This window comes from Leptinotarsa decemlineata, unplaced genomic scaffold (genome assembly GCF_025532065.1).
Source record: "Leptinotarsa decemlineata unplaced genomic scaffold, Ldec_3_MD MMD2_tig00004307_RagTag_RagTag, whole genome shotgun sequence".
Lineage (NCBI taxonomy): Eukaryota > Metazoa > Arthropoda > Insecta > Coleoptera > Chrysomelidae > Leptinotarsa > Leptinotarsa decemlineata.
In genome coordinates this window covers 20,847,120-20,919,208 of record NW_027412606.1, presented here as the reverse complement: position 1 = coordinate 20,919,208, position 72,089 = coordinate 20,847,120, and the positions used below count along the sequence as shown (strand labels likewise).

Genomic DNA, 72,089 nt, shown 5'->3' with positions numbered 1-72,089 from the left:
TATTCCTTCAAAATCCTAAATCAGACACATCAGGAAAATGAATAATTGGAAGTATTCAATATTGGGATATAATTTTACCTTTGATTCAAATATTCGCGTACCAGAGTACTGAAATCACTACAGCTCCATCGTGTGTATATCACAAACGACTTTTTACTGAAATGAAAACATTTTATATGAAATCTGACAATTTTTTTTCTAATGAATTTTGGAAGCTGCATACACTTATTGTAATGAATCTATCAACAAATTTTGTAGGATAATATTTCACAATTATACACTGCTATACAACATTTTTCGATTAATTGATATTTCCTTATTTAAAATAACGTCGAAAGCCCCACAATTCACACCAGGGTGCACACCTGTAGCGCAATAGTAGTGCACTACATATCTGTAGCGCACATATTCACATATTTACCTGTAGAAAAATAAATACAATTTCGCGCAAAATTTTTCCATTCATGAAAGTTACGACGGAGAATTGTCCAGTTGGCTAAGCCAAAAGGTAAAAATGGCCACCACAGTGACAAATGACAGAAGTAAAAGTGTTTTATGCTTGGTTTGTGTCAAAACGATGATAAATTTCATCAATCGTTAATATAACTTCTTGTTTATGATACAGCTAAAATATTGTTTATATATAATTAATGTTTAATATTGTATATATATATTTCAATATTGAATTCTACCTCATCTGGCACTCCTCAAACTGCTTTTTTTTGAGGAGTGCCAGATGATGACAGTACCTACTACCAACTGTCGAAAGCGCTCGCAGGTAATTAATAGAAGATATAAAGCTTCAAATACTTTTTGTAGAATTTAATATTGAAATACTCAAAATAAAGGAAAATTAGTTGCATCAATCAAATATATATATATATATATATATATATATATATATATATATATATATATATATATATATATTCAGCTTATGTTGTTCCAAACTTTGATATCAATAAAATTGAATAGTATATCTCAATTAGATAGAAATGATAAAGCAATCAATAGAAAGGGTAATTTCATACGGGCGTTTCAACGAAAATTTGACCTCCCCCGTGTGAATCAGAAATGGACGTGTAATCGAAAATTTTAAAGAACACTTCAATTTTCATTTCGAGGTAGACTAATTCTTATCATACCCGAAACTTCACCCCCTGCGGTCAGCAACTACCCTCTATTTTTTCAACGACATGGTAGGTTGAGTGATACATTATTTGAAAGGTATTTCGTCCCTTCATCGCCTCTGTAATTTTTTTTTAAATTGGTTCATTCGTTATCGAGAAACTGAATGTTGAACGTTTTATTTAGGAAAAAACAGAAAATTCATCATTGAGGAAATCGACAAAATTGATATCAATGGTAACACAATCAACGGATATAATGTTCAAAATTACCTCCATCTAGTTCCATTCAATAATACAGTCTATTTTCGAAAGCGTTCCTTACATTAACGAATCTCTGTCGCAGATCTTCTAGATTTGTAGAAATCATTCAATTGGTAATGAACGTTTTAAAATGGACGACCCTGTTTTCACTGCACTATTAGTTTTTGTTGAATCTAGTTGTCGAAGAACAAAAAGTAGATAGTTGGCCACTGTCACTTCTTCACGAATTATTATTCAGTCATCCTTGTTCACTGTGTTCCAAATGGTTTGTTCTACTGAAGAAAGAATAGAAAATGTTGTGACCTGCAACATGAATTTATAATACGAATCATCCAGACCACAACGTGAGCCATCAATAGGTCAAACAGTTAATGGAGAAGTTTCGAACATGAAGGATCCCGTCTTGTCAGAAATGATGGAGTTGAAGTTACAGATTCAGTACAAATGGATAATCGACAATCTATCAGACAAGTAGCTAGAGCGTCTGGTGTATCAGGTACTAGTTTTTTTTCGGATTTTGAAAGCCTACAAATTCCATCCTTTCAAAATAAGGCTAGTTCAGGAATGAAACGAAGATAATCCTGATATTCGACTTAAGTTTTGTGAGGTCTTCAGCAAGAAATTGAGCAATAACCCAACCTATTATACACTACATATTTTTCAGACGAAAGTTCTTTCATGTTGAATGGTGTAGTCAAAAGACATAATTGTCGTTACTTGGGCGATGTGAATTCTCATTTAGGGATGGAAACACATTCACAAACTCCACAAAAGTTGAATGTCTGGGCCGGCATTCTTGGTAATCATATTGTTGGACCATTCTTCATTGAAGGTAATCTCAATGGAAACACATACTTGAATTTATTACAAGATTGTGTAGATCCTATGACTACACAAATTTTAGAAAATGACGATAATCCAACTGTTTTCGCATTTATTTCTCAGCGAGTGTGTCTTGAAGATATTTGATCTGTTTCATTCTAGGTGCCGCTGATTTTGATATGGTTTTATGAATAGAATTTGAAAAAATTCACTGGACTGGAAAAGATAACGTGCACATCGAAGGAACATTTTTTATATATTCGTACATCTGTTGTATCAATGTTGAATATAATGGAAGTTCACTGTTATGTATTTTTTGAAGTACATCAAATATCATTGAGGCAGATTCATCATTCAAGATTTGGAAATATTTCGTAATATTTTTCGTAATGAATACACTTCAGTGGATATTATAGTGTTGTGAATTAACCCCTGAGAAAATAATGCCGGTCGCCGCTGGTCTTTGTCGATCGACTGTGGCTAAAGTTGCTCTCAAACTACTCGTGTTTCTCGATGGTCTTTACTGTTGCATCGCTTTGAGAATATGTCTATCGGCTTCCAAAGACTTCCATTGGTGTATTTAAGCAATACCAACAGGCGGATAAGTCTACTCTAGTTATAAGTGCAGTACGAAGTGAGCTAATAAGGCGATATATATTTGAGAATAGTCTGAAGTTCAGTTGAAATTTTTGTGTTTTATTGGCAATGTAGAAGTGAAATGAAGTTGAATTCAACTCTACAGAATAGTCAATTAATGAATAAAATTGAAAAAATGTTTGAATCTTTGAAAGCGGGCCTGACAGAGGAACTGAGAACGAAGGAGAAAGGAAGAACGATCACACCAAAATAAAGATCGTAAATTCTGTTTGAAAGCTGTTTTTCCGTTAATCAGCTGCCGCCACCATACGAACGACAACTCTCAGAAGTTAAGAACCTTGTGCGAGCTAAGGACTAACGAGGTCTTACCTTTCAACGTGTGATATCTAACACGGTTGCAGAATCATTCCAGCTTCAACCAAATAAATTCTCTCGAGAAAAATGTCTGGTCGAGGCGGGAATCGAACACACGACCTTCCGATCGTAAGTCGGACGCACTACCACCGCGGCCAATTCCACAATTAATACTGAATATTCTGGAAAAACAGCTGAAAGACAGAGAGTTGATGGTAAATGATCAGGATAAACTAGGGAGCGATAGAGAAGAAGATCGTTAATAATTGGTAAATATTCATCAAATACAAAGAAGAATAATAATAGGAATTTATTCAAAGAAAAAATCAGGATGAAAATGAGGAATTTATAAAGGAGTCGATGGGAATCTTGAAGGTATTGAGAGGAAATTGAACAGGATAGTCCAAATTACCAAAAAAGTATTTTATGTCAGATCGAAACACAGGTGTCTCTAAATGGACTATAGAGTAAGTGCACTATTTTGGATTTTGAAATCATCGTATCATAGTTCAATGATAAACTTCTCAGTGCTAGTTATTATGAAAGGAAAGGAAGACAATTCACGAAAAATTCTCAATTGAAAAATTATGTTTTCCCCGTGGGTTGATCAATAGTTGACTACACTGAATAATCGAATTCAACTTTATTCCACTTTAGTTACAACAAACACTTCAACTGAAACTTCAACTATTATTTGAAAGTCTATCACTTCACAAGATCACTTCGCGTACCGCACTGTAACGTCCACTTCATTGTGTACTTGCGTTTCCGAATACGCTTGCAGCCAGCGTTTAAATATCGCAATGGAACATCGTAGAATTTTTGCCGAAGTTCCAGCGACATCGGTAGCATGTTTCTTGCTGCTCCTCGAGCGGCAGATAATATTGGGCATTCCCACGATATCAGCTACGTCGCGTTTGGTTTATTGCTACCAGTGGCGGCCGACGTTATTTCCTTTCGGGCATGATTTAGAGCACCATCCCCTTCCCTGAGGTTGTTCGCTCTGAACAATATTACATCACGACCTATGTAAGGACTCAGCCTCTCTATGTAGACAACTTTAGGCTTGCTTCTGGGTGAAAATTGAATTCTGTACACCAGATCGTTATTTTTTTGGTTACCAAGCAAGGTCCGTGCCATGGTCTTCGCAACTTGGGACACAAACCTTTCCGACTTTGGGGTTGGTAGAGCCAGACTGCATCTCCCTCCTTGAAGCTCGATGGCAGCGAATTATTGTCGAATCTTATCTTCATTTTGTCGCTAGAAAGCTGTAATTTGGCCCTAGCAAATTTGTGTACAATTTCCAGTCTCTCCTTCAGGTCATTCACATACTCTGAAAGAGGTACCTTTGAGATTCAGCGAAAGGACTGCCATAAAATACATCTACCGGAAGCTTCAGTTCCCTACTACTCAACAACATGGATGATGTATAATCTGTCACGTCATGTTGGGAGCTCCTATATGCCAACAGAAAAAAAAATTATCCCAGTCTCTTTGGTTTTCGGGACAAACATCGAGAGGTATTTATTGATAGTGCGATTATGCCTCTAGACCATTCCATCGGATTGTGGGTGAAGAGCAGTTGTTCTTGTCTTCTCCATTTCCAACAGTGTCATCATTTCTTACCATAAATCCGATTCGAAGTTGCAGCCCTGATCCGAGTGTAGTTCATGGGGTACTCCGTGTCTGGAAATTACATTCTGTAACAGGGCTTCTGCTACCGTTTTAGCCTCATGGTTGGGTAAGGCTACTACTTCAGGCCATTTGGAAAAGTAGTCTTTCACAATTTGCACATGGATGTCCAGCGTTGTCTTCTTGAGAGGCCATCTGCGTTTCCATGACTCTTTCCTTTCCGATGTTGAATTTCAAAATCGTAAGGTTGTCACTTTTCTATCCACCTAGCTATTTGTCCTTCTGGTATTCTGAAGTTGAAGAGCTATCGAAGTGCTGAGTTGTTTGACTGATCAACAATTCACGGCCATATAAAAACGAGTGGTAGTGATTCAGTGCTTTGACCACTGCGAGAAGTTCTTTTCTAGTAACGCAGTAATTTCTTTCGGACATTCCCAGGGACCTACTAAAATAGCTGATGACGACTTCTTTCTCTTGTACCTAGGAAAGTACTGCTCCTATTCCATGTTGAGATGCATCCGTGTCCAGTTTAAACAAGCTCTCTTCCTTTGGGTGTGCCAGGACCGATGCGCTGGTCAAATGTCTCTTGAGGGCAGCAAATGCTTGCTGGCAGTCTGGAGACCAAAAGAAAGATGTTCTCGTTTCAGTTCAGGTATGCAGCGGTCTGACGATTTTTTTAAAGTCCTTCACGATACGCCGGTAATAGCTACAGAGTCCAAGAATGCTTCTTACGTCGTGCTTGCTCTTCGGTGTTGGCCATTCTTGCACTGCCTTGATTTCCTCTGAATCTGTTTCAACTCCTTTTGAAGACACAACGTGTCCCGAAAAGTCACTTTTTTCTGAAAGAAACAGCACTTCTTGGGATTGATCTATAAATTAGCATTCCGTAGCCTCGTGAAAACAGTCCTCAAGTTTAACAGATGTTCGTCAAAACTTTTTCTGGTGACTACAATGTCATCAAGATAGACCAATCATGTTTTCCATGTAAGTCGTCTCAATACCAACTTCATGGAGCGTTCAAATGTTGCGGAAGCGTTGCATAACGCGAACGGCATAAACTTAAACTGGTATAATCCATTGCCGATGGAAAAGGAAGTCTTCTCTTCATCCTCGAGGCAAACTGCCACCTGCCAATATCCGCTTTTCAGATCTAATGTTGAGAACCATCTGCATTCAGCCAAGATGTAAAGGGTGTCATCTATTCTAGGGAGAGGGCAACTGTCCTTTCTGGTGACATCATTGAGCCTCCTGTTCTCTACGCAAAATCTCGTCGATCCATCATTCTTAGTCACTAACACAACAGGTGATGACCAGGGGCTGTTTGCTTTCTCGGCTACTCCTTCCTCCAACATGTCCTTAACAATGGCTACAGCTTCATCTTTTTTCGCGAAGGGAAGACGTCTTGGTGGTTGGCGTATGGGCTTGACATCGCCGGTATCGATGCAATGTTGAACTAGATCTGTTCGACCAATGATTTTGCCCTTCACAAATATTTCGTTTTCTTCCTCGACGAATCGGGTGGCCTTGGATATTTCTTCTTCAGACAGATGGTTCCACGTTTTCTTGAAAGAATCTATGAGTTCCTCAAATAGTTGAGCACGCTGTAGAGGTACATCTTCTTCAATCCTGGCGATTTTCACGATAGGTTCGCAGGTGCCTATTACTTGCCTTCTCTTGAGAGTCACCTGTTATCATTTGGGTTGATTATTCTTACTGGAATGGTTTGATTCACCATTCAGGAGGAATCTGATCACGATAATTCCTGATTCAGAGCCACTGGATACCTCTATCAATGCTTTACTCAAGTCGCCAGGTCCAGCAATTTCCGCTTGAATAATTTTCTTGGTGTTAGGAGAGATTCTGGAATCTTCCAGTATAACCACCTTGGCGCTGTCATGGAGCTGAGAGGGCACGTCGAGCAAAATTTCCTCATTTCCAACTTTCAACAGTTTGTTCCTTATGTCCACCACGAATCCGTAGGGGGGCATGATGTCTAGTCCCAAAATGAACTCGTCGACAAAGTTGACCACCAATACCTTAGTTTCTATTTCGCAGTTTCCAAGCCTCAGTCTCACTTCAGCTTCTCCATGAACTATAAATCTATCTCCAGTGGCTGTTTCCAGAACAGGTACTACTGATAATTTCTTCAAACTGCTTCTGTTGGAAATGTCGGTTCTCATTACTGACCTCTTTTCTCCAGTAACGATGATGAACAGGCACTGATGATTATTTAGGAATCCGTCGACAACTAAGCTGTTACTGTTGCGTCCAACCATGGAAATCTAATACCTGGGGGCTTGGGATGCAGCAGCCAATGTACTCCCCATAACAGTGGCTGAATTCAGTTTCTCGAACCCCGACGCTCTAGTTCGGGTGATCCCGAACGCTAGTCTCTTCTCTCGTTGGATTTTGAACGAGATCAACAGCCCCTCCTCAATTGTCCTTCTCTGCCGCAGTTATAACATTTAGGCCGTCCTCTTGCCTTGGGTGCAGTTCCATTCATCAAATATTTCCTAAAGAGTTCTTCAAGACCAACCATGAAAACTAAAACTTTTTGTTGTTGTCGTGGAGCATTTTTACCAGCTTCAAATTCTGGGGCATAAATGATGGCTCCATTCAATTTTTTTTGACGTGTCATTCTCAATGACTGCTGCAGCTCCTTGTCACAAACCCCGTCGATGAAACTATGGACATTAATCCAGTGGCTGTGAAGTCATCCGGTCATCTCGTCGTAATCGACACTCCATGTTTTCACCATGAGACAGTAAATTTTTAGTGAATTATTTCACTTTCGACACCAAATGTTACGTTTTTCCCCGTGGGTTGATCAATAATTGACTACACTGAATAATCAAACTCAACTTCATTTCACTTTAGTTACAACAAACACTTCAACTAAAACTTCAACTATTATTTGAATGTCTATCGCCTTACTAGATCACTTCGTGCACCGCACTGTAACGTTCACTTCACTGTGTACTTGACTGTCCAAATATTCTTGCAGCCAGCGTTTAAATATCGCAATGGAACATAGTGTAATTTTTGCCGAAGTCCCATCGACATCGGTAGCATGTTTCTTGCTGCTTCTCGAGCGGCATATAACATTGGGTATTCCCACGCTCTCAGCTACGTCACGTTTGGTTTATGGTTACCAGCGACGACCGGCGTTATTTCCTTTTGGGCAAGATTTACAACAATAATATTCATGGTAAACTACTAGAAGGGGTTTTGAGTCTAGAGTCGAAAACAGGTTCATATTTCAATATTTTTGATGGAACACCTTATGATTGAATCCAGATTATAATTATTTATCTAATCATTAGGTGTTCTTTGAAAAGGTATAACATAAGATTCTTATGTTAGATCTATTCGAAGAACATCTATCTAGAAATTGAACAATATTTCCAAAATATTGGATCTTAAATATGAAAATTGTTTTTTCATTTGGAAGATTTTCAATAGACTTCAAAATATTTTCCATTATCTTTCATGAAACTAGAACAAGAAATAAAAGTCCGAAGTCTCGGTTTTTGTGCAACAGAAAATATAAAAAATTGAAGTTTGAAAATTGGATACTTTTCCAGATAAAACCACCATAGTATATCGCAATCAACTTGTGGAAACTAACATTTTTGTTTTTTTCATTTACCGTAATATATAGAACCGATGAAACAGTTGTAGGTTAGTTATCGTTAGCACCTGAAAAGGCTATTGTGAATTGAGAAATGTATCTTGTAATGTGATTAGTGAAAATCTCACAATGAAGGGATCACTTTCGAATATTCTCTATATATTTTCTCCAGAAAATATTTTGTCATTTCGTTAAACAGGATTTTGTGAATTTCATCTCACCTTGTATCACATACATCATCACATACATCATTTTTCATTCATCATTATTCATTTAAATTATTCTCCAAAATGGTTCGCAAGAAGTTTCGCAACAATTCGGATGTGACTGAAAGTTGATTTGTTTTACGATTCAGAGTGATGAATCTAAGTGTAATACTGATTCATTCACCTTGGATTTGAAAGAGAAGATTATTTTCAACATGAATACTTTGAATTTTAGCGACAATCAATTAACCTATATGACTGAATTGAACTATCGCTGGTGTGAATGTGAATGGATGACTGAGAAAAAGGAGAACCATGAAATATCTATTTTTTTAATACGCTGAATCATTTCAACGATAGCTAAACTGCGGAAAATATTTCTTAGATAATGTGCATTATTCTGCCACATATTTATTTTATGCAAATATATTCACATTTTAGATTAATCGAATGTTGAAGTATTATAATTAATGAGAATTCAAAGTGAACATGATGTCATGGAATTCAAAAATGTATTTCCATAAATGATCCATGGATCTTTCGAAAAAAGTAAGTAAAACGATCTAATTTGATTTAGTAAATTATATTTCATACCATGGGGTTTTGATTTTGGTGTCCCTATTCAGAATTTGTTTTGAATTTTTCATATTTGGCATCAAATTTGTTACCCTATAGAAATGATTCATATATGTCAGAAAACCGTTTGCCGGGTCAGCTTATTTTCACTTTCTTCACAAGTCGAAATTAAAATATCGAAAAGGTCTGCATCAATGCATTAACAGAATACTTTTGAAATCAACAAATTATTGATAGGTACTTCATGGAGGTGGCTGAATTCAAATGAACCCACTATAAAATGATAATAGCTTCAACTTTCGGAAGTCTCGGCGCAACTTATATTTCTGAAAATAAAATCATCATCATTTCAGATATCATTATCGATCACGAGTTGCAACAAACACTAGTAGAGTTCATTTATAATTTCGCAACATCATTGTATCGAAATATAGAAATAACGGTTTGGAGTTGGGATAAAACTCCACAGTAATATTCATTATTACACCAAAAGTTCCAAACAGTGCATCACAAGTACAAGTGGTACTTATTCAAATACCTTCCGAATGACTTATCTCTAAGACAATCACGTCAATATGCTCATAAATAATCAATCATTTATGGTGATATTAAATCATCAAGGGAAAATAAACTGTGACAAAAACGTCTGATTCCAGAGGAAAAGAGTAGTTACAACCTATTACAATCTGATCTCAAAACTCACTTCCAAAGCTGTTTTCAGACACCTTTTCATAAAACCTATAAGATAATATATCAAATCCAAAATTATGTCTTCAAGATATTCTAATGCAAACATAAATCTTTAGATTATTAAGTATGGAAATAATTCAAATAGCTACAATCGAAATCAAGTCTATTGAAATATTCTTGGCCACATTCATCATTTTCCCAAGAGTTTTACAAAAAACTGTAATTTGATATTTTTTCATTAACTATGTCAACATGTCAGGTCTTGATTCTCATTTTCGCTACAATGCAACTCGCGCCATTATTATCGATCAAAGTACTGAATACCACTTCTCCAAGTCGATAACATAGTAGATCTTGGAGATACATAGATAAATGTATCTCTCAAACTTGGGAGTTTTAAAAATATGCTTTCAGAAATTATCTGGAATTGAACTCTTGGAGTCAAAGTTCATCCAAAAATGGCTTCGAAAAAAGTTATTCCTACTAGCTTCTCCTGAACAACAACTAATTGAAATAGTGAATGAATATAACTAGAAGTAACATTTGTCTCTTTGTCGCTCTTTGAATACAATATAACAATAGGGGGCCAACCACTGACTTCTCTCAAGTATTAATGATTTGTAATAGATTTATTTGATTATTATTCGATATTGATCATAATGAATGACATTGGACCCATACCACGTAATGACATGTGTCGATTTTTACCAATATAAGTTACTGATTTATAAGTTCCAAAACTTACACATATGTAAAAATGAAGATGTTTATGAATAATTATAATCAACCATGCAGAAGAATGACATACCTAAAGCTAAACAACTGAATGTTATACAAAAATCCCCAAGAAACTTAGGATTATTATTCAAAACCAAATTCAAACTAGAAATAATGAATTATCCACATTCGTTTTACTCGCCAGACTGCTTTTGGTATTTTGAATGTTTGCTTCTTTTTGTTTTTAATATTTAATTTCACTTTTAATTAACTCAACATATGTCATGCAAACGATTGATGAGAATTGATAAAAATGTTTTTCCATCTCTATTCATATGTGGGGAAACGATACTGTAATTTGTGGTTTTGATTCTCTTATTAAGAAAGACTTTTACGCGAAGTTATAGAGAAGTATTCGAAAGATCCGCCTATATCAATCAAAAATCTATTGAAACACTTTCAACTGCTAACTAAGTTGGAATCATTCTCTGATGATGCTAACTTGATTAGCGAAACGAGCGTTGGGAGACAGCATTTTTTCTCATATAAAAAAAGTGTTTGAAGAGATAACTTCCTATGGGAGGGTGAACCGCTTCGTTACTTAACGCGTAAGAGCGCCAGTTTGTTTGGCTTTCCTTTCTTAAGCATACGTCAGCGGAAGACAGACGATCAGTGTTTAGTGTGTGATAGATATACTATACTGTTGACAACATTATAATAATGTAACCAGCAAGTACATAATATTCTTTTATTATGTGAAACGTCGCTTAAAACTGATGATACTAATTTTGTGTATGTAGATTATTAGAATCATTATTTAATCTCACAAAAGTAACAATTGGCTTATGTTAGTTATGAAACACGTACACAAAATCATCAATGAACTATTTTATTTTTGAATGACCTTTCTTTAAATTATCATATTAATATACATTAAATTTAGGTAATAACCTTTGCTTTTCTCAAGTTATACAATTTCAATATTGAGTAGTTCAACTTAGATCAGTTATAACTTCTATGGGACGTTCCAAGGCGTATAGTCTATCAATTCCCAAATGGAACAGCGAAAAAAATAAGATTACAGTCATAAACATTTCTTGCCTGTGGCCCCTAGTCGCCCAGATAATTAGTAAACGTGCTATCAAACGTAGTTGAGGAATAAAGGCTCGGCTAGCTGGACTGGGTGAATACTAATTTTTTATCCGTTTCACAATATTTACCCTCGAACACACAGTGCCGTGTGTTCGTGGGGTTAGCTGAGGTAGTGAGTGGTTTCGCAAACCGATTTTTGACAACTTTTTCTAGAGATCAATTACCCTAACACCAAACTAATATTTTTGCACTCGACGCGCGTTTCGCTGACAAGGTTAGCATTTTCAGGAGAAGCAAATTGATACTGAATCCAAAGACAAGGGCTAGCTGTTTATGAACCTGAAGTTTTTTGGTTCCATGTGGACTTCAGTAGGAGATTTGAGCCGGTTCTAAGCCTCCCCCCACCACTATGACGTATTCATTGTTTTTTTCAGTGAAGTCAAGGCGAAATGACCTTGAAGTGTCTGGTTCATGGATCGTTCAGATATTTTTTTTCATATGAGATTTTGTGTGTGTGTGTGTGTACGTTTACATATATTAGTGGAACACTGTGTATATAAAAAACAGTATTTGTGACAGACTTCACAATTGTGGTATACTTGCACGCTCATACCACAATTTTTTCGGTGATTTTCGCATAGTTCAGCTGATGACGAGTCTACCTACTTTGTACTTTCAATGTGTAAGATGCCACTAAGACCCTTCATGCATGTTGCTACACACACCAATATTTGTGGAATACCAAAAGTCACTGCTTTGAGCGCCCTCTATATGGGCTATTTTAAGTAAATTTTCAGAATCTATGGCTGTAGCTGTGTAAGTATTCCACCGATTCGTATATATTAGTGGAATACCAACTAAATTATTGAGTTTTGTTACTTGTATATTCAGAGTGAAAAACAATCGAGATACTTTTCCATTATTATAACAACCATTGTACAAATAAAAAACTCATAAATACTGTATTTGGATTATTTGGTACAGGGAGCAGCAAGGTGTAAATATGAAAAATCAATTGAAGTAATAAATTGATGGATGTAGCCGTTACTACATGGTAGGAAATTATAATGAAGAAAAGAGAATTGAAACTTTATTATATGTTTTTCACAACTGTTGTTTGTAACTAACGTTACTACAGATTCGCCCTATAAGGACAACAGCTACCGATATGTGCCTAAATCAGAGCAACCTACAGTTCAACAACAATATTTATAAACAGGATTCAGGTTTACCAATGGGCTCAACCCTCAGTCCACTTTTAGCAGAAATATTCAGCTTGGAGACCACTAGAGTAAATTCTGACCTGGGTAAAAAAACATATTCATTTTTGGTACAGAAATGTAGACAGACGATATTCTCGCCTACACGACAGCTGAACCAATTTATGACATTCCTGAATAATCTCAATAGCCACATTCAGTTCACACTCGAAATAGAGATAGAGAAACAGATAAATTTCTTAGACCTGACCATTACACACAATCAGAATGAATTTGAGTTCAATGTTTTCAGAAAACTGAGCTATACAGACATAACCATCCCAAGCGATTCTTTCCATCCAGACAGTCATAAATTAGCAGCCTACAATTCAATGTTGCACAGAACATTCTCACTGCCTTTATCCGCTAACAATCTAGCTAGGGAAATTGATATAATTACAGATAGGTCATAATAATGGTTTCAACGCAGATACTATCCAGAAGTTAGTCAGGAAATTCACTTACAGATTAATATACCCTCAGGCCAAACAACCACAAATCAAGATATGGATAACTCTAACATATTTTGGAAAAAGAACAGAGATAATTGCAGGTTTCTTCAGAAAAAACAATGTGGAAGTGGCATTCAGACCACGTGCCAAGTTATCTCATTTCCTTTTCAATGCCAAAGATAAGGTGGACAAGTTGGAGAAATCTGGAGTTTATAAGCTTAAGTGTCCGGAGTGTAATAGTGTTTACGTGGGACAATGTGGTCGAAATTTCCAAAAACGGTATGCTGAACATGAAAGGTCCTTCAGACTAGGAAAAAATTATTCGACGTTTTCAAACCATTCTTATTCCTTGGCATGCAACCACAAGTTTCCGAATCTAAACGATACGGAAATTTTGCACTATGCAAGGAAAGCTTATAAACTCAATTATTTAGAATCATTGGAAATGATCTGTTAAATGATCAAGTCGATTTAGACAACTCACCGGTTTTTTCAAATTGGCACAAAACCTAGGAAGTTTAAATTCTCTTTTTTTCATTATAATTGAGGTAAAATTAGAAAATTCAAAAACCATTTTTCAAAAAGTATGAAAAATCGTGAATATTATCTCATATATCAGTAAGAGTTGGGATAGATATTCAAATACACCAAATCCGCCCTTAATGAAAACTGAATCCATCTATTTATATAATTGTTAAACGACGCATGGTCTGTCAACCATCAGAAGATATATTTTTTTATTTATTCCCAGACTGAGTATGTGATATTAGCAGGTAGTTTTGAATATAATCAATAGCTCGTAGATCCTGATGTTAAACGCGTGACGTAGTTTTTGTGTTTTTATAAACAAAATAATTTTGTATGGACACGGCGACCTCCACAGATATATTCTAGATATTATGATCTCATGTTGCTTATAGTACTTCGTCCAATATCATTTATTATTATCAGTAGACTTTAAAGGAAAGTTTGATATGATACAAATTTTGCTGGAAAAATAATTCCAAATCCAAGATTTCAGACATTTTCAATTTCAATTGAAGGAACCATTATATGCCAAAGAGAACTCCGCCTAATTCTATTCTTCTATTCACGGATGACAATTTGCCGGGCCAAAATATATGGAAATTTTGCAGAATACAGATGAACTTCCTATTAGTTATCAATGTGATAGTCCTTGGTTGTAATGAGATGAATGTGTTTTACTTAACTTCAGAATATTAAGCGGTTGATTATTTCATAGAAACATTTTCGAATCAATTTCATAAACTACACCTTACGATTTGATCTCCACAAACTATATTTGAGAAAAATATCACGACATGTTCCGCTAACACAGTAGCGATTTAATCTTCACAAACTTTATTTGAGAAATATATCACGTTTCGCTAACACAGTAGAAACTACAGTGTTAGCGAAACATGTCGTGATATATTTCTCAAATGAAGTTTGTGGAGATCAAATCGTAAAGTGTAGTTTATGAAATTACAATGGATCTTCATCAAGTAACGGCCGAATTAATCAGAAAATTTTCAAATTAATGAAGTCCAGTGGCTTGTCCTCCTAGATCACCGGATTCAAATCCATTGTATATTGATTCAACAAAATATAACTGTAAATTAAACCAAAATTTATGGCAGTATTCTACCTAAAATATAGTGAAACTCTGGCTGTCGCATTATATATTTTCGAGATATTTGATCGCATTTGGCACCAGGGTCTCCTCGCCAAGCTTCCACCTTATGACTCGGCCCCCCAGTTACGTTCCTTGCTATCTAGCTTCCTCTCAGACAGACCACTTCACGTAGAAGTTGATGGAGTTTCATCCGACATTCTATCTATAAATGCAGGCGTCCCTCAGAAATCGATTCTAGTACCAACACTGTTTATTTTTCATATCAATGAGTTGTTGGAAGCTACATCTTGCCCAGTGCACAAATCATAGTATCCTTCACACCGCTTTTCCACCAGAAAAGAACATGGAAGGAACGTGAACAATTCAATTGTGGACTTGGCAGAAATTATAGTATGAATATCCAACAAGTTGGTGGACAAAATAGAAGCAAATGTTTATTATTTTCACAGATTAGTAGTTTACAAAACCACGACATATGTTTCGCCATACAATGGCCTCTGCAAGGCCATTGTATGGCCAAGGTGTACTAAATTTTATCATGAACGCAATTAACATTTTTTAATTTTGTAACCATTAATTACTAGCTTAAATTATACCTAATTACAAATTAGATGTCCGTGAAATATGCCAATAATATTTTGGGTTTCCCAATTATTATATTAACTATTATCTATTTCATATTGTTACAAGTCTATAAAGTCGATATTTTTAACTTGCATGTTAATGTTAATGTTGTTTAATTACTCAATTTCAAGTTAATAACCTGTAATGTTTTCAATTTTAGACTATTTCAGATATACTTTGTTGACGTATCGATAAACTGTATGTGTTTCTAAAGATTAAATAAAATTTATTATTATTATTATTAACTATTATATATTTAACCGGTAAACAAATTTAACGAAGGCGAAAAATTGAGATCTGTTTGGTCATTAATTAAGTTCAAGGAATTATTTTCTCTATCAATTTTCAAACTTTCTAACATATTCAATTTCATTCCTTTGCCTCCCAAATGCAATATTCCCAATTCATGTTCAAACGTATGGTATTCTGTGAGAAAATGGAGAAGACGAAGAAACCTCGTCTCACTTCCTTGGCGATTGTGAGGCGTATGGGTGATTGAGATTCGAAACCTTTGGAGTTGAAAAAGTCATACAAGAGGAACTAATCGAATTAGAATGGACGGACATAATTATCTTCATCGAAATGCCACGATGGCTCGAAAAGGAAGACTAGAAGTGGCAATATGTAGTTATGTGGAAAGCAGGGGATGGCAAAAATGGCCCGTGAGGGCTCTCTTCCCTGGCTGTGGTAGCGGCCTCTCCACGATTACTATTGCTACTAATTGAATAATTTGGAAACCAGAATTGTTATTGGCTGATTTTAGATACACCTAATTTGTAATGATGGAAAAAGTAGTATTAGTATAATTTAGTATACATCTGCCTCGAGGAAGTCATTGTATGGCTAAACATATGTCGCGGTTTTGTAAATCATTAATCTGTGAGAATCAATTTTAAAGTTTCATTATAAACATTTAACATGGATTTTCATCAAAAAACATGTCCTTTCTCAAGAAAGGTCTATCTCACAGTGCCGAATGTAATTATGTCAGGTGTATCCATTCCAATGAAGTACTCCATTACGATGCTCGGTATTACTATCACCAGTACTTTCAAATGCGAAAACAATGTGAGGTCCATTGCTCTCTCAAAAACTCGGTTTTCTGTTCTGTGCCAAGAGCTATTTCACTCTCCATCAACTGATTATGATTTATAAAGAACAGAATCGGCCTGTCCTGTCCCAATACACACATACTGGAAACGTTCAAAATCCGTTCAAAAAGAGTTATTGGTCTCGTCGGCGATGCTTCGTTACGAACACGCTTACTTCTTTGGAACATCTCAAAACAGTTGACGATCTGTCTTTGTTTTATAGATATTTTCATGGAGGATACTCTATTGAAATATCATCAATCGTCCAACGTTACCGGTCCAATCGAGACTGACCCAGCGAGTTCAATCTTCACATCCCTTTGTTGTCACTTTGGAAATATACGAACATTACTTTTCCAAGGCTCGTTTATGCAACGAATGGCAAAGTTATGGTTCTCTCTGCCTCGGGAGTTATTGCCCGAGGCATACAGCCTGCAAAAATTCAAGAAAAACAGCAATCCCCACCTGCCTTTCGTCGGATTTGACAATATTCTCCGATATTACTGGATTTTCTTTTTCGTGAGATGAAAACATTAAAAAAAATTAAATAGACTTGACGGTCATCAGTCAGCTTCTGTTTTGTATTTTATCTACATATATCTAAAAATTTTTGGGTCACTCCTGGTCAAACAGGAGTTCAATATTTCAATAGTTCAATATTTCCTGAATGGTATACCACAATTATAGGTTTTTCGCGAATTCAAGCACGCACATCAATATTTGTGGAACATTGAATTAAACTATCGAAGCGCCCCTTCAACCGTTTCCAGTTTCATGCCTGTTTTGAGTGTGGCAGTTTCTGTTAATCATTTTGTTCAATTAAGTGAAATAGTGGAAGATTCTTTCAAGTGTTGAGGTAAGAAAACAGTTCATTTTATTTTTTTTTGAATCGGAAGAATTAATTAGATGGGAGATACAGGAAAGTTAGCAACGAATTTGAATTATCTGTGATTGTTAGGTTAAGCTCGTTCACGTGGTTCGAATAACAAACTGCGTCGATATCCTGACATTTTTAACATTTATTCTCTGCAGTAAAACTAGGTTTATGAATTATGACTTTATTTATTTATTGTATTCTCCGACGTGAAATTATACAGTGAATCTAAGGTAATGTTCACCATGGGGATATCGAAAAAGGTAATTCATACAAAATAGAATGACCACTTTTTGAATTATTTTCGATAATATGAAGTTGTCGATGTCTTATTTCACGTTTAACTAGTCTCATCCTTAGAGTTATAATAAAATGTATTTCACTTCAACTTTCACAGCAACATTTTGTTATCGCGAGAAAGTACAATAACATCAGTTCAGACGTTTCGTTACTAATGAAACACCTTCAGCTTAATTCATTCATGATAGGCAATAAAAATGATAATATCGATAATAATAATAATAACAATAGTTTTCGTTACTGAACGGGTTGTGATCCGAACATTGTCGCCAAACTAGTAGTCCAATAAAATGAAGATTTAAATTACCATGCAAAAGGCAAGCCTGCATTTTTCAATATAAGTTGATTTTAGCATATATTCAAAGGATTTATTGTTAAAAAATGTTGAATTTCATTTAGGGGATAGAAAATGAATAAAAACTACCCCAAAAATCCCTTTTTTAAATATATCTCGAAAGCATGAAAATATATGAAAAAAAGGTCGAAACAAAAAATGTAGGCAATACAATTTTCTATAAAATCGTTTCTGATCACTTTTGACGTATTTGCAATAAAAACCGAGATATTTGCAATAATCAATTTATACTTATAGTTCAGACGGGCTGCAGTAGAGCGGCTATATCTCTCCAGCACTACGAAATAGATTAAATGTTGTCGGTGTTTCCCAGGTGCACATATGAATGAATGCGACTTATATTTATTTTCATTCCCGGAAGTGTTTGCATCCATTTCATTACAGTGTTTTTTTTTGCATTTCATTGAAGAACCTGTGAAAAGAGAAAATGGAACGTGAATTGTGCTCAATTTGTGAATTGCCTCTTGAAAGTGATTGTGACACAATTGCAACTGTGAAAAAAAAAGGTTTAAAGACATTGATAGACAAAAGTAAAGTGAAAAATTACCTGAAACATAAATTGTGGAAAGGCAAGGAGTCATGTCGATTTCACGAGGGTTTGTATACACTGTATATTATTTTATGTTTTACTCTACGATAACAGAACCTAACAGTAGAATGTTTTTATTGCAAGAAATGATTTATAAGAATATAATGAATTATTCATCTTATTAATTGTTATGTAAAAAAATTGAATAATTTATTATACACATGTGTCTCAAAAATATTATCGAGAATAAATTTGTATTCTTCAATCTGTGAAATATATACAGTGTGTAAAAGCCAAATGGAATAAATTCATTATTACGGTTACAGTACATATTAAAAAAATCCCGGAAGACGTCAAATGTAAATTATAATTCGACATTCTTCTACTTAAAATTGTCACCCCTACCTTCAGCCCCCTTCGAATGGCAGGTACAACCCCCAATTTTTTGATGTTATCGCTTTAAAATACACTCAAAAACTAAATGTAATGCAAAACGTAATTGAATGTAGAATATGAAAAAGAATTATGGATGTTAACGAAGTTAACCGCAAACCTCTTGGAAACATCCTAATCTCAAATAAAACTGTCTTCTAACATTATTCAACATATCAGGCATGACCGACCTAATCGCAAGCGTTATTCGTTCTATTGGGTCATTGAAATCTGAAGGTATAGTTTCGTACACATTGCCCTTCACATATCCCCATACAAAAAATCTAATGATGAAAGATCAGGTGATCAAGCTGGCCATTCAATCGATCCTCGTCTCCATGCTCCATCCTGCTGAAACCATATCGTATTCACTGGAACTAGAGGGTTTCCTGGATCAGGATATGAATTGGCTAAACTTGGAATGACATTATTTTGGGTTTCAAATGATTATCGCCCTTCAAGTTGCCATCAATGAAAAAGGGATCAATGATATGGTTTCCTACAATCCCTGCCCAAACATTGACCTTTTGAGGGTATTGCGTGTGTTCTTTTCTCATCTAGTGATGATTTTCCGTTGATCAGTAGTGGCAATTTTGCCGATTAGCATGACCATTAAGAGAAAAGTACACTCATCAGACAACATAACGTCTTAACTAGAGACGATGAAGAGCTTTCTAAAAAAGCTTTTGAATACGAATTAGCGCCATTTTCACTATCATTATTCGATTCTGCAGGCTTCATGAGGAAGACCCAAAAGTCAGATTTGTTTACTGTTTTCAAAACCAGTCTTGAAAGTGATAAATTGTTATTATCTTTTTCATTCGTCGTTGATGGGGGGTTTTTACTCCACCAAGTCACCTGGCCTCATGGTAAAACATACTTGGAATTATTTCTATCTTATCGTCAATACATTGTTAGTCATTTTACTGGTAATGCAGTGGTTGTATGAATACAGCAGTGATCAATTTGGTGTCAAGTCTTACGAAAGATATCGAAAACAAGTGGAAAATGTTGCTGCAGATGTAGATTTTGACAAAAATATGCTTGTTACATTTACAGAAACGAAATTTTTATATTTGTAACAAACACAATTTTGTTCTGAATTTGAGTGAATATCTACGCTCGACTGGAATTGAAGTAAGGAAAGCTGATGAGGATGATGATTCACTTATTGTCAATACCGCGATATACTTGAAGAATAACCATGGAAATTCAGTTGCAGTTGTTGGCAACGACGTCGATTTATTGGTTTTATTAATTGGTCTCACAACAACAGACGATAACATTTTTTTTATAAACTATTTAGTTCGAAAAAATCTACCAACAAATTATACTCCACTTCTGACAATAGTAATTTCAAACAATTCATATTATTTGCACACGCTTTCGCAGGTTGTGACACAACCAGATCATTTCTGATGATGTCTAGTTCCTTCTCGAGACCTTCCTTAGTATTACAGAGCCCGAAAGCACGGTCTAATAGAGTCTTGATGATTCCTCTTTAAGTCGATTGATGGTGGTTGAATTCGTGGTTCAGATACTAACCCGTGTGAGTGGGTTTTCGGTATACAGATGTTTCCCACTTAGTGTCGGTACTCTTCACCAAAACATCTGAGAATGGCAATTCGTTGTGGATTTCCTTCTCCATTGTGAAATTGATGGAAGGTCTCACGCTGTTGATGTATTTCAGAGAGGCGTCTAGGTCAGTATTTCCATGGTTCCATGTAATGAAGGTGTCGTCAACATATCACAACCAGACTCGAGGTTTCTTGTGGGCTTCTTCAAATGCCAGAGTTTCAAACCACTCCATATATATGTTGGCTATGACTGGTGAAAGTGGCGATCCCATTGGCAGCCCCTCATCTTGTGTAAAGAATTCGTCCTTCAGTTGGAAATAACAGTTTCGTGCACAGCATCCTAGTAATTCCATAATTACTTCTATAGGTAGATTCGTTCTCTCTTTCAGGTTCCCGTCTTCGGATAGCTTTCTCTGTATGATTTGGAGTGCTACTTCGACCGGAACGTTGGTGTAAAGACTTTCCACGTCGAAACTAATTAGTTGATCCTCCTGTGTGACTTCAATTGACTCTAGTAGTTCGACAAAATGCCTTGAATTCTTTACAAAAGAGGATGTTTTTCCTTGTAATAGTTTTATCATGGGAAGTAAAAATCTAGACAAGTTTTGAGTAGCCGAATCTCTGGAGCTGATGATCGGTCTAGACTACAGTCAATTGAAGTCACACAGGAAGATCAACTAATTAGTTTCGACGTGGAAAGCCTTCACACCAACGTTCCGGTCGAAGAAGCACTCCAAATCATACAGAGAAAGCTATACGAAGACGGGAACCTGAAAGAGAGAACGAATCTACCTAGAGAAGTAATTGTAGAATTACTAGGATGCTGTGCACGAAACTGTTATTTCCAACTGAAGGACGAATTCTTTACACAAGATGAGGGGCTGCCAATGGGATCGCCACTTTCACCAGTCATTGCCAACATATATATGGAGTGGTTTGAAACTCTGGCATTTGAAGAAGCCCACAAGAAACCTCGAGTCTGGTTGATATATGTTGACGACACCTTCATAATATGGAATCATGGAAATACTGACCTAGACGCTTTCCTGAAACACATCAACAGCGTGATACCTTCCATCACTTTCACAATGGAAAAAAAAATCCACAACGAATTGCTATTCTTAGACGTTTTGGTGAAGAGGACCGACACTTAGTAAAAACATCTGTATACCGAAAACCCACTCACACGGGACAGTATCTGAACCACGAATACAACTACCATCAATTGACTAAAAGAGGAATCATTAAGACTCTATCAGACCGTGCTTTCGGGCTCTGTAATACGATGGAAGGTCTCGAGAAGGAACTAGACATCATCAAAAATAATCTTCAACAGAATGGCTACTCCAAAGCGATGGTAGAAAAGACTTTGGCTAAAAAACAGCAGGAGCCTCGCAAGGAAGAGAAGCCGTCACAACTAGTGCTTGCACTTCCCTACATCAGAGGATTATCGGAGAGGATTAGAAGAATTGGTTCCAAGTACAACATTAGAACCTGCTTCAGATCCGGGAACACTATCCGTAGCAGCCTCACGAAAACCAGGCCACCAAACGCTTACTGCGATTCCAAAAATTGCATTTACCGGATACCCTGTGAGTGCGGGAAATCCTATATTAGTGAAACTAAGAGGCCATTGAATGTTCGCATTGCCGAGCACAAGAAACACACACAGCGAGGGGAAACCAGCAAATCAGGAATAGCAGAACATGTTTGGACCCATCAACCCAACATGGAGTGGTCCCAAGCTGAGATCATACACAGAGAGGAACATTGATTTAGGAGAAAATTCAAGGAAGCCAAATACATGTTGTCCAACAACGTATTCACCCAAGCTAGCGTAGAGATACGCAACATATGGAAACCCATCATGAAGCGAAAAATGGCCAACTTCTGCCAAACGGTTATCTCCCACTGAACCAGTGAAGCGGAAAAATGGAAAGCGAAGATAAATGAAAGTACTCGAACGACACATAAATAGTCATCTCTCCGAGGAATCAGTCCAGTCATCACCCGAAGACGATTATAGATACTAACAATCGAAACGTCGATTGGTTTGGAATCTCTTAACTTTTTTTTTATTTTCAATTTCTTTATTTTTATTTTTTATTCAATTGTTCTATTTTCACTTGTATTTCATTTCACTATTATTTCATTTCAGGTTTTTTGACTAATATAATTGTTATTTTCAGCTATTCATTTTTAATTCTTCCTTTTTTTCAGTTGTTTCAGGGATTTCAAATCATTTTATATATTAGACAATGGAAGTCCGAACTAGTGAAATTCAAAAACCATGTGTCACAAGAAGGAACAAATTGTTGTTTTTATTTTTTTTTTGGTAGCATTCAAGAAATCTAAATTGTAAAAATTAATTCTTCAAAACAAATTGTTTATTAAACAAATTTTTTATTAAGAATATAAAAAAAATAGAAATTATGATTAAAAAAAACATTCCTCAATATTCATATTTAGTAGCAAACAAAATTGTGAATCAACAAATGCGTTTTTAAGCAATATTTTTTTTTGAGAAATGATTTTGTTTTAATAATCATAATATTCATTATTGATAAAAATTCCTTCTGAAAAATTTCAAATATCTCAAACAATACAATTGTTTATACCAATTTTGCAAACAAATAGAGCTAAAAGTGGCGTAAAAACCATTTTTATGTTACTCTCAATAATAAGAATATAAACAAATTCGAATATAAAGAAAACTTTTTCATTGCTTCAATTGAATTTTGCACTTTTTACTGTCTTTAATTATTAATAACATAATTATTAATAACATAAATAATTTAAAAATTATCGAGGTTTTTATGTAAATTCAAAACTTTTAAAAATCAGTTAATTAACCAAAGTATATCTAATAAAATAATCACCAGAAAAATTTTTTCCATGGATTTTCGTTCTTTCAAGTGTCTTTAAGGTATGTGAAGTTATTTTTCTCAATGATGATATTTAATGAGTTGAAATAATTTTTATTGTTCAAAGGTCCATATCGGTCAGCGCGTACGGGACGCGCATTGCCCACTTTTAGAGCTATTTTCGCTTCTTAATTGAAATTATAAATGTTGGTGATAGAGTTTGGGGAGGTTGTTTTTTCAGTAACTTTTTTCCACTTCAAAGGTCTTTTTTCTAATTTCGGATATCTTTAATATTTTCAGAGATATTTGCAAAAAACCAAACTCCGCGTTTTTTTACAAAATTTTTACTTTAGCAATTTCGTGAGCCTCTCTGGAAATTTTTCATAAAGTAACTCAAACCCACCAAAAAGCTGGACTGCCCTGCGAAAATCGGGAAGTGTGAAGTGTGGTCACTCTCCCAAACACCCAACTACAATGATTCATTTCACAATCTATAACATCGATCTATTTCGTTACGCTTGCTCGGTGAATGTCTCATAATACCTGTTGCCAGACAGAATTAGCCGCTCTACTGCAGCCCGTCTGAACTATAAGTATTAATTGATTATTGCAAATATCTCGGTTTCTATTGCAAATACGTCAAAAGTGATCAGAAACGATTTTATAGAAAATTTTATTGCCTACATTTTCTGTTCCGACCTTTTTTTCATATATTTTTATGCTTTCGAGATATATTCAAAAAAGGGATTTTTGGGGTAGTTTTTATTCATTTTCTATCCCCTAAATGAAATTCAACATTTTTTAACTATTAATCCGTTGAATGTATGCCAAAATCAACTTATATTGAAAAATGCAGGCTTGCCTTTTGCATGGTAATTTAAATCCTCATTTTATTGGACTATAGTACTCTTTTAGTAGAAAGCTCACATAAAAACAATCCCAAAGGAAAATTATACTAATAAGACGCAATTGATGACGACAATATAGTTCAAAAGAGGTGTACTAGAGTAGATGCAAATCAAAAAAACAATATTGATGGATAGTAAGCTTAGCTTTTGAAAGTCCGAGAACTGAATGTATTTTGTATATTTCAGATTTCAAAATGGGTTCAAGGGTGAAAAAAATGCTGAGACTCGCTAAAACCAGTCTCATTCAATCAACGGATAACGAATCTACAAAGACGTTTGAAGTGTATGCTGAAGAAGATTTCAGACTAAATGAAAATAAAAATTCTTCAGACACAACTTCCACATCCTGTGAAAACAACTTTGACACGGTTGATTCACACGTATGCTTTCCCGGGTTTTCGAAAAAGGAAAAAAATATACAAGGAAGGTTGTCACAGACATCGGTCGTAAATATTTCACCCCACGAAGAAAACAATATTTTAACAAGTGTTGTTTCTGCTGCTGAACGTGAACTCGAAGGATCGAATGATGTTCAGTTGCCTGTTTCAAATGAGGAATCGTTTCCAAAAAATACTATGGAGAATATTGGATCAATTCAAGAAGCAAGTGTCACGCCGAATATCAGTTTTATTCTGGACACAATAATTCCGAGCAGCACTCCTAACATAGTCTTCGAAGATCAGGTTCATTTCATCGAACAAGAACCCAATGAATCATCTGACAAATTTTTCAGTTTATCTGGGATAGCATTCACAGATATAACCAATTTAGTTGAAGGGATGGATATATCAAATATATTTTCTTTCAAGCCAGATAGCTCAAACGTTACTACAGATGAATCAATAATCAAGAGCATCAGTAGCGGAGAGTCCGTAATTATTCCACCACAAAAACAGATTCGTTTTCATTTCACCCCCGAAGAATCAAAAAAAGAAAATAATCGGAACGCAGATCGATGTGAAATTCAATATTCCTCTTCATCTACCTCAAATGATGGGCATCATGATGAAAGCCAAAATATCAACTCCAAATATGATTCATTCCGAAGACCGTATAATGTGGATCATGTATTAACATGTTCGAAAATGAGAAAGAAAAACTATGGAGTGAAACAGAAAACGAGCAAGAACGAGACACTTGACGCCATAGGTGCCCCAACGGATGGATTGACCGTCGATATATGGTCTGACCAAAGAGATATTGGAACTTTTAGTTCATATCCATCTAATTCATCAAGTAACGACATGAATGGCGATAAATTGATTGGACACGAAACAAAAAGTAGATATTCTAAAAAAAAAGAATTCCATGGACAAAAAAAAAGCCAAAGCAGAAAGAAAAGCACAATTAAAGTAGATAAACGACACGCATCAGCATTCGAAAATAGCTCTGATAATGAAATGAAATCAAATGGGAGTAATGGAGTACAATCGACGATTTCTTCTTGTATTGATTCGTCTCGCCATACGAACATAGATTATTCTGGAGGAATACTCCCAACATCGAGTAGTAGCTGCACAGAGTCTGAATGTCCACCAATAAAGCGACTTCGAAAACGACGTTATGAAAATTTTAACGATTCATGTGAGAGTGACATGTCTCTGGAAGACCCTTTCGCAAATTCTGAAGATGACGAAGACTATGTTCCTTCGTCGGAATCACATATATCTGATTCAATGATTGGCGATATTAACAGTGAGGAGTCGTTCAAATTCGGAGAAGAATCTCCTGAAATGAGTGAAAACAATAAGTCAAAAATAAAAGTGATTGAAAAAAAAAAGGGAACGAATAAAAATCAAAAACTCATCAAAAATAAACAAAATGAGTCGGACTTCGATAAGGAAACAATAACGATAACAACTTCACAAAGACATGCTCGATCTGGAAAAAGAATGAGAAATAAATCTTATTGCTGTTTCCTATGCCACAAAAGTGTTATCCATTTATCGAAACATCTAATTACAGTACACTCAAATGAGACAATGATAGCTAAAATTCTTGCACTTCCCAAAAATTCTAGATCCAGACGGGTAGAATTTGCAAAAATTACCCGTGAGGGAAACTTCTATCACAATTGTGAAGTTCTCCAATCGGAAAAAGGTGAATTGATTTTATTAAGACGTCCGACGCCAGATGAACAGAAAAAATATACCTATATCAACTATGGACCCTGTCCAGACTGTTTGGGATTTTTGTTGAAAAAAAACATGAGGCATCATCTGAAATATAATTGCATTGAAAGAGCAAAATCTCAACTTGAAAGTCGTAAACCCATTGGAGAAAGTAACGCTATGCTCGCTGGTATACATAATTCAGTTGATTCATTGGAATTTTCTGTTCATATAATTTCGAAAATGAGGGATGATGAGATCACGAAGGAATGCAGGGAAGATAAACTCATTCTGAAGTTTGGTTCAATAATGTTCGAAAAATATAATGTTACACAAGCTGAATTAATTAGACAATCAATGCGTCAATTAGGAAGGCTGATAACTCAAATAAAAAAAAATCATCAAAATATTGATAACCTCGCTCATTGTTTGGAACCATCGAATTTTGAATATATAATAGAAGCTACGAAAAATATATGCTCCACAACTTCTACTCTCACAAACAGACCCCAATTCAAAACTCCCTCTTTGGCACTGAAAATTGGGCATTCATTGAGAAAATGCGCCAATTTCGAAAGAGGGACCGCTTTACGGTGCGGTGATATTCGAAAAAACAGGGAATTGGAAAATTTCCTGTCTTTGATGGATATTGAATGGAATATTAGAATTTCTTCGAATGCGTTGAATACATTGCATATAAGAAAACTGAACTGCACGCAACTTTTACCAATAACCAGTGATCTGATAAAGCTCAACAAATACATTGAAGATGAAATGAAAAGGAGTATGAACGAATTCCAGAATTCAAATTAAGTGACACCAAATCACTGGGCTACCCTTGCTTCCTTGACTCTGAGTAGAATAGTCATATTCAATAAACGCAGATCCGGCGAAATGGCTAAAATGACGATAGATCATTACACCATGAGACCGTTGTGGTCAGAGCAAACTACGGCAGAATCAAGAAATGCACTGAGCGAATTTGAGAAACGACTGGCAAATCATTTCTGTATAGTTGAAATACCTGGCAAAAGAGGCAAAAAAGTTCCGGTTCTTTTATCTCCAGAAATGAAAACTGCTATAGATCTCTTGTTGAAAACGAGAACGATGGGAGGAATATCGAAGGAAAACCCCTTTGTCTTTGCACGCGCTGGAAATTCCTTGGGCCATATGAGAGGCCACGACTGCATAAGAAAATGTATTGCTAATGTTGATTTACAGATGCCGGAAAATATTAACGGTACAAAATTGAGAAAGTATATTGCTACAGTTTCCCAAATAATGAACATGACAGAAAATGAAACTGACTGGTTGGCGCGACACCTGGGCCATGACATCCATATCCATCGAGAGTTCTATAGACTTCACGAGAGTGCTGTCGAACTCACCAAAATCAGTAGGCTCTTGATGGTAATAGACAACGGAGAAGCACACAAATTCCATGGTAAAAAACTTAATGAAATCGAACTAACAGGTAATTTTTTAAATGATATTTATTTATCAACTCTCACAAATTCAAAATCTCTTTCAGATTTACCCCAGTTGCAATTGGACGAAGTTGAAGACACATTAGCTGATGCTGAAGCAGTAGAATTCAACGAGCTAGTTCCACCTGAGTTAGATCCTCCACCCGAGTTGAAGGAAGCTTCTTGTTCTTCAAGTACAAGAATAGATAAGAAAAATTTGACTAAGACTGGAAAAAAGTGTATTCAAAAAAGAACATGGACCGAAGAGGAAAGTACTCCGGTTATAAAATTTTTCACGTCTCATATAAAGAGAGGGGCGGTTCCAGGAAAATCTCAATGTGAGGAATGTATTCAAAAACATCCATCACTCTCCCTCAGAAAATGGACGGACATAAAATTCTATATCAAGAATTATATAACGAAAATTAAAAAAAAAGGGATCTAAATGATTTTGTATGGCGAGCTGGTATTGAATAAATGTTCTACGTTCATCTTTTTTTTCAAACTCAAATCCCACTATTATGAATATCAATCATATTCCGATTCAATATCCATATCCATATCCATCTGGTTGTCATTGTTCCTGTAACGAAAGTATTCCAGAAAAGCTTTTGTTGAATGATGATATTTTATCAGTGTGTTAAATATACTTTTTCTTACTTATTCTTGGTGGAATATCTGACACACTCATCCCAAAGAATAGAATTTGTGGTATATTCCTCACACAAAATACATGTTGTGCTATGATAGTGGAATATCTAATACACTCATCACGAAGAATAATATTTGTGGTATATTCCTTACACAAAATATATGTTGTGCTACATTAGTGGAATATGTGATACACACTTACTAGATTAATATTTGTGGAATATTTCGTACACACCCTGGTCCGGTAATATTAGTGGATCCAGGGTGCCACAAATAGTTTATCAAAATATATTTCTTATCCCGGGGGGTTACGCGAAACGAATTAGTTTTCCAGAGTCCTGATTTTTTTCAGCATCACCTCGGCTATATTTCAGAGCTGGCTCCACAAATACCATTCATGCACGGGATCCACTAATATTATCAAACCTGTATGTGTGTGTGTGAGAATGCACGGTACAGGGTTTCATCATGTGCTTGTCTATGTACAAACATACGTCTGCATACTTCGAAGATCCTCCAAGTAATGAATGTTCCATCGGTGTGAGCCCACCAAGTTAGTAGTGGTGTGACGTCACAGCAGCAGCAACCGTTCGACGGTAAGAGAGCAAGATTTTCACTCCACGACGTCTGGCTGAGTAATGCGTATTCATAGGTCTGCCCTCACCTCTCTCTCGATGCAGTGAAGGCTGTGACGTAACGCATCGCTCTAGCCTCAGTAGATGAACAAGGCGGATTCTGGCACACTTGGGGGTGGGAGGAAAGTATCGTAGCGATTTAAGCGTGGAACTCCGCCCCTCGGCCCCCTTGGTACTCCACCTAACCTATCGGCCCCCTTGGTACTCTACCTAACCCCTCAGCCCCCTTGTCACGTTCCAGTCACGTGATTTCAATTTAAAAAAATTTATAGTTATGAGATTCGAACCTGGATCGTCCGCGCCGTAGACATTGTCCTTAGCCTCTACACCATCGTAAGATATTGAAGTCAACTGCGAATGTTGGGTATTTATAGCGTTAGTTTTGTCGGGACCGAAATTGACTCATTCATTATACTTGACAGCATTTTTTATTTTTATTTCCGTAGATTGTAATCGTCATTATCATATTGAAGATAGGAAAATATACTTAGATTTGGGAAATAATTAATATTTCATGTAAAGATGTGTATGTGTGTGTAAGAGCGAGAGACGCGTGTGACGTAATCGATGCAAAGAGAGATGGAGATCGAGGTTTTACCGGTTGCTAGTGCAAGCAGGTGTTGCCAGTTGTACAATAAATCAATGTTTATGGAGTAATGTAGTGTTGCCGGTTTGAAAATTAAGTTATAGAACACACAGAGTCACCTATGAGTCACTAGCTGAACTATCTATTGGTTGAAGAAGGACACTGTAAACACTAGACTCATAAGACTGCATCTGTCAAATGTCAATACATGCCAGCATGGCAGGTTCGGCGTTGCCAGTTGTACAATAAATCATTGTTTATGGAGTAATGTAGCGTTGCCGGTTTCGGAATTAATCGTGAACGACTCGATGAAAATTGGAAGCGCGAAAGTGATATATCAATAATAATGAATCAGATTTAAGAAACAACATTACAGATTGATGAGGCTGTATCGTTCCAAAGTGTGATCCCTCAATGTTACAAGGTATTTCAAAATACATCATTGAAAACAAACATGGCGTCGAAGTGTACAGGGTGCGTCAAAATATATCATTTAAGAAAAAACATAACAGTTCCACGAGGCTGTAAGTTTTCAACGTGCGATCCCTCAATGTGTACAAGGTATCTCAAAATACATCATTGAAAAACAAATATGACGTCGAAGTGTACAGGGTGCTTCAAAATATATCATTTAAGGAAAAAAACATGTCGATTTGAAATATGATATTAATGTGTATACTAGGCGTTTCAAAATACATCATTTAAAAAAAAAACATGTCGATTCAACAAAAGTCTAGCGTTCCAACATGTCGGAAGTCTCGTATCTTTGTTAACCAAGTTAGCATCATCAGGAGGAAGAGGAGATCCAAAAGTGTCGAAAGGTTGAGCATTGTGGTCTCAACGTGAGGGCAATGGGGGAGCGAAGTATTCGACAATGACATTTCAAAATACGTTGTTTTCCATGCGTTTTCCATCGTTTTTCGTGCGTTTACGATCGTTTTTCGTGCGTTTTCGACCGTTTTCCGTGCGTTCATTCGTTATCGTTTCATCGTTATTGTCGTAACGGTTTTTCGTGTTTCAATATGACAGTCATTTATCATTTAACGCGTTTCGCTTACCAAGTTGGCATCATCAGGAAATGACTAACGTCCATGCTTTGTCATATGAAGATTCATTTTGCGAATTTTCAGACTCTTGAACGGAACCTTGTGGAACACCCAACCTAACTTCTGTTACGGAGTAGTGTCGGTCAGCCAATCAGAATGGAGAAATCAAATATCGCTTGATCGATTGTGCTGAATGAAATTGAACTGGAGAATGTGGGTCGAATAATAATAATAATAGTGATGAAACATTAAAAGCTTGAAAGTGACGTAGTCAGCGTGGGAGGTGGTTTCGTGTGTGATAATTAATGAGTTATTACTAGAAATAATAGCACAACTGTCAGAAGGGCACTAAGTTGTATATTCACTAATAATGATCGGATCGTCGCGTACAGCACGTCAAATGAAAGGATAAGAAATGCAGAATTCATCGTCAGAGAAAAATGGAAGATGGCGCAACATGTCATAAAGGCACTAAGCCAAATCTTTGTTAATGATAGTTGAATCTCAACGTGCAGTACATCAAATGGAAGAAAAACGAATACAGAGTGTACCGACAGAGAAAAAACAAAGATGGCGTAACGAATATAATATCCAACGCCTAATGTGGAATAGCATAGGAATAATTGCAAATTCAACAAAAAATCACTGAAAAAACTTGGAATTGAAAAATGTTGGGTTATCAACAACTATAAGTTCATTTCAATTGCAGAAGCTTGATTCAAAACGCAGAATTTATTGACGAAGAAAATGACAAAAATCATTGTATACTGAAATATATGATATATTTGGATTCCTTAGGGTGAGAAGGTTTCGAATCCATCAAAAAACGACCATTTCCGGTTTTCACTTCCGGTCGTCCGATTTCGATGATTTCGACATCAATGGATTCGTTTAGATGTCATGAAACATAATGAATCATTTTACGAAGTCAAAAGGGCCTTATAACCTATTTTCATTATACTAGCAGCAACAGACCGATGTGGGTACTCATTTCAAATGATTTCGTTTGTAGATTATGAAAAGTATATTATACAGCGTATTATGTGAAATAGCATAGGAAGAATTGCACATTCAAAGAAAATCATTGAACATACATGGAATTTAAAGTTGTTGGGTTATGAACAATTATGAGTGTGATCCAATTGAAAAAGTTTGATTCAAAACGCAGAATTTGTTGACAAAAAAATGAAATAATCATCGTATACTGAAACATATGGTATTTTTGGATTCCTTCGGGTGAGAAGGTTTCGAATCCGTCAAAAACAGGTCACTTCCGGTTTTTACTTCCGGTCGTCCGATTCCGATGATTTTGACATCAATGGATTCGTTTAGATGTCAAAAAACATAGTTAATCATTTTACGAAGCCAAAAGGACCTAATAACGTATTTTCGCTATACTAGTCGCAACAGGTCGGTGTGGGTACTCATTTCAAATGATTTAATGTGTAGACTATGAAAAATATAATATCAAGCGCCTAATGTAAAACAGCATAGGAAGAATTGCAAAGAGAATCATTGAAAAAACTTCGGATCGTTACGTACATCATGTCAAATGAAAGAAGAAAAATTTGCAAAATCCATCGATAACGAAAAAACAAATATGGTGCAACATGTCAGAAGGGCACTAACCCACATCTTTATCAATGATAACTGAATCTCAGTGCAGCACATCAAATGAAATGGAAACGAATGCAGAATTCATCGACAGAGAAAAAGCAAATCTGACGCAACATGTCAGAAGGGCACAAAGCCACATTTTCGTTAATAATTGTCGAATCGTCACGTATAGCACGTCAAATGGAAGGAAAAGAAATGCAAAATTCATCGACAGAGAAAAAACAAATATGGCGCAGTATGTCAGGGTGACACTAAGCAACATCTTTGTCAATGATATTTGGATCTCAACGTGCAGCACATCAAAAGAAAGGGAAACGAATGCAGAATTCATCAACAGAGAAAAAAAAAAAGGAGACGATGCCAAGGGGGCACAAAGTTGTATCTTATCTAATAATAGTCGCATCATCACATGTAGCACTTCAAATAAAATGGGGAAAAAAAGCAGAATTCATGTGTTTCTTGCGCTATCCAAATCCAAGGTGACATGGATTAATGTCAACGCTGGATATGCATCTAACAAAGACTCTTTGATTTTCTTTTGTTTGATTGCATAATATGTCATCACCTATTTTCCTATTCTTAGCCAAGGTGACATTGATCACTGTCAATGCAGAATCAGCATCCAGAGATATGCAGTTCTCAAAGCGACGGAACAAAGGCTCTTTGTTTCATTTCAAAATATGTCATCACTTATTTTCCTAAAAATACGTCATGCATGGCGGAATGAGTTAGTTGCATCCGTTGAAAGTGATACCAGTGACAAGTGCACCGATTCTATTTGGAAGTAAGTGTTTTAGGTTTGACTTTTTCCTCAGATGAATTTATTCAAATGTAATTTAATTGAAAATTGGTGAGAATTGTTGAATCATTTGATTTCCAAAATTTTTCTCGATATATATACCGGGTGTCCCAGAGATTTTAGGCCAGCAGATATCTCAGTTACCTGCAGAACAAAAATTAAAACAAAAATATGTATCATAGGAGAACACAAGCACTTTCATGCAGCATAGCAAAATCCACCCCCTGGTAAACAACCCCCAAGAAACCAACCCTAACTTTTGTTTTTCAAATGGCACGCCCATGTTTGTTTTGGTTCAACTCACAGTCTTTTTCATTTCTCGGTCAATGATGTATCATGGTAGGTAGAATGACATGCAGAATCATAGAAAATAAAAACACAAATGAAATATTGATGTTTAAGGTCATCTGTATTTTGATACATGATACTACAGAAAATGTTCAAAATGTTGGCCAGCACTTGCCACACATGCTTCAAGCCGCCGAATCAGCGCGCGAGTACAGGAAGCCCTAATCATTTCCGGAGTAACGGTATGACAAGCCTCTAAAAATTTTTGGGTTAAATCGTCAATATTCATTGGTTGTGTTTCGGAGGCAACTCGTTTCAGATATCCCCACAGGAAAAAGTCCAGTGGCGTGAGATCTGGAGAACGTGCAGGTCATCGCACAGGTCCACTATTTCCAATCCAACGGTCTCGAAAAGTATCATTGAGGAATGTAGTAACTACATTATGGTTATGTGCAGGAGCACCATCTTGTTGCCACCACATTTGTTGTCGTTCTTCAAGTGGAATATCTTCCAGGAGGGCAGGCAAACAATTTTCCAAGAATAGTAAATATCGGTGGCCCGTCAAAGTGTCTTGGAAAAAATGGGGCCCGATGAGTCGTCCATTATGTAAACCACACCACACGTTCACACCCCACATTGTTTGGAAATTGGTTTCTCTAATCCAGTGAGGGTTGTCCTGTGACCAATAGTGCATGTTATGTCGATTAACAGTACCATTATTATGGAAGCGGCATTCGTCACTCCACAAGATTTGATTGAGGATGTTTGGATTGTCATGGACTAAAACTTGAATGTGAGCAATGAATGCCGTTCGTCTTTCGAAATCGGTAGGTCTGAGTCCTTGGTGTAAATGAATTTTGAAGGGATGATACTTGTACTGCTTGAAAATTCTTTGCACAGATAACTTACTGATCCCAATCTCTACCGCCAATGCACGAACCGAAATATGAGGATGTGCTTCGGCGTAGGCCAAACATTTATGCGATTTTCCTCAGTTCGCACGGGAGTAGGATGTACGTGATCTGATTTTCCTGGAAATGATCCCGTTCGCATGGTATTTTCTACATACGAAAACGTATTACGACCTGGTTGTCGACGATCAGGAAAGCGCTGCCCATACAGCCTCTCCGCAGCACGTTTATTCTTTCGGCATTCACCAAAAATTAAAAGCATATCAACGTATTCGTTGGGAGTGAAGGTAAAAGGCATTTTGATATACAACAACAATATCACGACTGATGGCAATGTGTCATCCAGATATCAGAGGAATGAAAGGAAGCACAAAAAGTTCTAACATTTTATCGCCTCTTTTTCTGCGTAGCGTCCACTTTTTCTGGTGTCTACAATGCAGAACAATTCGATCAGTCCAGTTGATAGTACCCACTAACGTATTCAATTTTCTCGAACAATTATGATATATCGTTGGTTGAGGAATAACAAGAGCTGTCAGTTGAACGACAAACAACATGGGGTTGCCATTTGAAAAACAAAAGTTAGGGGTGGTTTCGCAGGGGTTGCTCGCGAGGGGGTGGATTTTGCTCTGCTACATGAAAGTGCTGGTGGTCTTCTATGATATACATATTTTTTTTCAATTTTTTTCCGCAGGTGACTGAGATATCTGCTGGCCTAAAAGCTCTGGGATATATATATATATATATATATATATATATATATATATATATATATATATATATATATATATATATATATATATATATATATATATATATATATATATATATCTGCCCGAGCTTTCGCTAATGTTCATTAGCTTTATCGAGGGCTCTAATATAAAAAGGACATAATAAATATATAAATATATATAAAACATAATAACGGATAAAACAGAATACCTGTGCTATGTGAGAATATTCAATTTGGAAATTTCAATTTTGAAAGAAGTCTTCAACATCAAAATGACAACTTTTTGACATTGAATAATGTGAAATACTTTTTCAAATTTTTTATTATCGTTTATTATGGGGATTTATACTGTGTTAATATTACAGGATGTACTCAGATTTATATTTTTTGTTAGTGAAAATGAATAAATTTTGCTGAGGTTGTCGATGTCTGTCTTTTTGTTGATATTGTTTTCTTCAATTTTGATCTCAGCCATTTCCAGAAATTGCCTTTTATTTGAATCTGGTTCGAAATGGAGAATTTTGGTGTTAGTATATAAGTATCTAGAACAAGTTGTGTGAGTGCATAAGAATTTCGTTTTAAATTTTTACAATTACTTTTATGAAGAGCTATGCGGGTTTTAAAATTGTTTTTTGTTTGACCCCGAAAAACTACTATTCTATATATACATACGGTCGTTACACTATCAATCATATATATATATATATATATATATATATATATATATATATATATATATATATAGGCCATTTGCTCATTAAAAAACTCAAGTACTGTATAGTTTGGAAAGCCCCGTTGAAACTAGATGAACTTTGCATCAAGTTTGACAACTTTTATTTTTCAAAATTTGTTTTTAACATCAAAACATCATATATATATATATATATATATATATATATATATATATATATATATATATATATATACAGTGTCACCGATAAAGTCCGCATCAAATGGGAAACTTTTTTATTTATCGTTTTATGTGAAATTTGATTTTGGCAGTAGATTTTGCTTAAGAAATGATGTCAAATGGCGTCTACAAAATAGGTCACGTGATTTCCTTAACCTGTCAAAATTGACATTTAAAAAAAGAAACATCGAAAAATGACATTATTCTTCAAAATATCCAAAAATATCAAAGGATTAAAACATTTTCTTTTGTAATTTTATACCCACACACCAAGTTTCAAACCCATAATAAGTATTTTATATTTTCACTATTTTTCCGCATTCCTGCTTTTTCTACTTATCAAAATTTAAGCACACCTGTACTAAATCATTTATTTTAACTAAACTCGTCACCGAATTTCTTTTTTTGTAATATAATGATATTTTAAGAGCCTCTTTGATGTTAAAAACAAATTTTGAAAAATAAAAGTTGTCAAACTTGATGCAAAGTTCATCTAGTTTCAACGGGGCTTTCCAAACTATACAGTACTTGAGTTTTTTAATGAGCAAATGGCCTCACAATATGAATTAGAACAAAACGGAACATTAGGAAACAATATCTTAGAGTGTTTATTGTTTTTTCAACAAAAAATACAGTGGAATTTAATCTTAATTAAAAGGAACTGAAAATAAACATGTACCTATACCTAATAGCAAAAAAACACGAAAAAAAGACTCACGACATTAAATACACTACATTTCTGTATGTCTTCCATCGCGTTCTATGCAGATAATTGTCCTTCTTGATACATCTTTCATTGAGTTGCTGATACTCACAGGGTTTATGTTTAAAATAGAGTTTCTAATAACAGTTTCTAGGTTATTCACGTCACGAAAAGGTCTTTGTTTATGAACGATTTGTTTTAAGTAACCCCACAAGAAAAAATATAGTGGGGTTAAGTCTGGCGACCTAGTCGGCCATATTTGCTCCATATTTCGCCCAATAACTTTGCCCCTAAACATTTCTAATAGTTTCTCTTTGACTTGTCTTGAACTATGAATAGGAGCCCCGTCACATTGATACCACAGACTATGTCTTATTTCATCCGGCATATTGTCCACTATATCACTGATCTCAGTATTTAGAAATTGCAAATAATCCTGAGAAGTTAAATTGTGTCTAAAAAAGAATGGTCCCATCACCTGATTATTTAAAACACCGCACCACACATTTGTTTTAAATGAATATTGGTCCCGACATTCTATCACGAAATGAGGATTTTCCTGAGCCCATCACCTACAATTCTGGGAACTGACTACGCCGTTCGATGTGAAGGTAGCTTCGTCGGTCCATAGGATTTTGTAAGGAAATTTTCTGTTTAATTCTACTTCTCCTTGGTACCAGAAAGAGAAATCTAGTCGAACATCGAAATCTCTTTCCTTTAAGGTATTTATAAATTTGGGTTTGTAGGGTTTGAATTTATTTTTATGTAAAATTGCTCTTACGCTTTCTCTTTTAACGCCAGTTCTATCTACAATATTGGTAATACTTGATTTTCCCTGTTCGATAATATCCAGGCAGACAGCCAACTGAACCTCATCATTATAGCGTGATGGATTATGAGGTTTTTTAAAAGTATTTTCAACTGAACCAGTCAGTTTAATTTTTTTCAAAATCCTACTTACAGTGGATTGCTGTACATGTCTACCAGGATGTCTTGCGTTAAAAATATCGGCCACTTGTCGATGCAATGTGTTTTCACCACAAATTAGCAAAATTTCAATTTTTTCTTGTAAAGATAACATATTATTTTAATTTTCATACATTACATTGAACTAACGGGCATTAATTTATTCAGTGACAGTGACGTTTTCTAAAACACATTACGTAGTTTCATATTTTTTCACAGCCTACCCAGTTTTTTTAAATTAGTGTTGTTAGCGGAGTAGGTAAATGTAAATACTATGAGTTTTTTTCTTTTATTGAATGGGCTTCAAGAATCACGAAATGATGTTTCCTAATGTTCCGTTTTGTTCTAATTCATATTGTGAGGCCATTTGCTCATTAAAAAACTCAAGTACTGTATGGTTTTGAAAGCCCCGTTGAAACTAGATGAACTTTGCATCAAGTTTGACAACTTTTATTTTTCAAAATTTGTTTTTAACATCAAAGAGGCTCTTAAAATATTATTATATTACAAAAAAAGAAATTCGGTGACGAGTTTAGTTAAAATAAATGATTTAGTACAGGTGTGCTTAAATTTTGATAAGTAGAAAAAGCAGGAGTGCGGAAAAATAGTGAAAATATAAAATACTTATTATGGGTTTGAAATTTGGTGTGTGGGTATAAAATTACAAAAGAAAATGTTTTAATCCTTTGATATTTTTGGATATTTTGAAGAATAATGTCATTTTTCGATGTTTTTTTTTAAATGTCAATTTTGACAGGTTAAGGAAATCACGTGACCTATTTTGTAGACGCCATTTGACATCATTTCTTAAGCAAAATCTTAATAAAAAAGTTTCCCATTTGATGCGGACTTTATCTAATATATATATATATCTAATATATATATATATATATATATATATATTATATATATATATATATATATATATATATATATATATATATATATATATATATATATATATATATATATATACATTATAATATGAGTCTCAATTATATATTCAAGTATAAGTTAGGCGTTCAGGTGGCTTAACCGTACGCTTTGGTCGCGAGATTACATTTTCATTCGAACAGTTCGTGTCACGAGAAGTGGAAAAGTCTGCAGTATTTGTAACAACTTCAACATCGTTATCTGTATTGTTATCGGTTGAACTCTGAAAATTTCCATTAGGCAATATAGCATCTTTGATATGAAGTTTTTTAATCTGCATAATGTGTCGCTTCCATTTAATATTATTTAATTCTGGTACTTCAACTATATATGTCGACCTTCCAATTTTCCTAACAATTCTAGCCTTAAACCAAATCACTTTACCCGCATTTCTACAATCTTTCACTGTCACCGATTCTCCAGGAACGCACTTCACTACTGTCTTACCTCTAAAATATAATTTTTGTTTATTTTGTGCTTTTAGGACACGATTTTTCACAACCATATTTGAATTTGGCAATAGTGAGTCAAAACGAGTTCTCAAATTCCTTCCAAACATTAATTTGGCAGGACTACTTTTTGTAGTACAGTGAGGAGTGTTGCGATAGTCGAATAAAAAGTTATTGAGAACTAAATTGATATTTGTTTAGTTATTTTTACCCAAAGTACTCAAAAGAGCCGTTTTGATTGTTTTCACGCAATTCTCCGCCGCACCATTAGAGGAAGGATAGTAAGGGGGTGTCGTAATATGACTTACATTAGTCTGAACTAGAAACTTCTCAAATTCTTGAGAACAGAAAGATGTACCGTTATCTGTAACGATCTGATTTGGTAATCCAAAACGCGCGAAACAACCCCTTAGAATCTCTATTGTCAAACTTGAGGTAATAGAAAACATCGGAAAAACTTCCAACCACTTACTATGAGCATCCATAACTATTATCATCTGTGCCAGTTTAAAAGTGGAAGTTTCAAAGCTTTCTACTTTATCATATTATAAAGTATTTATTTTTGAAAATATAAAACACTTCTTCATTTGTTCAGAAATATGAACCACATTTTTTTGACTTTTTTGTGGCAACATAAGGCACACTTGAAGGTGAACAATTTTACTTACATGAAGATTTTTGAGATGAATGAAGTGAAACATGGCATTTGAAAATATGATGAAGACTTTATGCGGACTTTATCGGCACTTTATATATATATATATATATATATATATATATATATATATATATATATATATATATATATATATATATATATATATATATATATATATATATATATGTTGGATGATTTCAGTCAAATGTTTTACATGTCGTGGTTTGTTTGAGATAGTATTCGCATATATTGTGAATCAAAACATAAAGCTTTCATTTTTTATTTTTCACAGATGGAAAAGTTGAATGCAAGTTCGATCGTGAAGAGAAAGCCAAGTATCAAAGTAGCAGATTTGCCTGTGGAGATGCCGCAGAGGATATTCACTGCCAAAATCGTGAAAGGAAAATTTGGTGAGGCGGTCTTGTTAGATTTGGGAGATAAAGTATCATTTCTGCCCCACCGAGTGACGGAGGCGTATCGTCCTCACTTAGATGAATGTTCATCAGCAAAATACGCTATTGTATTCAAAGGGTTAATGGACATTGGGAAACCGAATCTTGTCGTTTCATTTGAGATTGTATAAAATTAAAGTTAGTACTGTTTCCAATTTTTTCTTTGTTTTATAGGCAAATAATTTTTGGGCGTATACAATATTTTTCATTAGGGTTAAAAATTCTCACTCACAGATATGATCCGCATAAAGTAGTGTTTCCATACAATATTTTTCCTTCACTTAGTACATGCAGAATATGTGTTTTGAATTCTTTATTTTGAATGACACTTGATTTTTTATTTTCATTATAAGTGTAGCAATTACTTCATGGAAGACATTAACCTCTCTGTTGCCAAAAAATTTTTTTTAGTGTATGTTTTTATTGAAAAATTGAATTTATTTCAGTGTATTTTTTTATTGAAAAATCGAATTTATTTCAGAATAATACATCAACGTGTGCAGTATCAGTCAGTATCATTCAAAACCGTAATAGCAACCTTTCCAGAACGAGTTTCAAATCTCAGCAGTTTCCATTTTTTTCAGTCTATAGTTGCACATTATGAGGCTAGAATTTGTCGATATTCAGTGATTTGTTGGACAAACTGCGTCTTTTCAATATATACACAACCGTAATGAATTTGGAAGACTTTGAAGATTCATCGTGGTGTGTTCCAAAATTCAAGAAAAACACGCCGATCTGTATGGGTCATTTCAAAGGAAATTTGTTCAGCTGCAGTCTCAATAACGTTGATATTTTATATAAATGGCTTTATGATATACTACCGAAATAAATAAAATACATATCACACATATCTTTTTTTGAAAATGAAAACTTATCTTATACAGGGAAAGTTGTCAAAAATATGCAATAACAAAAAATTATATACCAGATTTTATAGAAATGAAGAAACATCATATTGAAAGATACTGAGTTGACAAAACAGGACATTTTAGAAATAAAGGAAATAAGTTTGTCTGTCATTTTAAATTCTGATTCGTTGGGTCGTTATAACAAAAAGTGGCATTTTATATCTTGAATTTTATTCAGGACATTATTATAGATGATTGACATTTGTCATTAAATTTCAAGTGTGATATTTGGAAATTCATTTCGTATTGTAGTTTTTTCGAAATTCCCATTCAAAATAGCATCCTTTGATATAGATTCCGGACGAGTCTATTATGTGTAGATAACCTGAGTTTCAATTGTTCGGAGTTCTGAGTTCTTGTACATATAAACATAACAAAGTAACGATACAGACAAATATGAAAAATCTTAATAAAATGATTCAAATCCCTTCAAGTGAATACATGAATTGAAAGATATGTCAACCTCAACTTCGATATTCTGAAACAAAAACACACAGTATTCACAATTCCATCTTTCGTTATTCCAAGTTCATAGTCATCAAAATTGATACGATTATAATAACGATTATAATATACATATATAGGAATATAAAACTATCTTCAAATACAGTTGCATGAATGCACATCAAGCATTTTGTCGTAGTACGGTGACCGGGGCAAAGTTACAACTTCAGCATAATATGAATGTTTATAAATATTAGGGAAGGTCAAGATCATCAACAGGTATTAAGAAATTCATTCAGTGTCCAAAGCTTCCAGAATACAATGCAAATAATTTCCTTTATGACTATTCGTTCGATATTAAATATTATTACCTCAAAATATATCGAAATCATAACACGTTTGCGATTCATTTATTCAGTTACATTTGAAAAGTGAGTTTCAGTTTGCAGAAATAATAGCCCACACATGTTGGAAATTTTTCCATAGTGTGGTGAAAATCGTATTGAAAATTCTACGAAATATAAGCGCATCTATACAGAGTAAATCAATATTTGAAATACGTCGTTTGGAACCACCCATAACCGTTCCTTTTCGAAATTTGGCAGAAATAATGCTGAGTCGTATTGTAGAGTTAACGTTCGAAATTGGGGAAAGTGAAGTATTCAACAGTTTTGCGTGCGTTTTCGAACAGTTTACGTGCCTTTATTCGTTATTGTTTCGTCGTTATTGTCGTTTTTTTCCTATTTCAATATGACAGTCATTTAACACTTAACGCGTTTCGCTTACCGAGTAAGCATCATCAGGAGATGACTGAAGTCCACGCTTTGTCGTATGAAGGTTTGTTTTGCGAATTTTCAGACTCCTGAACCGAACCTTGAGGAACAATCAGCCTAACTTCCGGTACAGAGTGGTGTCGTAAGCCAATCAGACTGGAGAAATCAAATATCAGTAGAATGATGGTTTTAGATGAAATTGAACTGAAGAATGTGGGTCGAATAATAATAATAATAGTGATAAAACATTAAAACTCAACTTGTGTTACAGAGTGGTGTCGGTCAGCCAATCAGAATGGAGGAATCAAATATCGGTCTTATAATTGTGTTAGATGATATTGAACTGGGGAATGTGAGTCGAAAAATAATAATAATAATGATAAAATATTAAAACTTTGAAAGTGACGTAGTCAGCGTAGGAGGTGGTGGCGTGGTAGAAAATGTGTGAGGATTTGTGGAAATGAATGAGTTATTAGAAAAAAAAATGGAGCAACTGTCAGAAGGGCACTAAGTTGTATATTCGCTGATAATAATCGAATCTTCGCTTACAGCACGTCAAATGGAAGGACAAAAAATCCAGAATTCATTGACGAGAGAATACAAAGATGGCGCAACATGTCAGAAAGACATTAAGTCACAATATTTACTCATGATATTTGGATCTTAACGTGCAGCACATCAAATGAAAGAGAAACAAATGCAGAATGTTATCGACAAAGAAAAAACAAAGATGACGCAACATATCAGGAAGAAACGAAGCCACATCTCCGTTAATGACAATTGAATCTCAACGTGCAGTACATTGACTGAAAAAGAAAAAAAAATGCAGAATTCATCGACAGAGAAAAGAAAACAAAGACAACGTAACATGTCAGAAGGGCAATATGCCGTATTTTCGTTAATAATTATTTGTTCTCAACGTACAGCACATCAAATGAAATGGAAACGAATGCAGAATTCATCGACAGAGAAAAAACAAAGATGGCGCAACATGTCAGAAGTGCACTAACCTGCTTCTTCGTTAATAAAAGTCGCATCGTCACGTGCAGCATATCAAAGAAAAAAAACAAAAGAGGCAACCAAAAGGGCACTGAACCATATTTTCGTTAATAATAGTCGGATCATCGCATTTGACATGATTCATTCACTCAAAACTGAAATGTTTAGAAGATACCAAAGGAGATCTTACGGTGACTATAAGTTCTGGTATGCTTTGTTAGGTATCGAATGATGCGTGCAATTTCGTTAATTCCAGCGACATGATTATTCCAAGATATATTGGTGTCCAATTGAACCTCAAAAAACTTATTGAAGCAGAAGGTGGAACCCCAAAAAAATAGGAGATATAGTACAACAAGTCAGTGGAGAGCGGCTTTTTTCTGCAGAAAAATGTTTGAATTCCTTCAAATTTTCCAAATATCTGTAACAGAAAGTCGAAACTCAGCTGCGGAACTTTTCTATCTACTAAAGTTAAGTGTGTGTCGGTAGTGTGTAACCAAGGTTTCCATTAAATTCACTGGTTGCGCCCTCTGGGGAATGTTTGTTGCGATACACGATAGATGACAATATTTATTGTTTATCATTTCGAATCCGTTGAATACAAGGGGTTTGGAAATAGAAAAAAACAACGTTTTAACGCTTTGTAGACGTGTTTGATGCTCTATAACCAACACCCGTTATCCATATATTCATTATTATCCCGATTGTATGACCACCAAACATTCAATATTATTGGGATTGAAGGGAGTTGATAGGTTAGGTGGAGTACCAAGGGGGCCGATAGGTTAGGTGGAGTACCAAGGGAGCCGAGGGGCGGAGTTACACGCTTAAATCGCTACGATACTCGTTCCATCCAGCGGCCAGCATTATTTTTCGACCCGCATTTCCCAGTTCAATATCATCTAACACAATTATTAGACCGATATTTGATTCCTCCATTCTGATTGGCTGACCGACACCACTCTGTAACACAAGTTGAGTTTCAATGTTTTATCACTATTATTATTATTATTCGACCCACATTCTTCAGTTCAATTTCATCTAAAACCATCATTCTACTGATATTTTATTTCTCCAGACTGATTGGCTTACGACACCACTCTGTACCAGAAGTTAGGTTGATTGTTCCTCAAGGTTCGGTTCAGGAGTCCGAAAATTCGCAAAACGAACCTTCATACGACAAAGCGTGGATTTAGTCATCTCCTGATGATGCTTACTTGGTAAGCGTAACGCGTTAAGTGTTAAATGACTGTCATATTGAAATAGGAAAAAAACGACAATAACGACGAAACAATAACGAATAAAGGCACGTAAACTGTTCGGAAACGCACGCAAAACTGTTGAATACTTCACTTTCCCCAATTTCGAACGTTAACTCTACAATACGACTCAGCATTATTTCTGCCAAATTTCGAAAAGGAACGGTTATGGGTGGTTCCAAACGACGTATTTCAAATATTGATTCACTCTGTATATATGCGCTTATATTTCGTAGAATTTTCAATACGATTTTCACCACACTATGGCAAAATTTCCAACATGTGTGGGCTATTATTTCTGCAAACTGAAACTTACTTTTCAAATGTAACTGAAAAAATGAATCGCAAACGTGTTATGATTTCGATATAGTTTGAGGTAATAATATTTAATATCGAACGAATAGTCATAAAGAAAATTATTTTCATTGTATTCCGAAAGCTTTGAACACTGAATGAATTTCTTAATACCTATTGATGATCTTGACCTTCCCTAATATTTATAAACATTCATATTATGCTGAAGTTGTAACTTTGCCCCGGTCACCGTACTACGACAAAATGCTTGATGTGCATTCATGCAACTGTATTTGAAGATAGTTTTATATTCCTATATATTATAATCGTTTCAATTTTGATGACTATGAACTTGGAATAACGAAAGATGGAATTGTGAATACTGTGTGTTTTTGTTTCAGAATATCGAAGTTGAGGTTAAAATATCTTTCAATTCATGTATTCACTTGAATGGATTCGAATTATTTTATTAAGATTTTTCATATTTGTCTGTATCGTTACTTTGTTATGTTTATATGTACAAGAACTCAGAACCCCGAACAATTGAAACTCAGGTTATCTACACATAATAGATTCGTCCGGTATCTATATCAAAGGATGCTAATTTGAATGGGAATTTCGAAAAAACTATAATACGAAATGAATTTCCAAATATCACACTTGAAATTTAATGACAAATGTCATTCATCTATAATAATGTCCTGAAAAAAATTTAAGATATAAAATGCCACTTTTTGTTATATCGACCCAACGAATCAGAATTTAAAATGACAGACAAACTTATTTCCTTCATTTCTAAAATGTCCTGTTTTTGTCAACTTAGTATCATTCAATATGATGTTTCTTCATCTCTATAAAATCTGGTATACAATTTTTTGTTATTGCATATTTTCGACAACTTTCCCTGTATAAGATAAGTTTTCATTTTCAAAAAAAGATGTGTGTGATATGTATTTTATTTATTTCGGTAGTATATTATAAAGCCATTTATATAAAATATCAACGTTATTGAGACTGAAGCTGAACAAATTTCCTTCGAAATGACCCATACAGAACGGCGTGTTTTTCTTGAATTTTGGAACACACCACGATGAATCTTCAAAGTCTTCCAAATTCATTACGGTTGTGTATATATTGAATAGACGCAGTTTGTCCAACAAATCAGTGAATATCGACAAATTCTAGCCTCATAATGTGCAACTATAGACTGAAAAAAATGGAAACTGCTGAGATTTGAAACTCGTTCTGGAAAGGTTTCTATGACGGTTTTGAATGTTGTTGTTGAGATGACTCTGACTGATACTGCACACGTTGATGTATTATTCTGAAATAAATTCGATTTTTCAATAAAAAACTTCACTGAAATAAATTAGATTTTTCGATAAAAACATACACTAAAAAAATTTTTTGGCAACAGAGAGGGTATGTCTTTCATGAAGTAATTGCTACACTTATAATGAAAATAAAAAATCAAGTGTCATTCAAAATAAAGAATTTAAAACACATATTCTGCACGTACTAAGTGAAGGAAAAATATTGTATGGAAACACTACTTTATGCAGATCATATCTGTGAGTGAGAATTTTTGACCCGAATGAAAAATATTGTATACACCCAAAAATTCTTTGCCTATAAAACAAAGAAAAAATTGGAAACAGTACTAACTTTAATTTTGTTCAATCTCAAATGAAACGACAAGATTCGGTTTCCCAATGTCCAATAACCGTTTGAACACAATAGCGTATTTTCCTGATGAACATTCTTCTAAGTGAGGACGATACGCCTCCGTCACTCGGTGGGGCAGAAATGATACTTTATCTCCCAAATCTAACAAGACCGCCTCATCAAATTTTCCTTACACGATTTTGGCAGTGAGTATCCTCTGCGGCATCTCCACAGGCAAATCTGCTACTTTGATACTTGGCTTTCTCTTCACGATCGAACTTGCATTCAACTTTTGTAAATCCATCTTTGAAAAATAAAAAAAAAATATATATATATATATATATATATATATATATATATATATATATATATATATATATATATATATATATATATATATATATATATATATATATATATATATATATATATATATATATATATATATATATATATATATATATATATATATATATCGAGAAAAATTTTGGAAATCAAATGATTCAACAATTCTCACCAATTTTCAATTAAATTACATTTGAATAAATTCATCTGAGGAAAAAGTCAAACCTAAAACACTTACTTTCAAATAGAATCGGTGCACTTGTCACTGGTATCACTTTCAACGGATGCAACTAACTCATTTCGCCATGCATGACGTATTTATAGGAAAATAAGTGATGACATATTTTAAAATGAAACGAAGAGCCTTTGTTCCGTCGCTTTGAGAACTGCATATCTCTGGGTGCGGATTCGGCATTGACAGTGAACAATGTCACCTTGGCTAAGAATAGGAAAATAGGTGATGACATATTATGCAATCAAACAAAATAAAATCAAAAAGTCTTTGTTAGATGCATATTCAGCGTTGACATTGATCCATGTCACCTTGGATTTGAATAGCGCAACAAACACATGAATTATGCTTTTTTGTTCCCCATTTTATTTGAAGTGCTACATGTGATGATGCGACTATTATTAGTGAAGATACAACTTTGTGCCCTCTTCGCATCGTCTCCGTTTTTTATCTCTGTTGATGAATTCTGCATTCGTTTCCCTTTTATTTGATGTGCTGCACGTTGAGATCCAACTATCATTGACAAAGATGTTGCTTAGTGTCACTCTGACATACTGCGCCATATTTATTTTTTCTCTGTCCATGAATTTTGCATTTCTTTTCCTTTCATTTGACGTGCTGTACTTGACGATTCGACAATTATTAACGAAATTGTGACTTTGTGCCCTTCTGAGATGTTGCGTCAGATTTGCTTTTTTTTGTCGAAGAATTCTGCATTCGTTTCCCTTTCATTTGATGTGCTGCATTGAGATTCAGTTATCATTAATAAAGATGTGGGTTAGTGCCCTTCTGACATGTTGCACCATATTTGTTTTTTCGTTATCGATGAATTTTGCAAATTTTTCTTCTTTCATTTGACATGATGTACGTAACGATCCGGAGTTTTTTCAATGATTCTCTTTGCAATTCTTCCTATGCTGTTTCACATTGGGCGTTCGATATTATATTTTTCATAGTCTACACATTAAATCATTTGAAATGAGTACCCACACCGACCTGTTGCGACAAGTATAGCGAAAATAGGTTATGAGGTCCTTTTGGCCTCGTAAAATGAATAACTATGTTTTTTGACATCTAAACGAATCCATTGATGTCGAAATCATCGGAATCGGACGACCGGAAGTAAAAACCGGAAGTGACCTGTTTTTGACGGATTCGAAACCTTCTCACCCTAAGGAATCCAAAAATACCATATGTTTCAGTATACGATGATTATTTCATTTTTTGTCAACAAATTCTGCGTTTTGAATCAAACTTTTGCAATTGGATCACACTCATAGTTGTTCATAACCCAACAACTTTAAATTCCAAGTATGTTCAATGATTTTCTTTGAATGTGCAATTCTTCCTATGCTATTTCACATTAGACGCTGTATATTATACTTTTCATAATCTACAAACGAAATCATTTGAAATGAGTACCCACATCGGTCTGTTGCTGCTAGTATAATGAAAATAGGTTATAAGGCCCTTTTGACTTCGTAAAATGAATAATTATGTTTCATGACATCTAAACGAATTCATTGATGTCGAAATCATCGAAATCGGACGACCGGAAGTGAAAACCGGAAATGGTCGTTTTTTGATGGATTCGAAACCTTCTCTCCCTAAGGAATCCAAATATATCATATGTTTCAGTATACAATTTTTTTTTTCATTTTCTTTGTCAATAAATTCTGCGTTTTGAATCAAGCTTCTGCAATTGAAATGAACTTATAGTTGTTGATAACCCAACATTTTTCAAATCCAAGTTTTTTCACTGATTTTTTGTTGAATTTGCAATTATTCCTATGCTATTTCACATTAGGCGTTGGATATTATATTCGTTACGCCATCTTTGTTTTTTCTCTGTCGGTACACTCTGTATTCGTTTCCCTTCCATTTGATATACTGCACGTTGAGATTCAACTATCATTAACAAAGATTTGGCTTAGTGCCTTTATGACATGTTGCGCCATCTTCGATTTTTCTCTGACGATGAATTCTGGATTTCTTATCCTTTAATTTGACGTGCTGTACGCGACGATCCGATCATTATTAGTGAATATACAACTTAGTGCCCTTCTGACAGTTGCGCTATTATTTCTTGTAATAACTCATTAATTATCACACACGAAACCACCTCCCACGCTGACTACGTCACTTTCAAGCTTTTAATGTTCTATCACTATTATTATTATTATTCGACCCACATTGTCCAGTTCAATTTCATCTAGCACAATCAATCAAGCGATATTTGATTTCTCCATTCTGATTGGCTGACCGACACTACTCCGTAACAGAAGTTAGGTTGGGTTTTCCACAAGGTTCCGTTCAAGAGTCTGAAAATTCGCAAAATGAATCTTCATATGACAAAGCATGGACGTTAGTCATTTCCTGATGATGTCAACTTGGTTAGCGAAACGCGTTAAATGATAAATGACTGTCATATTGAAACACGAAAAACCGTTACGACAATAACGATGAAACGATAACGAATGAACGCACGGAAAACGGTCGAAAACGCACGAAAAACGATCGTAAACGCACGAAAAACGATGGAAAACGCATGGAAAACAACGTATTTTGAAATGTCATTGTCGAATACTTCACTCCCCCATTGCCCTCACGTTGAGTCCACAACGCTCAACCTTTCGACACTTTTGGATCTCCTCTTTCTCCTGATGATGCTAACTTGGTTAACAAAGATACGAGACTTCCGACATGTTGGAACGCTAGACTTCTGTTGAATCGACATGTTTTTTCCTTAAATGATGTATTTTGAAACGCCCTGTATACACATTAATATCATATTTCAAATCGACATGTTTTTTTCCTCAAATGATATATTTTGACGCACCCTGTACACTTCGACGCCATGTTTGTTTTCAATGATGTATTTTAAATTACCTTGTAACATTGAGGGATCACACTCTGAAACGATACAGCCTCATTAATCTGTAATGTTTTTTCTTAAATCTGATTCATTATTATTAATATATCTCTTTCGCGCTACCAATTTTCATCGAGTCGTTCACGAATAATTCCAAAACCGGCAACGCTACATTACTCCATAAACAATGATTTATTGTACAACTGGCAACGCCGAACCTGCCATGCTGGCATGTATTGACATTTGACAGATGCAGTCTTATGAGTCTAGTGTTTACAGTGTCCTTCTTCAACCAATAGATAGTTCAGCTAGTGACTCATAGATGACTCTGTGTGTTCTATAACTTAATTTTCAAACCGGCAACGCTACATTACTCCATAAACATTGATTTATTGTACAACTGGCAACACCTGCTTGCACTAGCAACCGGTAAAACCTCGATCTCCATCTCTCTTTGCATCGATTACGTCACACGCGTCTCTCGCTCTTACACACACATACACATCTTTACATGAAATATTAATTATTTCCCAAATCTAAGTATATTTTCCTATCTTCGATATGATAATGACGATTACAATCTACGGAAATAAAAATAAAAAATGCTGTCAAGTATAATGAATGAGTCAATTTCGGTCCCGACAAAACTAACGCTATAAATACCCAACATTCGCAGTTAACTTCAATATCTTACGATGGTGTAGAGGCTAAGGACAATGTCTACGGCGCGGACGATCCAGGTTCGAATCTCATAACTATAAATTTTTTTAAATTGAAATCACGTGACTGGAACGTGACAAGGGGGCTGAGGGGTTAGGTGGAGTACCAAGGGGGCCGATAGGTTAGGTGGAGTACCAAGGGGGCCGAGGGGCGGAGTTCCACGCTTAAATCGCTACGATACTCGTTCCATCCTGCGTCGATTTCAATGGCGTTCTCCTCCACTCCCAAGTGTGCCAGAATCCGCCTTGTTCATCTACTAGCCTCGCTATCGATGTTGACACGCAGGCGGTCGAGGACTGTGCTAACGTCTGCCCTCTTTCACGGTTTCATGGTGGGGGTGACTCGCGCTGTTCAACATAAAAGAAATGCCTGGCATACTATGAAATCAGTAGACGAATATATCTGCAGCAGTAAGCAATTGGTAGAGTGTTATTCAGTTCGTAATAGAAGGAAGATGGTGAGTGTATTTTGCTGTTGGAAATTGTTTATATTTTCATACATATTTTCATCATGTCCGTTTCAAAAGTAGACTTAATTAAAATCAATAATTTGATTGTAAAGGAGGTTGAAATACTAGAGCAAAAGGCTTTATCATCATTACCAATTGATGAAGTATATATAATTGAGCATATGTCATTTTATTCTACAAGGTTTGGAAAATCAATTTTATCAACTTTGGAAGATGTGAGCAATGATGAATTATTTAAAACATGGCTACCAAAACGTATTTCGTTGCAATTCAATGATACGATGGTGTATTTAGGTCAGAGCCCGCAAAGTTTTGCAGGTATGAAAACGCGATCTCTAGTCAAATTCAATATGATTGAATAATAATAGTAATTATGTATAGTGAATTTCTTTTTGTTTTGATAATATTCATATATTAGATAATTTAGATGATAATTATATGGAAATATAAACATTACTAACTTAGTTGAATACACTCACTTTATAAGTACAAATAAAATGGGATTGTGAGTATTGTATCATGGAAACAAGTTGGAGGTTGGCTGATTGTTTTTTTTTTATTTGATTTCAGTTCCACCATTCAAAGATGTGGATGTAATATGCAAGTCAAGATTGGGTCAATGTTGTAGATCTCAAATCATCGGTTCAACATTTGTCGTCTGAATTGAAGGTGTTGGGTGATGGATCCGAACATGCAAGCAATTATGATATGAGTGTATGCTATGATGAAAAACAAATCGAATTATGTCTTCGTGATGCTGAGAACTATCGGAGTGGCGCTGAAGCTTGTAACAAATTTTTGGATAATGAATTGGAATTGTGGCAACTTTGTGAGGTTATGATTGAACTGAACCTGAGAAGATTCCTGTATGGCCTTCAACCATACTTGCCAGAATGGATTATTCATCACTTTGAGTTGAATGATGAAAATCGAGAGGAAATTGAAGATGGTCGCGAAAATGATGACTATGAGGAAGAAGTTATTTTAGATAGTCTGTATATTCCTGTAAATCATAAATAATGTCAAATTAAAAAACTTTGTATTATTTTCATGTTTTATTTATTCAAATCCCTTTTTATACAATAGAAAATGATTAAAAAACGATAAATATGATGTATATGAATTAGGAAAAAAATCACAATACATGATATAAGTCAGTTACAAGTGGAAAAAAAAATCATAAAATAGTACATGATCGAGTGGAAAAATGAAATAGTATCAATAAATTAAAGAGTGTCAATATCTGCTGTGAACTGAACCATCCAATGCATTGTATGTTAAAACTGTATCATGCAAAATTGATGCATATACTTCAGTGTTGTCTGGAAACTTGGTCTTCCTCGTCTCAAACTCAATCTTTATATAAATAGTTGATGATTTTGTTGCATTCGGTTGATGGGAGCAATCGATGACGAATAGTGAATTCTCTCTGAATTGTTGTCCGATGTCCATCGGAGGTTCACTCATATCTTTATCATAATAACTTCGCTGGAAACTCTCAAAAGCATAATAAGCAGGAGCATCAAGTTTTTTATCGAAATTCAATTTCCAACGCTCATATGGATAAACTTCAGAATTCAAGTATACTCGAATACTATTGATATCAGCAGTTGTGAATTTTGTAATATCCTGTGTTCTATGTTCAGATGTGGTAGTACTTTGGAATGCGATGATGACAAAACGAGGAGTTTCCAGAGCGTTAGTTGTTTTGATGGCCCATATGTCTGAAGAAGTCCCACGTAATGATGGTAGTTCATAGAGGTCCCACATGCGATAAGCGATAAGCCAACTTGATTTTGGCATTCAGACCGCTTTTGTTTATTCTACTCAAAAGTTTGAGCTTGTGTTTATCATCTGGTACAATATGTCTTATTTTCCATTAGATTTTATTTATTTCCAAATCAGCATCAATCTCACCTATATATGAGTTTTTGAATGATCGAGCTATAATCAAAATCAATTCCTGTTTGGCATTAAAGATTCTTTTGTTGTAATCTTCAGCAAAACCCATCAAATATTCCAGTGGTAGTTTTCCACTAAAAACGTGACTGTTTGTATCCAAGATATCTTGTTCAATCATGAAAGTCCCCAGCCAGATGTCAATAATGTGTTAGCATGTGATTGTCCAAATGATATCATGGTTTTCATTGTAGATGTTATCCCAGGTTTTCTAACAACAGCTACTTGTTCATCACCCATTTCGTAACGAATTTCATCAAAGAGAAATGCAATTGCATTATTTGAGAGATAGCATGTTTTCGATACATCTTTCGGGTGAATTTACCTTCTATGTAAATGAATCTCTCGGCAATATCTAGTATAACATCTTGATTACACAACACAACAAAGTTTTTGTTTCGGGGTTGAAATTAGATGATTTTAATGTATTTCCACGTGTTAAAACCGAAAGTGACCATAAAAATTATATATTAGCTCTTGTTTTCAAGATATAGTATCATTATATTATATATATGTATATTGAGTTTTCAACAAATGAAATATTTCATCACCAACAGTTGGTACACATGTTTGTTTACATAACACCCCTCTCATCAGCTGTTCTTAAGTAGTAAACATAACCTATGTGAGTTTGTCAATTGTACGCACGTGGTTGCTATTGAAATTATCGTGTGAAGTTGATTTTCAAATTAATTTAAGTGCTGATCTGAAATGCCTCAAAAGTGTGTGAATTCTGTCGATAGCTTTTGCTATATATGTGGTGAAATAACATTTTAAGGCTCAGAAACGTAAAATGACACCTATCGTTAAGACAGCCTATGAACATTATTTTGGTGTGAAAGTTGGGGCCCAAGATAAATCATGGGCTCCTCATATATGTTGTAATTCTTGTTCCGTCATATTGCGAGAGTGGCTGAAAAATAAAAACCGGGCAATGGCTTTTGCAGTACCTATGGTTTGGCGTGAGCGTACCAATCATACAGACGACTGTTATTTCTGCTTAACTCCTCCCATTAAGCAAGGTTTATCTATGAAGAAAAGAGGAACGGTTAAATACCCTAATCTCCCATCTGCTCTTCGGCCTGTACCACACTCAGACAATTTGCCAGTCCCTTCTCCACCCCAAAACTATGAAATTTTAGAGGAAGGTGATGAAGACTGTTTAGAAGGAGCAACCCATCCTTCTACATCCTATGACCCTGATTTTGAGGTAAGCGATAGGTCTAGTGATCCGCACAGAATTAGTCAAGCAGAGTTGAGTGACCTTATAAGAGATCTTCGCTTGTCTAAGGAAAAGGCTGAGCTGTTAGGGTCAAGACTACAACAGTGGAATCTTCTAAAACCTGATGTGAAAATATCTCAGTACAGACAGCGTCAAAAAGATTTGCTTCCTTTTTTTGAGAAAAAAGAAAACCTCGTAGTTTGTTCTGATGTTAATGGTTTGATGGACTGCTTGAATTTGGATCACACTCCATCTGAATGGAGACTGTTTATAGACTCTTCAAAACTAAGCTTAAAAGCTGTACTTCTGCATGATGGAAATCAGCTACCCTCTATTCCTATAGGTCATGCAGTTCACATGAAGGAAACGTATATAAATATGAAAACACTTCTCCAATCAATCAAATATGAACAACACAAGTGGCACATCTGTGGTGATCTGAAAGTCATTGCTATACTCCTAGGAATGCAATTAGGGTTCACCAAGTACTGTTGTTTATTGTGTCTGTGGGACAGTCGGGATAGAAAATCTCACTATAAAAAAATGAACTGGCCTACACGAGACCTAAACCCTAATGAGAAAAATGTAGTTTACGAGCCTCTTGTAGATCCTAAGGATGCAATCAATAATTATTGATTGCAATTCTAATTTCATCCGAATTCCTGAAAAGCGGTGATCCGTAGGGCTTATATGTGTGCTCATGTAAACTTATGAGAGAATGATCGAGCACTGGTTCATCGAATATATTCAACTTTTCACTGTTTGACTCGAGCACCATTGTTATTTTCTCACTTTCAATCCAATAGATTTCGAAAATTTAAGATCACTCACAGACAGAGCGTTATGTGCTAACTGTTTAGCATACACTTGTGGAATGAGCTTCTTTTCATGCAGACTTTTCTTTTCATGCACATTTTTCTTTTTGATAGTGCAGCTCGTTTTGGTTTGGGATTGTTCAATAAGATTTTGTCTTTCGTAAATGAAACCCATAACAATAGTTATTCGATTTTCTTCAATTCCAAAATAATGAAAATCTCTTCTTCACTTCCAAAATCGATATGGTTATTTTTTCATCCAAAATACGCACTGTAATGTTGTGAATCAATTGACGACCTTCTGTACTGACAGGCATATATATAATACTGTGTGGTTCTTTAGTTAGATTGTATCCAGGTTCAACATCAATATCGAATGAGAAAAGAATGTGGGATTCTTCACCATTTATATATGAACCAGATATTATATTGCAATCTAAGCGGATAAATCTCACAGTTGTAATGTTCATCGGTAATGAGGATTCATGTATCTGATTTGGTGAAAATGTTAAAATATGCCATGAGCGAACCCCATCATTTCTGCTATAGAATTTGGATGTGTCAGGTCAATTTCATATTTGGATCGCATTTCACATTTGAATGTATTATTATTGGCGTGTAGATAGAAAATATCATCTGCAACGATATCAATTGGTTTTTTATCATGAAACAATCTGAACATGATATGTTTCTGTATGACAGCATTGATCTCTTGTATTTCGTAAGCACCACATGGAATTTCAATTGTAAACTTTTGGGGTATCGATGAGTTGTCATTACTGATTCTGAAACTCACTAAATTATTAGCTTCAGTTATATTATTGATTGTATTGCATCCATAGAATCCCAAAAGTCCTAATCCATAACGACTGTTCCTATCCAATTCAATTGGTGGAAAAAAATCCGCACTCAAGACACTTGTCCCGACAGTTTGTAGCTCGAAATTTCGTGACATGACTGATGAATATTTTGAAACACATTTCAATTTATTGTTGTACACAGCAACAGCATATTTGAGACAATTTACACTTTTTGGAAGGTGTTGTATTGTAATAAGTATCATTTTTATTGATACCAATATTCACATCCTCTATATTACAAATACAACACATAGATTTTCGAGGTATAGGACCATCATTAACACACGAATCTGAATTTTGATCGGGGTGGTGTTCATAACAATATCTATGTTTCATTATATCGATGTCATCTTGTAGACGTTTAGGTAACTTTTCCCAAACATATGCAATCTCATGTGCAACACATGCAAGTATCACTTCCTTGGGCATATTTGCAAGCATCACTTTATCCATTTTTTTCAAGGTACCATATTTTGAAAACATTCTAAGTGAAAACCCCATTTCCTTGATAGCCTCCCGATCCAGTTTTGGTGTTATATCCATTTTTCATTTGTGAAATTATTCAGAGAGAAACTGTGAGCACAAGTGACCACAGAGAACTGTATTAAATTTCTGTTGACGATCATAGTGATATTTGATTTTTACATTCGAACATTTCCGAAAGAATCGAGTCAATTCCAATGGTGTGGGTAGATCTCCAAAACTATCGAAATATGCGACTTCTCTCCCACATTTTTTGTATGCCACCCAATATGTTTTGTTTTGGACCTGAAGATGGTAATCTGTCACGCATAAAAACACCACGAAAATGTGGAATTTTCATTTTTTGTGCATAATAACTAAGATCGAGATCAGTAAAAGGCCTCTGAGGTAAGGGTTCAATTAGTTTTTTGTTTTGTTTGTGGCTTTGTATGGTTTTAAATGTAGTCCTAAACCTTTACGGTATGGTTTGAGATATATTCCACTTCCACGTTTGCCTAATGCTACAGCCTCCATGGTTTTATTGTGACGATTGGCTTCCATTAAAGCCGTTCTGCTGGCTTTTGCCGAATTCACGGCCTTAGTAATACCAGCAGCAGCTCCCGCCAAACTTCCTAGTGCGGATAGTCTAGCAAAAATTGGTATCAATGGCCAAAGTCCACCGATCTTGGGAACAGGAATTATGCGTGACGTGCGGATTTTCTTCTTTCCACCGGCAGCTTTGAGGTATTTACGTGCCGCCTGCAATGCCACACTGATAGCTTTTTTTTTATTATTCGTCACAAATTGATTCCCACCAGCTTTCCTCAATACATTTCGCACTTTATGGACTATCGCAGCACCAAATGCAACTTTTCTAATTTTATTTTTCTTCGTTTGTTTCCTCTTACATTTTCTCTTATTGGTACTACAACCCATGACCATATGTCTTTTTGCTTTCATAATGTTGGTGACAAGTTATGCAGCTGCTCTTTCCACAATACTCGCGTCCTTCGATTCAACCCTATCCCAAGCGCTGTCCAGCAGTATCCAAAATCTTTGCCTTAATTCATTTAGAGTTTGTTGTAGACCTGCATGATTATTTTTTGAATGATAAAATTGAACAAATAATCTAGTAAATGTGTGTTTATTGTCTAGTATGATTGGCCTCTTTGCTTGAAGAGAGAGCTCTGTAGAGTTATCTGTTCTTCCTCCCAAACAAATAATATCATCTTCCATATATGGTGACAATTGATAAAGTTTGCTTGATTTTTGTATAGGTCTATTTTTCATCAGAAGATGGTATTCTTGTGAAAAACAATCCTCTTGCACTTTCCTATTCCAAATTCTTTCTGCTCTCTTCAATTTTCCAATTGTCAATTCTTGTTTCTTGAGATTTTTGCCAAGTTGTTTGATATTATGTTGAAATCTGAAAACATAGGCTGTGCTTCTTATCAATTTCATGTAGTCAGAAAATCTTGTGATGTCTGGTAAATATTCAATTCTATGTGAAACTGTCAATAATATGAATTCATGTTTAAGTTCGAAGGTTTCTGGATATTCTTGAATTTCTTCGTCCTTGTCTATTCTTTTTTGTTTCATTGGCCAAAATTCTCGTTTATTGTATAAAAATTCCGGACCTTGAAACCACTGACTGTTTTCTTGTAGATTTATGTCTTTTGTATCTCGAGTAGCTTCATCTGCTATATTCAGATTGGAAGGAATCCAATGCCAGTCAGGAATTTTCGTGTTCTCCTGAATCTCGCCCACTCGATGCGTAATAAAAGTTTTGAACATTCTTGGTTCTGATCTCAACCAACACAAAACCGTTTTCGAGTCTGTCCAAAAATGTGTTCGATTCACTTCGAATGAATGTTCTTTCCTTATTGTTATTGCCAATCTGGAACCCATTACAGCGGCTTGAAGTTCCAAACGTGGAATTGTTATTGGCTTTAGAGGTGCTACTTGCGTCCTTGCCATCACCAAAGAGACATGAATGTTTTCGTTCTTCTCAAATCTGAAATAACCTACTGCCGAAAACGCTTGCTCACTCGCGTCACAGAAGATGTGAAGCTGTAAATTAAAATCATAAATGAAGTTCAATGCATAACACCTAGGTATCTTGAGATCTTCAATTTTTGAAAATACATCAATCCATTTCTCCCATTTAATATTCTGATTATGAGTTATCTCATCATCCCAACCTATGCCACTTCTCCATATATCCTGTAAAAGAATTTTTGCTCTAATGACATAGTGTGCGAGGAGTCCTAGAGGATCATAAAGAGACATCACTATTTTGAGGATCTGCCTCTTTGTTGGATTTTTTCCTTTCGAAATTATTTTTTTCATTTTTGAAGAATTCAAAGAAAACGCCAAATGATCGGATGATGGAATCCATTTCAAACCGAGAATTCTCTGCGACAAATTGTTTCTTTCTTGCAGAAGTTTTTCATCACCCCTAAGTTCTTCTGGAATATGTCTATAAACTTCTTTCGAATTGCATACCCAACCTCTCAGTTCAAATCCTCCTTGTCTGTGGATGAAAATGACTTCCTTTATGAGGCGAATAGCTTCTTCCTCTGTGTACACACTGTCCAGATAATCATCCATATAATGCCTATTTATTATTCCATTTACAGCTTGAGGATACTTATTCTGGAACTCTAATGCATTTCGATTTTTAATATATTGTGCCGAAAAAGGCGAGCCCACAGAACCAAAAATTAGCACCTTCATTTCATAGGTGCTAGGTTCTTCATTGGAATTATTTCTCCAGAGAAATCGTTGTCCAGCACGATCTTCTTTTCTGATAACTATTCTGTGGAACATATCTCGAATATCTGCTGAGAAAGCTACATCTTTCTCTCTGTATTTGAAAATAACTCCAACAAGAGAATTCAATAAATCAGGTCCTCTCAATAAAAAATCATTCAAACATTTTCCTTCCACCTTGGCAGCCGCGTCAAAGACGAACCTCAATTTGCCGGGTTTATTTTCATTTACGACTCCAAAATGTGGCAAATACCATACCTTACTTGATTCTTCATTTCCTTCTATCACTTTCTCTGCATAGTCTTTCTCTAAATATTCTTCTATTTTCTGTTTGTAGGTCATAGCGAATTCCAAATCTCTAGTCATTCTTCTTTCAAGATACTGAAGTCTTTGAAGAGCTTTATACTTACTTTCTGGTAAAGTTGAACTATCATCTCTCCATAACAAACCAGTTTCCCAACGGTCTCCATCCCCTATTCTTCTTGAAACTGATTCCATTATTTGAACTGCTTTTTTGTCTTCCGAATTCATTGATCTATCTTCAGAAATTTTGACGCCAAATGACTCCGTGGAAAAATAATTCTTGATTTCTTCATGTAATTTTTCATCACAGTTCATCTGATTATGGAAAATATGAAGAACAGTATTGCTATCTTGTCTACCTCTGAATTCTCTCAAATTTCCATGTGCTATCCATCCCAATTTAGTTTTTGATAACGCTGGCGAGTTCTTAGGACCTTCAATTACTTCTCGACTAGTGATTAGATCCCAGTTATCTTGTCCTATCAACAATTGCGGTTTTGCTTGAGCCATACTAGCAAAATCTATATATTCCAGATGGCTCCATTTTTCTTTTAGTCTTTTTCCATCAACCGTTTGCCTAGGAAGATCCATGTCTTTCACTGTATATGCATTTTCCATCTGATAAAATGTGGTCCTATTTTTGTCAGCTATTTCAAAACTTACTTTTTTTGAAAATAATCTCTTGCAAGTGTCTTCGTGGGTCCACTTCAAACCTAACTCTGTTTCTTCGCCAACGAGGTTCATCTTGTCTGCTAAATCTTGATCAAGAAGAGTTACCGTTGAAGCTTCGTCAAATAATGCATTAATTTCAAGTTCATTCTGAGAAGATCTTATTATAACCGGAGCGATTTTCAATAAAATTTCTGTACTGAATGATTTTGTGGTATGAGCAACTATTTCTAGACTAACAGTATCATTTTTCTCCTTATTTTTATCAAATGCGTCATTATGAAGACTTTTATGATGTATTTTTTCACAGTTGTTTACCCCACATTTCTTTTTGTTACGACAAAATTTTATTTTGTGAGATGTTCCCAAACAAGAAAAACATATACCATTACTTTTTACGAAATCCCATTTTTTGTCTATCGAGAGATCCAAAAAAGTTTTGCATTTATCTATTATATGTTTCTCTTCACACATGATACATTTGCGAACTGAAGTACTCTTCTCTTGAGAAGTAACAAGAGTTGTTTTGAATCTCTCTTCATGAGGCTGATTTTGAGAGAACTTACCAGATACCTGATTTGTAGAAGGCTTACCCACATTCATAGATTGAGCGTAGCTTGCTGCTTCCGACTTTCTCCACAGCCACTTTTCAAATTCTTGTAAAGTGCTCTTACCATTCTTCTCAAGTACTTTTTCACCCCATGAAAGCTGCATGTTGTAGGGTAACTTTTGTAGAATTTCCTCCAGAATTTGAGGGCAATCCAAATAGTTTTGCATGTTCATGGTTTCTAGGGTAACCACCAGATTTGATACATCTTCCGCAAAATGTGTCAGAGACCTGAAATCATTATTTTTAATTATAGGAAAATTCTTGGCCTTATTGACCAGACTTTTCACAATCAAATCTGCTCGACCGTATCTACTAATCAAAATGTCGATAATCGGTTTGATTGATGAAATAGATAACAACAATCCCTCCACTGATCGTCTAGCATCCCCTTTCAAAGCTTTCCTCAACCTATACATATTTTCTTCATCTGTTAAACCCAATAAGTTAGTTGTTGAAAGAAATTGTTGATAAAAACTTGGCCATTCAATAGTTTCTCCAGAAAAAATTGGTAAATCTTTGTCAATTGATTGTCTCGCCAACAACTGCCTAATTTCTGCACCTGAAGCTTCTTCATTTTTTCTATAATGTGTATGTCTTGCCCCTGTATTATTTTCGAACGAAGCCCTTGTACTATTATGAGTATTGTCAATTTGAATTTTGTGGAACGACCTCTTACCTGTCATATTCTTGACGTCCGTATTTTGCAACCAATTACGCACTTTCACTTCAGAATCAACAGAAGAAATCTCGTCATCTTTTGAATGATGTGAATTTCTGAACGAAATGTTGTCACCTTCCGAACGGTATGTATTACTTACTCCCAAATCAAATTTCTCACTTAGTCTAGCTTTTTCTAATGCCAACCTATTTTCAATCATTTGCTTTTCCATTTCGAACTGCTTAGACAACAATATAGCCATTTTTTCGTCAGCTTTTACCTGGACTTCCATGAGTTTTCTCATATAAATACTTGCATTGGATCCCACAGATAAAGATACTGAAACCGATTTAGACTGTGCACCATCATTTCTACTGCTTCTACTGGACGAGACTACAGATAACTTGTCTTCTGTGGCATCGCGTTCAGCATTGTCAACTTTTCTAACTTCGCTGATGGTGGTGACATCCTTTCTATGACTCTCGCTTTTTGCTTTGGCAGTCTTGCTATGTGTTTCCATTTTGCCGTTCTCTAGGCTGAAGGACCAGCACAATGTTTATATTTATCTAGAAATGTGCACTATCAGTATATCCGCTCGAAGACCGGCACAATGTTTATCGTTTCTGAATATACTGCTATAAATAAAACGCAAACTTTTTCCTTTTTCTTCAAAAGCGGTTTTTTATTCTTCTTGTTTACAAAAACTGTCATTCAACTATTTTTCAAAATGTCAAAACAAATACAAAGTGATTCTTATTCAAAATAAAACTCAACAAGTTCATCGTACAATAAGTATAGCACCCATCAATGTTGATTCAACAACAAAATTTAAATTCAAAGGTATCAATGGAATTGGAGGGAAACAAAGTAAACCCAAATTCCAATTGAATGATATTGTACGTATAAGCAAGTACAAAAATAATTTTGAAAAATCTTACACTGCGAACTTTACCACGGAGCTCTTCAAGATTGTTAAAATTAATAAAACCACCCCAACGACCTATAATCTTGAAGATATGAATGAACAACCGATTAGAGGATGTTTTTACGAAGAAGAGTTATTATGAACCGAGAATCCTGACGAATATCTGATTGAGAAGGTGTTGAAGAGAAGAAAAAATAAAGTATATGTAAAGTGGTTAGGCCTTCCTAGCGAACAAAATTCTTGGATTAAGGAATCAAATATGGTTTAAATGTATCTACTATTTTATTTACGAGTAAAGTAATGTTAAAGTTCATTTTTGTTTCCATTTCAATTATAAGTATGTGAATTGAAAAATATTGCAGCTGTAAACGTTGCCCCAGCCATTCGCAACGTTCTGTGTATACCAAACCAAATCAATTGTATACTCCATTCCCGCTTATATTTTTCAACTCACGATATTGAAAACACATTATCATTCCCAAAACTAATCGCCGTTACTTTGAAATGCAGTCTCCAACTATTTTCGCCAATTATCTCTCACTGATAATGCCGTCTCATAAAGTTGAGTCGACTCCTCAAGCTCAGCCTGAGCTTGCATTCTCGAACGTTGATTAAATTGATTATCTTTAACAATTTTTGAACGGAGTTCATCTGCATCCGTACACATTCTAGCCAATTCAACCTTCGCTAATGCAATCTTAGCAGCTAATGCTTGAAGAGTTTCCTTATTAGCATTTATAGCCCGCTCACTCTTTTCAAGTTCAGCAATAGCCATCTGCGCCTTTACAAGGCGGCATTTTGCTTTTTTTCTTTTCTCCAAACCGATGTAGAGGACTGAAAGAAGATAGAGATTCAGCTTTCAAATCACCCTTCATTTCCTTAGGTGAACCTTTTGGCTTCCTCTTCGACCTGTTTCTTTTCGTTGTGGGTTTTTTCTCTCCCACAACACTTTTCAATTGCTTCTTTTCTCTGAAGTCAGTAACAATCGATGAAGATGCATTAGTAACCTTCCTCTTGATTGTTCTAGATTTCTTATCAACACCAAGCGGAAGGGTAGATGAAGGGTGTTTGAGTGGTGATGATTGCGAAACAATTTGCTCATTTGGTTCCGGCACATTTGCAAAGTTAACAAAGTCGTTAATATCAAAATCATTTATTAAATCTTGACTCGATAAATGTAATACTGGAATATTTTCAAAATCAGTGTGATCGATATCAACAAGTGGTGAACCATCTTCAGCAATGAACAACGGCATAGAGCTCATGGTAATGATTATTTAGGTCTGAGGAATGATGTGAGTTACAGTTCGATAACCTTTTACATCAGCAGGATATAGTTCGATGACCCGAAGACGACATCAATTATTTTGCTGATATCTGCAAAGTCGGCAATAATTTATATATAAATAGGTGCAATTGATTTGTAATAGCCAGTTTATATTTCATAGCTATTAGTTGTTACTCTGTTCAAATAAAAAGTTTTCAAAAACCCTTTTGTGTGAACGAGAAATATAATTGGCGCAGTCATAAGGATAGTGGAAGAGTCCTTAGAAGATCCTCGTCGTTCTCAAATGTTTATCCACTATTCTCCCGAACCAAGTTCCACCGAGAAGCAAGTACTCCAGGAAGAATTCCGGCCATAGACAAGAATACCTCTTCACTGTCGTCCGTCAAGGAATATCTACATAGAAATAAGTTTTTGGTGACAGAATATGCAACGAGCCATCATCGTCATCCTGTAAGCACAAATTAACTCAACTTCATCAATTGAATTTTCCTGAATCCTTCCTTTCAACCGAATACTCCTTTCTCCCAATCCAGTACTACGAAACCAATAAGACCCAGTTCTATTCTATTCAATTGGAGCCAGACAGCGTGACCCAAGTACGACTACCGGTGAAGGAGTAGAATAGAACTATCATGATACCAAGACAGGAACTGCAAGGCGCTTACATCCGTGAAGCTCTCACTGATGCCCGTGATCATTTAGCCTGGACGGAAATTGTCAACTTCAGTCCAATATTACTGGAGTGTTTTCCCCAACACCAAATCGTTATTTTTTCACCTCGACACGTGTTTCGATCACCAAGTGATCATCTTCAGTTTTATCTTCCTCTTGAAGATGATCACTTGGTGATCGAAACACGTGTCGAGGTGTAAAAATAACGATTTGGTGTTGGGGAAAAAACTCCAGTAATATTGGACTGAAGTTGACAATTTCCGTCCAGGCTAGATGATCACGGGCATCAGTGAGAGCTTCACGGATGTAAGCGCCTTGCAGTTCCTGTCTTGGTATCATGATAGTTCTATTCTTCTCATTCACCGGTAGTCGTACTTGGGTCACGCTGTCTGGCTCCAATTGAATAGAATAGAACTGGGTCTTATTGGTTTTGTAGTACTGGATTGGGAGAGAGGAGTACTCGGTTGAAAGGAAGGATTCCGGAAAATTCAGTTCAGCTTTGAGAAATTTCAGGTTGTCGAGTCTAATGAGGCCATCAAAAGTTTTGTAGAATTTGAAGAGGTAGAATTTCAGAATGCCGTTTGAGTTAAACTCAGGAAATATAGGAATTTCTGCACTGCAATCTTGAGAATAGTTTTGGAAAATGGCGACGAAAGTGACGACAAAGGGATCTTTTTTGATGCAATCTTTGTAATATTGGGAAGCTAATTCGGGATTGAGAAAAGATTTTGTTGATCTGGTGTCACTGAGGAGTTTGAGGGGAGGATTTGCAATGGTTATATAAGGAAGTTCTCTCTTATCGTCGAATGTATGCAGTTCCACTATATTTCTTGGTTTTGTCCTGGATCCAATGGAAAATTTACATCTGGTTCCTGTTGGTCTTCTTGAACCTGGAATTCTTCAGTTGGTTCTTGATTGGGATAAGAGCAGGTTTCTTCAATATAATAGGGGTTTGCTTCATATCCAAAGTCTTCGTCATGTTGCTCAATGTTGAACATGGGAGCTGGATTGAAATTTGGTCTTGCCTGAGGTTGGGTTCTCATGCTCCTCGTTGGTGCTCCATGAGTATTTCTGGTACTGATGCTCATTGGTGTTGGCTCTTGTCCGTTCTGCCTGTTTGGTTGATTCTGTCCAAAACGTTGTGGTTGGACTGAAGGCCGTATCTGTCTCTGTTGAGTATTTGGTTGCCAATGTGGTCTGAAGGTCGGTTGTTGAAATTGTGCTTTGAGTCCCATTGCCTGATGAGGTTGTTGTTGTCCGGGTCGTTGAAAGTGTTGCATGGGTTGGTACATCCGCTGTGGTATTGATGGTTGGGCATATTGGTGATTTACAGTTCTTTGCTGGGTCTGGAGTGGTTTCTTGGAGACTTGTGGGGGTCCAAACGTCCTTTGTAGATAACGGATATTGTTTTCTTCTTGGATGTACTGCATTGCTGTTACCAAGTCTATTGGTTTCATTGCTCTTATGGTGGATCCCATGGGCTCTCGTAGTCCGGCTAGGAATGTTGTCAGAGCTTGTTGTTGGAAAAAGCTTCTCTTGCTGATTTTTATCGTATCATCGGCGGTGTGTAATTCACACCACCGTGTAAAAACGTTGTGGTGTTTCGTTTTGGATTAGAGTTCCTTTGATGCTGTTCCACTCACTACATCCATAAACTGAGATGACGTCTTTGGCTCTGCCTCGTAGCTTGTTGAGTAGTCCTTGTATCAATATATGGTTCTGAAAACAACCGGGGTCTTCAGTATTCCAATATTCGTTCAGAATCATTGTTGATACGTTGATGAACTGGTATAATTCATTTGGGCTTTAATCATATTCGGGTACAATCCAAAAATTCTTCAAGTCGAATTGTTTTGCCATGTTGATGGGATTTAAAGGTTGGTCAATTGTTTGAGAAATAATGGATGGGCAAGAATTGGTACTTGAAGGTGAATTTGGTAAAACTAAGGTAGGGGGACGTAAATAGTATTTGCAATTGATGAAGTTGAGTTAATTTGTGCTTACAGGATGACGATGATGGCTCGTTGCATATTCTGTCACCAAAAACTTATTTCTATGTAGGTATTCCTTGACGGACGATAGTGAAGAGGTATTCTTGTCTACGGCCGGAATTCTTCCTAGAGTACTTGCTTCTCGGTGGAATTCGGTTCGGGAGAATAGTGGATAAACATTTGAGAACGACGAGGATCTTCTAAGGACTCTTCCACTATCCTAATGACTGCGCCAATTATATTTCTCGTTCACACAAAAGGGTTTTTGAAAACTTTTTATTTGAACAGAGTAACAACTAATAACTATGAAATATAAGTACTGGCTATTACAAATCAATTGCACCTATTTATATATAAATTATTGCCAACTTTGCAGATATCAGCAAAATAATTGATGTCGTCTTCGGGTCATCGAACAATATCCTGCTGATGTAAAAGGTTATCGAACTGTAACTCACATCATTCCTCAGACCTAAATATTCATCACCATGAGCTCTATGCCGTTGTTCATTGCTGAAGATGGTTCACCACTTGTTGATATCGATCACACTGATTTTGAAAATATTCCAGTATTACATTTATCGAGTCAAGATTCGATAAATGATTTTGATATTAACGACTTTGTTAACTTTGCAAATGTGCCGGAACCAAATGATCATATTGTTATTGAAAAGACAATCGTTTCGCAATCATCACCACTCAAACAACCTTCATCTACCCTTCCGCTTGGTTTTGATGAGAAATCTGGAACAATCAAGAGGAAGGTTACTAATGCATCTTCATCGATTGTTACTGACTTCAGAGAAAAGAATCAATTGAAAAGTGGTGTGGGAGAGAAAAAACCCACAACGAAAAGAAACAGGTCGAAGAGGAAGCCAAAAGGTTCACCTAAGGAAATGAAGGGTGATTTGAAAGCTGAATCTCTATCTTCTTTCAGTCCTCTACATCGGTTTGGAGAAAAGAAAAAAAGCAAAATGCCGCCTTGTAAAGGCGCAGATGGCTATTGCTGAATTCGAAAAGAGTGAGCGGGCTATAAATGCTAATAAGGAAACTCTTCAAGCATTAGCTGCTAAGATTGCATTGGCGAAGGTTGAATTGGATAGAATGTGTACGGATGCAGATGAACTCCGTTCAAAAATTGTTAAAGATAATCAATTTAATCCACGTTCGAGAATGCAAGCTCAGGCTGAGCTTGAGGAGTCGACTCAACTTTATGAGACGGCATTATCAGTGAGAGATAATTGGCGAAAATAGTTGGAGACTGCATTTCAAAGTGACGGCGATTAGTTTTGGGAATGATAATGTGTTTTCAATATCGTGAGTTGAAAAATATAAGCGGGAATGGAGTATACAATTGATTTGGTTTGGTATACACAGAACGTTGCGAATGGCTGAGGCAACGTTTACAGCTGCAATATTTTTCAATTCACATACTTATAATTGAAATGGAAACAAAAATGAACTTTAACATTATTTCATTCGTAAATACAATAGTAGATACATTAAAACCATATTTGATTCCTCAATCCAAGAATTTTGTTCGCTAGGAAGGCCTAACCACTTTACATATACTTTATTTTTTCTTCTCTTCAACACCTTCTCAATCAGATATACGTCAGGATTCTCGGTTCATAATAACTCTTCTTCGTAAAAACATCCTCTAATCGGTTGTTCATTCATATCTTCAAGATTATAGGTCGTTGGGGTGGTTTTATTAGTTTCAACAATCTTGAAGAGCTCCGTGTACCAAGACAGGAACTGCAAGGCGCTTACATCCGTGAAGCTCTCACTGATGCCCGTGATCATCTAGCTTGGACGGAAATTGTCAACTTCAGTCCAATATTACTGGAGTTTTTTCCCCAACAACAAATCGTTATTTTTACACCTCGGCACGTGTTTCGATCACCAAGTGATCATCTTCAGTTTTATCTTCCTCTTGAAGATGATCACTTGGTGATCTAAACACGTGTCGAGGTGTAAAAATAACGATTTGGTGTTGGGGAAAAAAACTCCAGTAATATTCATTACTACACCAAAGGGTCCAAACAGTATATCATAAGAACTTCAGTCCAGATAAACTCCAAATCGTTCTAGCGGAACCAGTACGCAGCAGCCTAATAAATCTTCAAGAGTATCATATCTATTCTGCTGACATAATCCCATCAGGAAGCAGAGACCCAATCCACAACATGGATGATCTAATCAGAACAGACCACCTGAATCCAGAAAAGGAGATGCATATCAGAAAATTATGCGTAAGATATGCTGATATTTTTCAACATCCAGATTCCTCACTCACATTCACCAATCAGGTCAAACACCATATAAAAACCAGAGACGAAATCCCAGTCTACACAAAATCATACCGATATTCGTATGTGCATAAGAAAGAAGTCAAGAAGCAAATAACTTAGTTATTGGACCAAGGAATCATCAGACCTAGCCAATCTCCCTGGTCCTCACCAATTTGGGTCGTTCCAAAAAAACTGGACGCCTCTGGAAAAGCAAAATGGCGTATCGTTGTGGATTTCCGCAAAGTCAACGAGAAGACAATCGACGACCGCTACCCTATTCCGAACATTTCTGACATCCTCGACAAACTGGAAAGGTGTCAATATTTCACTACCCTGGATTTGGCAAGCGGATTTCACCAAATAGAGATGGCAGAGGAGGACATCCCTAAGACCGCATACAACGTCGAAAACGGACACTACGAGTACCTGCGTATGCCGGTTGGACTGAAAAATGCTCCAGCGACCTTTCAAAGGGTTATGGACAATGTCCTTAAGGGTCTACAAGGGACTATCTGCTTGGTTTATATGGATGACATAATCATCTTCTCTACATCTCTGCAGGAGCATATGGTCAACCTCACAAAAGTTATCCAACGTCTACGAAAAACTGGTTTCAAAATACAAGTAGACAAGTGTGAATTCCTGAAAAAAGAAGTCAGCTTTCTAGGACACATCGTCACTCCAAATGGGATAACACCAAACCCAGCAAAAGTCAAAGCAATCATGGACTATCCTGTACCTCGAACGATCAAAGAGATCAGAGGATTCCTAGGACTCCTAGGGTACTACAGGAAGTTCATCAAGGACTTCGCCAAGACTACCAAACCGTTAACCTCCTGTCTCAAGAAAGATGCCCATATAAAGCATACGCCAGAATTCCTAAAATGTGTTCAAACTTGTAAAAACCTGCTTACCAATGAACCACTACTACAGTATCCGGACTTCACAAAGCCCTTTAATCTGACCACAGATGCCAGCAATTTCGCCATAGGAGCCGTTCTGTCCCAAGGACCCATAGGAAAAGACAAGCCAATAGCTTATGCATCCAGAACCCTGAACGAAACTGAAATTAAGTACTCTACCATCGAAAAGGAAATGCTTGCAATAGTTTGGGCCACCAAATATTTCCGACCGTATCTTTTCGGCAGAAAATTCAAAATTCTGTCAGATCACCGTCCCCTCCAGTGGCTTTTCTCCTTGAAGGATCCAAACTCAAAACTGGTCCGATGGCGCCTGAAGCTAGAAGAGTATGACTACGAAGTGGTCTACAAAAAAGGCACAAGCAATACCAACGCCGATGCGCTCTCCAGAATAGAGATACATACAAAGGAGCTCCATGAAGCAAACTACGACGACGACAAGGCATCTCTATTCAACCATCCTCCATCAGAAGTTCCTGAGTCTGCAGATGACATCATCAACGATCTGTTTAAAGATTGCTTTCATCACCATTTTCCTGAAGATAAGGACCCCATACCGCAAGAACAAGAAATTCAGAATGAACCCCCAACCGAAGGAGACAAGGAATGCGTGAACCTGAACCCGGAAGTTACCCCAGACGAAGATATCTACACATTGTTCCAGTACGAAAATTATGGTTCTGGAAGGAGTGCATCTGATAAAACTTCCACCAGGTTGTGAATTCAAAACCAACAACGAAGCCTTCATAAACTCCAAAAGTGTCATATTAGACGAACCCCTCACTTTACCAAATATCAAGACAGCTCACATCAATTCCTCGCTGAAATTCAAACCATTGAAATTAGATAAGATTCCCCTGGATAAACTACAACATCTGACCCTAGAAGAAGAGAGGTTACAACTCATTCCAGAAGAAACCAGACAATCTGATAATAGCCATTTCTGGATGACTCCCATTTACTTTTCAATCACCATCTTCATTCTATACGTAATTTACACATTGAAAAGGCAAACGAAGAAAGAACCATCCAATGATGATCCACCAGTTACCGAACACGAAGCATCATCTTCAGTCTTGTTCGTCCCTTACAAGACTTCCCCAGGGGATGGAGAAGTTACAGTTCGATAACCTCTTACATCAGCAGGATATTGTTCGATGACCCGAAGACGACATCAATTATTTTGCTGATATCTGCAAAGTCGGCAATAATTTATATATAAATAGGTGCAATTGATTTGTAATAGCCAGTACTTATATTTCATAGTTATTAGTTGTTACTCTGTTCAAATAAAAAGTTTTCAAAAACCCTTTTGTGTGAACGCATGCGCTCTTCTATCAACTAGCCCACTCTTTAATTGACTATCACATGCGCTCTTTCACTGAACTGTTCACGCATGTGACGATCTTTGTCATTCAATAGGAACACTTTATTGCACGCATTTCGAAATGTGAGAAAATGACACAAATAGATTCAAAATAATATATTTATTAATAACAGAAGACAATGACATTAATAAAACAAAAAAATTATTGAAAGTGTTGATGTGTCTCTGTCGTTGTAGAATGTTCTTTGATTCTTCTCCTCAATATTTGTTGATCATGTGTCAAACAGCAACATTGAAGGAAATGAATTCTCCTATTGGGGTAGAGTTGACCAACCTTCTCACACAGATCCCAAGTACTTCTACATGAAGTGCATACATGATTCCAACAATTCGTTGTGTATGTATCACAACGCAAACAACGTAGCAGCGGAGCTGGAGCAGCACAGGTAGCATAAATATTTCTACAAATACCCATATTATTGGATATTATAGGTTCGGAACACTTCAGGCACTGTAACTGTTGCTGACGATACTCTATTTTTGACCGCTTCGGTGGATGAGATGGAGGCGACAGCTGAATCCGCGATATACAATCATTGCACATACCAGTGCAAGGATTAATTGTTTCCTCAGGTCTACTTATTTGCCAAAAGTAGCACACAATAGCCCCCACTTTCATCATTGGGTAGACACACACTTTTGGTTTTTCATCCCACTCTTTTGGAAACGGCATTTTTACTAATTCGTTTAGAAATAATAAGAGATGACTTATAGAAACTCTGACTGCTCTCTCTAACAACGACATTCTCTATTTAAACAAATTAACATCGTGTGAA

The 72,089-nt window shown here is 35.7% G+C and overlaps 2 protein-coding genes across 2 annotated transcripts; one reads left to right on the top strand and one right to left on the bottom strand.

Moving 5' to 3' along the window:
- The first annotated feature begins 24,797 nt into the window (after positions 1–24,797).
- Positions 24,798–29,262, top strand: LOC141484000 (uncharacterized). The gene is made up of 2 exons (XM_074179136.1): positions 24,798–28,194; positions 28,252–29,262. The coding sequence occupies exons 1-2, from the start codon at positions 27,615–27,617 to the stop codon at positions 28,629–28,631; spliced, it is 960 nt and encodes a 319-aa protein (XP_074035237.1). The 5' UTR covers positions 24,798–27,614; the 3' UTR covers positions 28,632–29,262.
- A 28,632-nt stretch (positions 29,263–57,894) lies between these two features.
- On the bottom strand, positions 57,895–61,971 carry LOC141483809 (uncharacterized). The gene is made up of 3 exons (XM_074178662.1): positions 61,855–61,971; positions 58,154–61,406; positions 57,895–57,912 (listed from the first exon to the last, which is right to left on the bottom strand). Exons 2-3 carry the CDS (start codon positions 61,349–61,351, stop codon positions 57,895–57,897), a joined length of 3,216 nt encoding a protein of 1,071 aa, XP_074034763.1. The 5' UTR covers positions 61,352–61,406; positions 61,855–61,971.
- Between the last annotated feature and the right edge of the window lie 10,118 nt (positions 61,972–72,089).

Excerpts from the sequence above, each read along its gene's own strand:
- LOC141484000 (XM_074179136.1), top strand. The coding sequence starts at position 27,615 with ATGGCTAAAATGACGATAGATCATTACACCATGAGACCGTTGTGGTCA. Across the intron at positions 28,195-28,251 it reads TAATGAAATCGAACTAACAG|ATTTACCCCAGTTGCAATTG; the intron begins GTAATTTTTTAA and ends AATCTCTTTCAG.
- LOC141483809 (XM_074178662.1), bottom strand. The coding sequence starts at position 61,351 with ATGAACATGCAAAACTATTTGGATTGCCCTCAAATTCTGGAGGAAATT.